Here is a 72,089-nt window from a genome sequence, read left to right on the forward strand (position 1 = left end):
ATTCTAATCAGGATAATTAAAAAGCTGTTAGAGGACAATAAAAAGAATTGGGATTCCAAGCTCAAGTATGCACTGTGGGCTGATAGAGTGACCATTAAAAAATCCACAGGAAATTCTCCTTTCAAGCTGGTATATGGTATTGAGGTTGTATTTCCAGTTCAGCTAAAGCTCCCTGTGGCAAAATTCCTTCAAGAAGAGCAGGGTGAGGAAGAACATATGGCAAAGAGGATCACTGATCTACCAGAAATAAATCAAATTAGAGAATAGATGGTTGAAAGAGCTGCAGCACATCAGAGAAAGGTCAAGGAAGCCTTTGACAAGAAGGCAAAAATAAATAATTTTCAGGTTGGTGACTTGGTTCTGAAATGGGATGCATTGAAAGAAAAGAAAGGAAACAATGGGAAATTTGATGCTTTCTGGACAAGGCATTTCATAATTTCATAGGTTCAAGTGAACATCACCTTCATACTAAAAAGTATGGGAGGGGAAGCAGTTTTTGATGGCCCACTTAATGGGCGGTTTTTGAAAGTTTATGTTGTTTAAGGTCTTTGGCCTTAAAAGTTGCAAATATTGTGTTTTATTCAGCTTTAGTATAGTTGCAGTAGACTCCATGCCCAATGGAACACTAGGAATTTTCATTAACTTGTTTTCAGCTGGAAAGGCAGTGGTCTGCAGGTTCCTGAGACCTCATAGGGAGGATCTCATCCCCAGAAGGAGCCAGTGTTAGCTCTGCTACACTTTGTGACATCTGATGGATGGAGAGCAGGGGTGGCAACCTTGTTTCATGTTTTATGAAGGCTCGCAGAGGTCGGTTCCTATTCTATTTCATGCCCCTTATAACTCCCGCTAACCTCCGTTTCCTCCTCTCCCATAAATTCACCTTATTTCCTTTTAAAACCCTTTTATCCTTCTTTTTGTCTAAAACCTATAAAAACCCTGTTTCCCCCTTTTCCATTTAGTCCCCGAGCATTTTTATGTTTAACGTTATTAAGCTCGATAACCCTTTATAAACCATATTAACCTATGTTTCTTGTTTTACCCCGATGCTAAATTTTTAACGTATAACACCGCACATATCATAAAATTCATATCCCTAAGCTTTAATAAAGCCCGAGCCTGCCCTTTACCTGTCACGTCACCCCCAAATGTATGCATTAACCTGTTGACCATCTGATCCTCCCTTTGACGAATCCAACGATCGACGCTTCCCCTGCTCCGCGAACATGCCCGACCGATAGCCCGTGGGGAAGTGGTTTCCCGCCTGCCATGCATCATCATACTACTGCATCGCACCGCCCTGTACGTAAAGCACTACAACCCATAATCGGTGCAGGGAAACCACTTTCCGTCGCCATACCCTTCCCCTAGCAATTAACCAGCGTGCATCTTCTACCCTCGATCACTGTCGGATCTGCCCGAAGGTGATCCAACGGCCCTCGTTAACCCTAGTTGCCCATCTCCCGGTAGACTCCATAAACTAATCTAGGTAGTTGATTTTTGTGATCTGAAGGTTTATAATTGCTCCTCCCTGTGTCCTCCCAACGTCTCCCTCCATGAAATCTCAGTCGTCCATCCATTTCATCCAATGGCCAACATTTTTTCTCAGCCCTTCATTCATTGTTCATGCAAGTTCCGTGTTCTTGCCCTATCCCACACTTCTAAGGGATGAAAGTAATTGTTCACCAGCACTCTGTACTTAATACTTCGCCCGCTGCATTCAAGAGACAATACACCCAAAGGACAAGCAGGATGATCCTCGAGAAGCTCAATGACAGCAGCAGTTATTGAAATTTATTCAGATAATACTTCATATGTTTGTGAAGGACAACAAAGTACTAGTAAATGTTGTTTTGTCCATTCAAACATTTAGATTGTAGCAGAAGGCCCCTATCTAACTGTAAATGCAGTTGGTGGTCAGTTATGACCCCTCTACGCATGAGTCTGCAGAGCAATTTTGTATTCAACCCTTATATATATCCAAAAAGAAGATGTAATCAGGTTGATGAGTTTCATTCTGTTGTAAGCTTCAACTTCTAGAGACTGTAAGTATTGTGTAACCTGTAGCTTCTGGTCTTCATTTCCAGCTAATACAAGCTTCTTTTGTTGTTAATTGCTCACTTTCAACTTCTTCTTCTTGTTCCAGGCTATGCCTATCTTGCATTATTTCATGTGCTGTTGATGTTTAGCATCAGAGGGGTTGTCATCCCACCTCTATGTTAGGATTTAGCATGTATCATTGAATATTGTTTGTAGGTTTTTGTTGTTTTAATGCCAAAGAGCTGTCATATTGTCTGTGTATTAGGAAGAAAATTTACAGAACTTTTAACTGGTTGCAGCCGACCATCACAAGGTCTTGTGCATCTGCTGGTGTGGTCAATCTTCTCCATCATCACATTTTATTCAAAACTGTGAGTAATTGGTGGTCTAAATCCTTGTAGTCTGGGGGTGTTCACCCATGTCTGGGGTCAATCATAGTAGAAGTGGTTATATGGCTTGAATATGTAGCATTTATTTCATTCATCCACCATTTATCCAACATTTTGTTGAGTTTGTAATGTTCCCGAGCATCTCTGAGATACAACCTAGGAGAGTTTCTTGGGGTGATAACAGTGCCAGCTCTTGCCAACGCCATATTTGCAGGACAGTTAAAAGCTGAAGTCAGCCAACTGATGCTTTTGAAACCGATGCTGGATATTTGCAATTTAAAGGAGTAGATGTAGGATTTATCATAGATAAAATTTTGTTTTATTTTTAGCTCATTTTTTGCTTAAAATGAGGCATGTCATTTCAACCTCCTCATCTATTTTTGTAATATTTATTTTTAGATTTCATAGAGTAGTATTTAACCCATCTCATTGCATTTCGAGAGGGGTCTAGAATTTTATCAAAAACAATTCTTCAGAACATGCAGTTTGCCCCTCCACTGAGGAGGTTTTGATAAAATGAATGGAACGAGATTTATTTTTATATGAGTTTGATGTCTGCTACTGAAATTCACTTTTGTACTCTTAGTGGATGTTGAGTGATTTGAAGATAAATCTATATTTCTGCAGCTCATGAGTAGAACTTATTACCAATGGTATTTTTATCTCCTAATACTTTTTACTTATGTGCCAAGTGATAAATTATTTTTAGTTATTGATATATGAAAGTCTGAATGTTTAGTTGTCATTATTGCACTTCTGTATGGTGATAACTTACTTTTTATGTTGAGTATATGAATAACTCTTATGCGATATGTTTCTCATAATTGTTTCAGCTAACTTTTTATACGAAACAATCATTTTTAATGGATTCTTTTCTCGTAGTGATTGAATGATTTTCATTATCAATTACTGTTAGAAATTATTTTAGATCACATAAGTGAAATGTTACTCCCGGGATAGTTTAAAGTTAGATGTTTTCTTTCATTAGAATAGATTGCATATGATAGTTAAAAGATAGACTAGATTTAGAACAAGCATTCACCCCATAAACCTAAAAAGAAAAACATCATCCCATTAGTACACCCATCATAAACAGATTGGGAAACTGGTCCCATCATCCCCAGTTGGAGCCACTATTCCAAATGGAAAAGGAGTTGCTTTAAGGTCCGGACCAGGTGGTTATCCCCCTTGTTGTAGACCCGATTTTCGAGCCTTCAACATATTTGGTGCTAGAAGGAGGGCCTGACTGTGAATGGCAAGTAAATCTACATCTTCACGCCATTTTAAGAGTAAAACTCCCTCACCATCACCTTCAACTTCTCACTTGCATTCCGAATCTTCCATCACTGAACTAGATGTTGAAAAGAAAAATACCGAGCACATTACTAAAATCCCAAACAAGCTAGATCATTCCTCTTCAGATCCCCCTGAGTTACAAACTTTAATTCACAAGTTACATGGAATTTCTTTATCTAAAGAGGAATCTAAGTTTTCCCAAGGTAGTGTCACTTCTCCTCTGACCCCTACTCAATGACTGACTAGAGCACAAAGCAAAAAGTTAGGAATCCCACAGTTGAGTTTCCTTTTCCAAGTCATAAGAAAGCTAGAAAAACACCAGTAGAATATCAGAGTGAGGTTTTATCATTATCTTCATATACCATCCCATCCATATCATCACAAGTTCATTCATCCACTCCACAACTCCAGATCGTGTTTCACACCGGTACAGGAGCGACATCCTCCTCTACCCAACCACCTTCAATTACTGCAACACCTCCTCCTACTCATACCCCAACGATGGCAGGAAATCCTCCACCAAGGCCATGGGCCAATCCAGGAGCTGTGAGAATGCCTACACCCTTATCGCAATTACTAGCTCATCCTGAAAAATGGCTCCCCAAGTTCAACCCTGACAATGGCCTATCAACTGAAGAGCATATAAATAATTTCATGATGTCCATTAATTTAAATGGAGTAACAAAAGAGGAAGCAGTTGTACGATTATTCCCTTATTCATTAAAAGGAGTGGCAGGATCATGGTATTTTTCATTACCCTCAGGCTCCATTAATAACTAGGATACATTTCAAGATCAATTTTTAACTAAATTTGGAGATGACTGATCTAAAACAACTTTAATCAATGACCTCTCCAATTTGAAAGCCGAACCAAGAGAACCAATTAAGGACTTCAATTCTCACTTCAATAAATTATTAAACAAAATACCAGCAACATCAAAGCCTAGCAACGAAGTCCAAAATGAATGGTATGTTTCTGTTTTGCCTTCAAATTCGGCCATCTTTGTAGATAGGGCTACAAAGCCAATGTTGGCTGAAAATATGAAAGAGGCGATAGCTGTAGAAAAACATATCCTAGCCGTAGAAAAGAAAAACGTTGTAGATGAAATAAAGTCTAAAATGGTCTCTATTAGAGATGATCCTAAGAAAAAACAATCCAAGGACCCATTTGACCTGGAAGAGTTACAGAAAGTTTTGGAAACCATGTCCAACGAAATGGCCGATATTAAGAAACAAGTAGTAGAAACCTCTTCCAAGAAACCTTATAAACCCTTTAAAAGAACTCCTTCAACTGAGCCTAAACCACCAAATGATATAACAAATGTGGGATCAGAAGGGGAAGAAGAAGAAGTTTCGAATGAAGAGCAAACTGATGATGATGAAGTCATAGAACTACAAGGAATGTGGGACTTCATTCTTCTGGATGAAGAAGATCAAGATGCATTACTAGTTAGTACCAGAAGTAGAAATCAACTTGATCCTCCACAATCCAGTTCTAAACAGAAAAACCCAATCCCGGCTCCTAAGGATAAAAACACAGGTAAGAAATACTCACCAAAAGATACTCAAAAAAACCCAGTCCAATCTAATTCAACAACTCCATCTAAAATTCTTAGCATCTCCGATGAAATGGAGTATAACATTGTTGAAGACATGAAGAAGACTAGGGATAATATTACTTTTCATGAGCTAAGAAAATTCAAGCATCAACAAAAACTGCTCTTGAAAGTGTTGCATGCAATACCGATTGCGCCTCTACTTGCCACTGTAATCTCACAAGCTACTCATGAAATGGGAAGACCTCCAACTGGTATGTCAAATAAAGTCGATCCAAATGACATTTCTTTAATTGGAGGAAGGTCAAAATCCCATACTCCTCCATTTCTCGTTACCTTTAAAGTTTTCAATAAAAATTTGCATAATTGTCTGGTAGATTCTGGTGCTTCATCTAATATTTTGCCTAAGACAGTTTGCACAAAGTTAAATGTCCAACATCAAAAATCTGCAGTACACATAGTACAGCTATATCGGTCTCAAGTCGAGGTTATTGGTGAGCTTAATCGAGTGACCATAAGGCTTTCATCAAATCCAAAGGTATGTCAAGTCATTGATATACTTGTTGCAGATATTCCTGAATTTGATGGACTAATTCTTAGCAGGGATTGGTCAAAGAAGCTTCACGGTTACTTTGCGACCGACTGGTCTCATATGTGGCTCCCTTAGAATGATAAACCAAATCAGATAAAGGTTGAGTGAGAAAGACACCAAAAGTATATAGTAACGGAGTTAGAAGGAGAAAACGAACCTACAGCATACAACAATAATATAATTGGAAACTATTCTGTTGATTCATTCATAGGGAATTTCAATGCTCATACTTCACCTTTTTTTAAAAATTTAGTTTTATCTCAGATAGAAATTTTTTCTCAAACATATACTTCTAGATGCATTAATTTGTAGATAGACCTGCAAATAAATCTTTGTTTTGGAAATTATTTTTGGATGGTTCTAAGTCTAATGGTGGAGTAGGAGAAGGTTGTATATTAATTAGTCCAAAAGGAGAGAAAACCATGTTAACTTGTAGACTCGAGTTCGATTGCACAAACAATACTGCTGAATCTGAAGCATTAGTTCAAGGGTTATACAAGGAAATCGGACTTGATATCAAATATCTACAAGTCTTTGGAGATTCTGAGATTGTTATCAAGCAGGTAAGAAATACCATACATTGTCTATCAGGAAACTTGAAGCATTATCAATCGTTAGTACAAGACCAGACTTCACACTTTATAGCATTTAATATTTCATCTATTGCTAGGCTCCAAAATGTTAGTGTTGATCTCCTTGCTAATGTAAATTCCAGGCTCATTCCATCAGAAGACTATAGTCTAGACAGATTCTCAATTGACTTAATCTTTAGACTCTCGATTCCTGATAATGTTACCAACTAGAGAGTTTTCAACGATGACCCTGATATGTAAGTTTTCTGACTTCATAAGGCTCCTACAATAATCAGATAATTGATGAAGACCAGCATGACAAGCAGCTGGAACAAGGGAGCAGCAATAACACTATACCCAAATCCGTAGTCACGTTGGAAGACCTATATGATTTAAAGGACAGATTCAAAAGGTCCACCAATTCAAAACTTCAAAGGCCAACTCTGAGATATGAATTAGTGAATCTAGGGACTGACATAAAACCACATAATATCAACTTAGGTCTTGGCCTAACACCTGAGGAAAAATTAGCTTTCATTCGACTATTGAAACAATATAAAAATGTCTTTGCCTGGAATTACAATGATCTCAAAACTTACGACACTTCAATCATACAACATACGATTCTGATGATTGGTGATGAAAAGCTAGTCTAGCAGAAATTGAGGAAAATCCATCCTAATTTGGAAAACCAGATTAAGTCTGAGTTGAACAAATTACTAAAAGCCAAAATTACTTTTCTTGTTAGGAATTCTAGATGGGTTTCCAACCTGGTACCAGTCAGAAAGAAAAACGGAGATATCTAGATTTGTATTGACTTTCGAAATCTCAATTAATCTTGCCAAAAGAATATTTTTCCACTACCCCCTATGGAACAGATATTACAATCGGTTGCAGGGTCTAAACTGATGTCCTTTTTAGATGGCTTCTTGGGGTATAACCAAATCTTAGTCCACCCAGATGATCAATTTAAGACTACATTTAGAATGAAATGGGGCACTTATGCATATCAAAAGATGCCATTTGGGCTGATTAATGTCGGTGCCACGTTTCAAAGGGCCATGGACATTGCATTTAAAGGATTAGTGAATAGGTTAGTGGTGATTTACTTAGATGACATAACAGTGTATTCTAAAAAACGTAGTAGTCACCTCAAATACTTAAAACATATCTTCCAATGATGTCAAAAATATGGGATCTCACTTAATCCAAAAAAGTCTTTTTTTGCATTAAGTGAAGGAAAACTTCTCAGATTCATAGTGTCTAAATCTAGAAATTATATTGATCCAGGTAGGATTAAGAATATTTCTGAGATATCCTTACCCCATAACAAAAAAGTGATGCAATCCTTCCTTGGTCAAATCAGTTTCGTTAAAAGATTTTTTCCTGACTACTCAAGAATCGTGTCACCTCTCCAAGCCACGATAAATAAAAACTCTCTCTTCAAATGGGGTCAGGGAGAACATGAAGCATTCAGCCTAATAAAACAAGCAATTATAAATTCCCCATCTCTAGCGACTCCAAAATTTTCTGATCCTTTCATTTTGTATACATTTTCCTTTGAGAAATTGTACGTTGCAATACTCACATAGGCCAATCAAGATAAAGTCGAAGCCCCAATTGCCTTCTTCAGTTCAAACTTGCAAGGAGCTGAATTAAATTACTCTGATGTTGAGAAACATGCTTATGCTGTTTTCAAAGCAATTAAACACTTTAGACCTTTCTTTCTCAAGACTCATGCAAAAATAATAGTACCATTCCCAGTGGTAAGAAATCTTTTGGTACAAAAAGACATGGGTGAAAAGAGGGCAAATTGGGTCACAGCCCTGCAAGAATATGACGCTGAAATCAAACCAGCAAATATTGTAAAAGGTCAAGGTTTTTGCAAGATGTTGGCTGGAACTTCACACATATCAGAAACATAGTCTCTAGAGAGTGGGGTACAAATGTATGAGGTAAGCCTAAATGACACTGAATCAAGATATGCAGATATCATGTTTTACTTAAAAAATGGATATACTCCTTCACATTTGAATCATACAAAGAGAAGAGCCCTAAGACTAAAATCTAAACAATATCAAATTGTAAATGATGTACTCTTTAGGATGAATTATGATTCGGTTCTTCTTAGATTCCTTGAGAAATCTGAAGCTGAAAAGTATTACAGGAACTTCATGACGGACTAGCGGGTGGACATTACGTAGGAGATGCGACAGTGCACAAAATCTTGTGTGCAGGCTACTACTGGCCAACATTATTTAAGGATGCACATAGCTATGTAAGAAGATGTTAGATTTGTCAAACTGCTGCTGGAAGACAGAGGAAACCATCATTGCCATTATAGCCGATCAACATCAATCAACCATTTGAACAATGGGAATTAGATATAATAGGCGAGATCGTTCCTCACTCTTCTAAGCAGCATAAGTACATCCTTACAGCTACCGATTACTTTACCAAATGGATAGAGGCAGTTCCACTCAAGTCAACCAACTCTGAGAGTATCATCGAATTTATAGATCAATTCATAATTACTAGGTTTGGCTTACCTTCCGCTTTAATGTTTGATAATGCATCATATTTCTCAGGTAATGCTATGACTGAATTTGCGCTCAAAAGAGGTTTTAAGCTTAAGTATTCTGCCAATTATTATCCGCAAGGAAATGGGTTGGTTGAATCAACAAACAAAAACCTTATTAGAATCATTAAACAGACTATTGATCAAAATCATAGAAACTGGCATAAGTCTTTAATGTACACTCTTTGGGTAGATCAAATAACTCAGAAAACTTCTATTAGCACTTCTCCTTTTAATTTAGTTTATGTTAAAGAAGTGGTCCTCCCAACTAATCTAGCTATTGCTTCTTTAGCCTTAGTTCAATTCATTAAAGAAACCCCTTCCTCATCCTTGCAATTAAGACAATTATAGATCCTTAAGCTTGAAGAGAGACGAGAAAAGGCCAGAATTACCCATGTGCATCATCAACAATTAGTAAAGGCTTCTTTTGATTCAAATTTTGTATCTAGAAAAGATTTTCAGCTTGGAGACTTAGTATTGAAATGGGATAAAGCCCATGAAGATAAAGGAAAGCATACTAAATTCCAACGGATGTGGCTTGGACCATTCCAAATTATCGAAATCATCGGTCCATGAACTTTCATGTTACAAGATTTAGCAGGGAAAAGAGAGTCTTTACCTGTTAATGGACAGATCCTTAAAAAATATTTTCCATGGAAGATAATCTCTTCCATTTTCTGTAGATTATTGTTTTTAGTTTAGTTCTCTTTTTGATAGTAAAACAAGTTGAAAATGTTTACTTTTGGTTTACACAAAAAGAATAGTGTCTCATGTCAATTTTGTTTTTTCGCTTGTATAAGTGGAAGTGGTTAGGAAAATTAATCTTTATTTTTGAAACATAGGGTCAAGTGCTATTATTCTGAAAATTTTTACTTATTCTTTTGTTTTAGTTATACAAGTTTTGGTTAAAATCAACCTTAGGAAGAAGTTTTCCTCATATCATTCATAAAAGGTATCAATAACAAGACAAAGATTCTCTACAGAAAAGCTATTTTTAAACTCTACAATTGTCGTCCAGAAGAATTCTTAAGGAACCAATGACTTCCTCCCCACTTTAGGAAATTGCGAGATTCAAAGAGTAATCCAACTATGCACTTTAAACTTAAAGAATAAGAGGTCTCATCAAGAGCCGACTTATCATGATCATAAATATTATAACTAACTGACATTGCCAAACTGCATACCAAAACAAGGTAATGGCTTGAGATTGTTTCAATCAAAAGACAAGGGGTCTCATCACGAGCCAGCTTGTTCAGTTAAGTTATAAATCAAGTGAATGGCACTGTCAATTTTGGGCACCAAACCAAGACATTTTTCTTTTAAGAATTAAAAGAAAAATAGGAAAAGAAAGAGCAATAAGTGTATATGAGGATTTATCTTTGAAAATTGCATGCTTCTTAAGTAGGATACTGGATCATTGTTGGGTAACAGGTAACCCTATTGAGGCTATGGATGCCTGTTGGCAGCAGAGGCTCTACCTACGACAAATGAGTACACCTAAACTGATCTAAGGAGATATCTTTGTTTTTATCTATATAAACCAAGTAATGAATGATGCAAGTACAATGACTACCTTTGGGAAGAAGATAATCAGAATAAGGATAGTTGGAACAAGATGTTGTTAGTAAATAGCACTGTTTACCTTATATTTCTACAATAAAGTTTGATTTTAAAAACCATTTCTATTTTAGAAGTTTTAGAAAATTCAAAAAATCATCAAAGATAACTGGTTCTTTCAAGTGAATCACTAATTGTTGTGACCATCAACAACCCCCCTTTGTATTAGTGTTAGCAATAACATTAATAAATGGGGACCCTTCCAAAAAAAATCAAATCTTAGCATTTAATGTTACCTTTTGTTTTTAGAATAAAACAAGATATCAAAGTGGAACTTGCTAAAATATGTAAATTCACCTTTTTCATACTCCAAGTGCATAAAACATCACAAGCTATGAGTTTCATTATAAAAAAGCGCTACATGATGACAAGACTTGAGGAAAAATTTATAATGGAAAAGTCTCGAACATTAAGAGAAGATTTAAAAAGCCCAGTTTTAAACGATATTATCGCATCGGAAAAGGTCACAACAGGCATCTCTTATAAAAGTAACTCCTCCAAAATGCGATCTGCAAGAACGCGAGATCACAAAGTATTATAGCCTCGTCGCATTGCAAATTCAAAATTCCGCAACGCCACTTAACGTAACACACCCAAATATCACGAAATGTGATAGCCACTCGCAAATCGCATATCACAGCCGCCTGACGAAACAATGGTTTTTAATGATAATAGGTTTTGCGATATTGCGAAGAAAATCACAAAATCGCTTTTATCACAGATCTAAGGGCTCATAGTTTTATGACAGTACTTTCTGTAGTTCGATGCAAAGTCATGAACATTAAATTTTAGCTTAACGGTCCATTAGTGGTTATTTATTAAAAAATGATTCGGATCAGGGTAAAGGACCATTTGACGCAAGGTGATATCTTTGATATGATTTAAGAATTAAAACTTTCCCGTCACCTTATTTTTGTCTTTCTATTGATATTTCCTATATTCACCAGCATCTTGATCATATCCTTGCTCTTTGCTTGCAATTTTTAGGAAGAGTACACAGAACGTAATACACGACAAAATGGGGAAGAAAGGAAAGGCACCCGCATCTGAGAAAACAGAAATGATTCCATTATTCATAGACACCACTTATACTAGGGACACAGGGATATCTACCTGGGAAGACACGTACCAATTTTTAGAAGAGGAAAACCCAAGGATTATGAAGGTTACAGTTACAGCAGATGGACGCACTTCTTCTGAAGCATCCCTAACTGAGCTTGCATGCTCATTTCTACATTGTATTGCCGCGAGGCCGAAGGTACTCCCCTACACAGTTATGGTGAAATGGGTTATAGATCACGCAGATATATTTGATAGAGAGTTCAAGATAGCCAGTCAGCAAGTCATGGGGTCGTTTGCCCCAAATAATTTGAGATGCATGTACCACCTACCAGAACCCCAGGCTAGCTACAACAAGCAGTTTGTAGAAAAGCTTGCCAAAGAGAGCGAAGGCTTGGTAGACTGCACAAAGCACTGGTCTAACAATGAGGAAATATTGAAGAAGGATAAGAATGGTATGTACACCACTGGCTCTCTTTCTTCTCCTTATTGTTTTGCTGCTGCAATGTTCTGTAGATTGTTTGAGAGACCAGACATCAATAAGTTTTCATCAGAGTGGCTACCTCTATTGGATGCGGCTACGAATGCCACCATAATGGATTGGGCCCAAATTTTATCAGATAATTTAGCCTCTACTATTTTAGGATATCGAATTAAAAGAAGTTTTACTTCAAGGGTTTACCCCCCATTCTTTTTGAGTGCCTACGTCATGGATGCCATTTTTTTTGTCTCCGATTTTTCTATTATGGGATGGAAGTGGGCAATACAAAATCCTCTTCCCATTCAGTTTTATCACAAAGTATTGTGGGAATCCCATTTCATCCCACATTTTTACAAGATTTGTCATGGAGTTATGCTCCCTATTCATAAAATTCTCTACAACAGAGACGCCCCAAGATTTTCCCCAGAAGTTGAAGTTGACATTCTCCCTATGGGAAGTGGTTTGGGGAGGAGTTGTTCACATACATCAGGGTGTTTGGAAGCATTACTTCACCCCATGTGATTCCTTTTTATGTCCCCGACAAACTAATGGCCAAGGAAATAGCCTACTAGACCTATTGTGTTGGGGGAATGAGCAAAGTGCTAAAAGATTCTAAGAAGGCCATTTGAACTCAAATTCCTATAGTATGCGGAGCTTTTGCATTATTTGACTTAGGTCATGCTTTTAAGGAGGTTGATAATATGCTATGTTTACAACTACCAAAGTTCCGGGGAGGCAGTATAATCCCTTTGGTGTTGTAAGTAATTTTACTACAACGGTTAAAATAAAAGTGTTTACCAATGAAGAAGATCCCTTTGACGATGTCTTTATGCAAAAGAACACTTTCAGAGAGGTTCTACATATGGCATGAATTCAGTTTGACCAAGAAAAACTCTAAAAGTTTGACAATTATAGAAAGCAGAGGTTAACAAAGGTCCCATTGGACCTATTGCTCATTGAACCAATAAGGGAGCCTACTCCCAGTGTTAGCATAAGTGGTAGTTCAAAAGAAGAGAAGTCTAAATCAAATTTCGAAAAAGAATCAGCTGAAAAGTCTGATGATCGATCCAAGAGTGAGCATAACAGAAGTTAGGGGTCAATTAGAGATACAACTCAATCTACAGAGAAGCCTGATCAACAGGTTTTGTACCCGAAACAAACTGAAACTCCCACTCCCCTCAAAAAGCCAACAAAGCCACTTATAGTGGATCTAGAAGGTGAATGGGAGAATTTTAATAAGTTAATCAACACTGAGGCATAGAGCGCAGAGCCACTAACAAACCTAAGAGAGACAGCCACAGAAATGGTGGTAGAAGGGACTATCAATACTCAGGAAACGGAGCTTATTCCTATTGCTCCGTCATCTGAAATTGTACTAAAGATAGAGGAGATTCCCCCTCTAGACGCATTTTATAGCCCTCAACATAAGGCTGTTTTTAGGAGACAAAGGAATAAATGAAAAATAGATGTCGTGCTCGCTCCAGAGGATGAACCTCTGGATGTTCTTTGGAAGGACCCAACTACAAATCCATCAGAAAATCTAACTAGGCTCTCTTAGGTCACAAGAGCGTACGCTTCGACAACAATTGATAAAGCAACAAAAGCTCAAATGCTACTAAAAGAGAAAGAGGATAGGATTTTGTCTTTAGAATAGCAACTACATCAAGTTAGCATCAGTCAAGAATCAGAGATACAGTTGGCAAAACTCCAGCAGGACTTCCAGCAAATACAATTGGATCATCAAAGCAGTTTGGCCAATAAAGAAGAACAGTTACAAGCTATGATAGAACTAAATAAGGATGATCCTAATATTGGGGAGTTTATCACAGAAGCACTCGCTCTTAATTCCCAGCTCTTGCAACAGGAAGAATTACTCTGTCAGAAGATCTCGCAATGGAATTCCCATTGTGAAATAAGTGATAATATTACAAATCAAGTCGTAGATTTACGAATTGATTATGATTCAATTTTTAAGAAGATTCCAGACTTTTTGGACCGGCAGAGATCAGAAGAAGGGAAAAAAGTTGAATTTCCCAGAATCAACGAATCGCATAAAGAAATGTTATTTACGAAATAGGATTCCCAGCTTAAAGAAGTAGAACAGGTGGTGGAAGAGGCAGCGACAACAACAAATAGTGTCATTGAGTGCATAAATGAAAATCTACACAAAGCCAATTTGATATCAGAGACTACCCCGGCTTCCTTCCAAAGGCACAACAGCTTCAAAAAAAGTGGAAACAAACAACAGAAGAAAACGTAGAGTTGATTAAACAGGTAAACAAGTTAAACTAGGACATATTCTGGTAGTACCTGGTGAAGCCACATAGCCAATCGATGACCCTGAAATGCCTCATAACCTCTGCTGAGAAGATAGTTCCAGCTCTTGCCAACGCTGTATTTGTAGGAAAGTTAAAAGCTGAAGTTGTCCAACCGACGCTTTTGAAACCGATGATGGATATTTTCAATTTAAAGGAGCAGATGCAAGATTTATGATAGATACAATTTAGTTTTATTTTTAGTTCATTTTTTTGCTTAAAATGAGGCAGGTCGTTTAAACCTCCTCATCTATTTTTGTAATATTTATTTTTAGATTTCATAGAGTAGTATTTAACCCCTCTCATTGCATTTGGAGAGGGGTCTAGAGTTTTATCAAAAACAATTCTTCAGAACGTGCAGTTTTCCCCCCACTGAGGAGGTTTTGATAAAATGAATGGAACGAGATTTATTTTTATATGAGTTTGATGTCTGCTACTGAAATTCACTTTTGTACTCTTCGTGGACATTGAGTGATTTGAAGATAAATCTATATTGCTGCAGCTCATGAGTTAAACTTATTACCAATGGTACTTTTATTTCCTAATACTTTTTACTTATGTGCCAAGTGATAAATTATTTTTAGTTAGTGATATATGAAAGTCTGAATGTTTAGTTGTCATTATTGCACTTTTCTATGGTGATAACTTACTTTTTATGCTGAGTATATGAATAACTCTTATGCGATATGCTTCTCATAATTGTTTCGGCTAACTTTTTATACGAAACAATCATTTTTAATGGATTCTTTTCTTGTAGTGATTGAATGATTTTCATTATCAATTGTTGTTTGAAATTATTTTAGATCGCATAAGTGAAACGTTACTCCCAGGATAGTTTAAAGTTATATGTTTTCTTTCATTAGAATAGATTAAATATGATAGTTAAAAGATAGACTAGATTTAGAACAAGCATTCACCCCATAAACCCAAAAATAAAAACATCATCTCGTTAGTACACCCTCATAAATAGATTGCGAAACTGGTCCCATTATCCCCAGTTGGAGCCGCTATTCCAAATGGAAACGGAGTTGCTTTAAGGTCTGGACTGGGTGGTTATCCCCCTTGTTATAGACCCAATTTTCGAGCCTTCAACAGGGATGCACGTGGCTTGGGCCTCTATGTCTGGACAAAATCACTCTTGATTTCCATGTTGTTTCATCGCCACAATCACAACATCTACCACCAAACCAAACCATTCTAAAATTTAGAGAAAAAATCGTTTTGGTGGAGCCATTGCACCACAACACTGTAAGAGAAGAAAATCAAGCTGGCAGCTGTCATCACACTTGCAAATAAATGCCAAATATAATTTTTACATTTCTTAAACATAGAACTTAACAACTCTTTTCAACCTTACATGTCAAAATTTACCATGCGAAGAATATTTCTCCGTAAATGAAAAAGAAAACCCTTTGACTCACCAACGAATGTAATGGAAGTATTCAAAAAGAAAGAACAAGTGACCATTTTACTGCCAGATACCTGCACGCACATGTGCACAAAAGACCTGTAGTTGCAATGGGTGCTCCATTACAAATACAAAAAATCCACAAGGGTGGAATTCCATTGGTAGTCCTAAAAAAATCATTAAATCTTCCATAGAAAGTTGTTGCCAAATTCTTGTCTTTTAGCTATGATTGATCAAGTTGAGTTGTGTACAGCTCAATGGCTTTATGAAAATATAAACAAAGCATTCGATGCAAAGTAATGTGGAATGATATATCTTGTTGTCTAACATCATAATTGATCATGGATCTTTCATCTAATCTAAGTACACTTGAACTTTGTACTTCTACATCTAACGAGGTCCATGGTTGTCCTAGATTTTAATTACCAATGATACAAATTTATATCTCACTAAGATAATGAGAATTATCTCTTTCCATTACTAGTGTTCTTCTTGTTCTATCCTTCAGACTCAGGCTTGGAATATGACACAATTCGACACATGTAACACAAAAGTTCTATAAAGATTGGGCCTCCTCTCCCCACATTTGTTTCTATATCATTCCTTGGAGAAATATCAACTAAATTAAGTGAGTGTATAATTTTGTTTAAACCTCCTCCATCTTTTCCCTTCCAATGCACTGGATTTATTATCAAAGAAATATCATAAAACTCTGAAGATGTAGCCTTTGGTTTTTGTTAGTTTTTTGTTATATGTACTCCAAGTGAGTTATCCAAAAAATTATGCATTCAAAAATAAGCCAACTTAAGGCATAGATAACTAGAAATCCACCACTTATCTAGAGAACATTCATAGATTCAAGGAAATATTCTTTTATTTTACTATCCAATGTGCTAATTCTTCCAGTCATTCTAATCACTAAACCTTGCTCAACTAACTGACCACTTATAACATGCCTATCTACATTTCTATCATCATAAAAATCATCTTGTTCTGATACCAACATCTTACTTTTTATCCATTCTACATTATCTAGTGAAGCCGCCCCAGTCGCATATATAAGCGAGCCATTTGAAATTCTAAGATAAATTAAGGAATCCAATGTTCAATTTTATCCTCTCGTTAATACTTGTTACTCTCCTCTGTAGATTCATACCTTGCATAAAAGCGAACAATCCAATCCATGTTTTTGAAATATTAGGCATTTCATAAACCACATATTTGGCCACTTATATGTGGCTCATTACAAACCATATGTATTCTATCAATCGAACACAGAAATGATTTAAAATTGATCCTTTAGTTACTTGTAAAAGCAAATATTAAGTTGTTTATACCAAGATCCAAATAAATCAGATAGTATCAACTTCTTGAAATTCTACAATTAACTAGCATAAGAATAACACCCCCAACTGACATCAATAATGAAATGTTTGGCACTAGAACAACACCTCAATATCACATCAATAGTGAAACATGATTATTAGCAATTAGTTTACATTGTGAACTCTTGCAAAAATAGGGAAAAAAATTCCTTAAGAACCCAACTCAAATTTTCCCCAATCTATAGTTGATCTTGGTAAAAAATCTTAAAAGCTTTCTGCAGGAAATTTGGTTAGATGATTGAATCATAGTCAGCAACACAATCAAGGCATGGAAAAAAATATACCTAAAAATTAAAGAACTTATGATAAGATGCAGAGGCTAGCACTCCATGGGTGAAAACAAGTTTTAGTTACATATTTTCAATTGATATTTTGGATAAATGGCATGGAAAGTGCATTCAAATCCATGGACATACAAACACAAAAGACGCAAAAGAAAAACAAAGTTTTAAATGATTTTTCCATACCCATAATAGTTTTATTTGAAAAGCCACTATGTGGTTGAGATAAAAAACTTAGTTTCCCTTAGAGTGGTGACTTGCAAGTATAATTTTTGTCCCATGACATGATGCCTAAAGATATGTAAGAATGATCTTGTGAGGAGCTACACAACCTCACCTTTACTGTCTTTCACTGCAGTCCAAACTCATATGTGCCACTTGGATCCATTGACGATTCACTTGCTAGGTATTACCCTAACATTTGAATGTTGAAGCACACTATTCCAACTAATTCCCTATTCTAATATACTTTTTCCCTTCTCTAACAAATAAAAATGAGTTGAAATCTCCCACAAATTGTGGTACATGATTTTTTAATGCACCAACATATAAAGGTGGGAAATAAATAGTCTTCTATGCCACTTTGTCTTCACATTATCCTTTCCAATTCAAATCCTAATATTTTACTACCCCTCTTTGCATTAAATATATTCTCCATTATGAAAAATATTTGATAAACAGCACTGCATACTCAACAAATTACTCCTAAAATTAGTTCCGCAGAGAGACTTAGCACATAATTGATGAATGCAACAACCTAGCAAAGCAGACAATAGATAGTCTTCTACACTACTTTTCTCCACATTTTCCCTTTGAATTCAACTCCAAAAAACAAATATATATATTAGAAAGATTGAATTTTTGAGCAATGTGCTACAGGACATATGGATATCTCTTCTACACTACTTTTCTCCACATTTTCCCTTTGAATTCAACTCCAAAAAACAAATATATATATTAGAAAGATTGAATTTTTGAGCAATGTGCTACAGGACATATGGATATCTCTATTAGATAACAGGTAAAATCATAAATGTTAGAGATTTTCTCTAACTATTGAGATATGGACATGAATCTAAGCACAACTGCAATTATTGTCAGCATATTTCAATGAAGCAGAAGCTCTTAAAGTCCATCAAGGACTTGATGTACTAAAAGACAAGTCTTTGAAAGGTGTCAGTGATCAACAAATCAATGGTGGTTATCTAATCCCTCATTCAAACTCCCCTACTTACAAATCTAAAGCTTGACAAAATATGGTAAAGCCTAAATGTTGAAGCAAGCTAAAAGGTTGGTGTATTAAAATACAAACATGCTTGAAATTTGATAGTGATCAACAACTCGACCACAATTATCTAAACCCTCCTTCAAACTCCCCCTAATTACAAACCTAAGTCTTTCCAAAATATGTTAAATTCTAAATGCTGAAGCAAGCTAGAAGGCTAATTAAAGGGTTCAAATACAAGGAGTTGTTTTGTGTGTAAATGAGGGATTAAGAGACTTAAGCTCCATGTCCCCACTCACATGAAGTAGCAAAGCATTAAGACATGAAACCCTTCCCATAATAATTATCATATCATGAGGGAAATGTGGAGGACAGGGCTTAAACAACCTCACCTTCTAATATTATGCATGTATATTTGATTCATTCTCTAAAGAGCTATATTTTGGTGGAAATGGATCCTACATGTGGGATTAATTGATTCATCCAAGGGTGAACGTTGGTCCTATGTGACATTAAAGCAAGCCTTGGTGAGAGGGATAAGGGTTCAACTGTATAATGATTACAATTTTTTGTGGTTAATGGATTTGAGGTTAGGGCTAATACCCTTTATGCCAGAATCATCGTGAGAATTTCGTCAGAATTACAGGTGGGCATTGGCTATAAGTTAGGGTTAAATATTGGTAACTCATTTTTATGTACTTCTGCAAGATTATGAGTGCATTTTTTGGTGGAATTTATGGAAATATTACGTAGTGTTTCCTATCATAGAGGGAATGGGAGGATGAATCTCAGCCTCCATGACCATTTTTAGAGGGAACTAGTTGGAAATGGCCTCAAATATGCAGTATATAAATGATGGTTGGGTGCACATTGGTTCACTTCAACCTCCCTCTAGAGTTTGAGTTATCTCCCACTCTCAACCTAAGAAACACCTCTATAGACTCTACCTCATTTTCCATACATAATTCTATGGATACACCCTAACTACTCATATCTCAAAGCTGCTGGAAGGCCCCACTAAAGACAAAGATGTGGTTATCTACTTTGATACTAGCTTTACAACAATGAAATATGAAGGCCTAGAGGCCAACAACTTATGTTCACTTAGTAAATAAAGCCCAAAATGGACATTACATTTTTAATTTTCTTTTAGTAACCTAGTGTGTTTGTTGATCATTGTTTACATTATGCTAGTATGTTAAGAAGTATACATGTGGACTTCTAAGAGGCAGATATGGATAGGCCTCCATATAATTTTTTTTTGCTACTTCAACCTTCATCGTTAACTAGGAATTCCAAGTCATGGTTGCCTAGGACTACATATTTTGTGTAAACTCAAGTTGTATGGTATGGCCATTGATTTTTTAATATAAAATCTACCTCCCGACCTTGAATAAAACACTCTATATTTGACACTGATTTGGCTGTTTCTTGTTTTGATATCTTGTAAATGACAGTTCATTTTTGGTCCTGAAATTTACTACATCACCCATTTTCTAATGACTATTTGTTACTTGGGAGAAACAACTTCTAATCGAATCTTGACAATGTAATGAGAACGCACCAGAAGCAAACATCTCAGGCTCTGATTTCTTCATTTTGTGGTCTATAGGCTTCAACGTCTCACATCTGGAAACTATAATTTTGGGGGTTGAACGGCAGAATAACCAATTTTATTTTAGGTCTATACCTTCTATACATGCTTGTCTAGTTGAATCATATTTTGGACTGGTTGATGAGAATTGGTCATGGTCATTTCAACACAGATTCTTTTCTGATTCTGAACGTATCTCTTTAGGGTGGCAATATATCATTTACTACAAGCTCATTAGATAGCCCTCCATCACCTAATCAAGGGGATATTTCTACAACCGGAAAATATTCATCAAAATCATCTGAGGTTTCCATTGAAGACACAATTTTATCTCCTATTTATTTCATTTTGAAACATGTAACTTTGTCTTCACAAACTCTTTGATATATTAGGATTGAATCAAAACTTAGGCAGTGTGCTCAAAGTTCCATAACAAGTTTTAGAAACTTATATTTGGGGCAAATATGATCCTGGAGAGACATTGTGCTAAGAAAATTTTCTCTCCATTGTGGCATATGTCCTTCAAATATTTCAAGTTGCAGGTCCATTAGTGTCCACAAGCTTTCAACCTCCACTCGGTCTGGATCAAGCATAAAGATTGTTCTACTCTGGGTGGATCATCATGTCATATATAGGGGGACCTTCAAAATACAGATTATACCTCATGTTTTTGTTTTGTTCCTAGTGATGTGACCAGTCTATTTTGGGCAGTTCTTTAGGAAGGGCTCTTCTATTCATGTTCAGGGCTTCGTTATATTTACCATGTTAGTGTTACCTTTTCTGCACATACGAGTCATTTTTTGGACAAATTCAGGTGTAAGAACATCTCTATTGTTCTTTCTTGAAATAGTTTGAATCATATATAGGAGGTTGTTGTACTATGAAACAAACCCCCCATTTATGAATAACAATAACTAAGGATAGATATATAAATGGGGACCCTTTTTAAATTTTTAGGCTTAGGATAATAATACCTAACTCTAAGAAAATACATAGGAAAAAACCTTGCAAAACGACCTAAGGATGAAATTCTCATCGCAAATTACAAATCACACTTTTCCATGTGACTGTCATAAAACACCTTTAAAGAATTGTGATGAGCGATCAAATCTCCCGATGCAATATCCCAATCAACAACACCTTGTCATTTCGCAAATCTCACTTCGCAAATTTCGCAAGTAATTCAACCATGCCTTTACGATGTCCATTAGTGATTTGTGAAATGTGATATTGCGATATTCACAATCACATTAGCTTTATAGATCTCGTAATGCTATATTGCATCCATTTAAATATTTCATTGTGCGACTAAGAGCAGTAAAGCGTGTGAAATAATTACGTTTTAATATTAAAACGAACGAATTGACAGGTTAATAAATATTTAGCAGCCCGAGGAAAGATAATCATTTTCCGAGTTATGGGTAGTTAACATTGAGTATATCATTAAACCTTTCTCATGATCCAAAGTTATTTTAGAGAAGATTTTAGTCTTAATTACCCGATACCGTCTGTGCTAATATATCTTGTTTATTTCAGGCAAGCTACAAAAGACATGTCACTAAGGAAGGTGATGCAGAAACAAAGCAAGCAAAGCATTGCTGAATCTGAGTTTACAGAGAGGGATCCTATTTTCTCTGATACAGTCTGCGATGCTTCCAGAGGCATAACAGCTTGGGAGGTCATATGCAATAGGCTTGAGGTCGAACATCCTAAAATCACCATCACGAGAGCAACAACTGACTCAACAAAGCCTTCTGGACTTCAATTCAGGGATGCTTCCTATTCTTTCCTTCATAGGATAGGAGCAAGAGCTAAAAAATTCCCATACACAGATATGATGAGGTGCGTGATCAGAAACCTCATCATTGAAGATATGCAATTCAAGAATTCAAGAATGGAGCTCATAGGGTCATTCAGAGCAGAGGACTTGAAGAAAATGTACCACATACCTGACCCTCAAGATATCTATGATAAGACATTTGTGGCCAACTTTGCAAAGAAGAACCCAGACCCCTTCAAGTTGATTCAGGGTTGGAGAGTATTGGACAACAAATTCAAATATGACAAATCGGGTATGTATGCTATAGCCTCTTTGGCAAACCCCTACAACTATGCAGCAACTATGTTATGTAGATTATATGGGTTACCCAATAATACTAATTTTTCCATAGAATGGATCCCTTTGATTGATGCCTACATAAATTCCCACATCATGAATTGGGCCTCCATCCTATCTGATAACCTAGCCACCATCATTACCAAATATCGACAGAAGAGAACCTCCTCTCTAGACAACCTTCGTCCATTCTATTTTAGTGCCTACATTATGGATGCCATCTCTTTTTGCACGACATTTTCAACCATGGGTTGGAAATGGACCTTACAGGACCCCTACCCAATCCATCTTAGTCATAAGAAAATATGGGAATCACGTTATATACCGCACTTCTATAAAATATGTCATGTTGTTGTTTTGCCCCTGCATCAAATAATTTTTAATAAGAAAACCCCCAGGTTTTCCCAAGAAGCCACCATAGACCTGCTAGCTGTTGGAAAATATTTTATTGAAGAATGGTTGACCTACATTAGGGCTTTTGGTAGCACAACCAATCCACTTGTCCCTCCCATATATGTTTCTGATAAATTATTGGTAAGAGAGATTTGCTACCAGATCATGGGAAAAGGCCTAACTAAAGTTCTCAAAGACAACCAGAAGATATTATGGCGCTCTTTTCCTGTCAAGTATGGTTCTTTTGCTTTAGCAAATTTTGTTCATGCTACTAAGGAGTCAGAACACATGGAAGCCCTCAGGCTTCATACATTGATGAAAAGTCAATTTGATCTAGACAAGGTGGCATATAACATCACTACTGCAGTGAAGCTCAAGCCATACAACCATGATGATAAAAATTTTGAAGACTTGTTATAGTGAGTGCAATCCTTCGAACAAGCATTCGAATGGGCTAAATCGAACCTATGTCCTAAAGGTTTTGATAAATTTCAGGAAATTGTAAATGAAAGGTTCAAAGTAATCCCAATGCACTTATTGAAAATTGAAGATAAGCCCACACCTAGTGTGATTGTTAATAGTGAAGGACCTAGTTCTCAGGTAGATTATCAGATAAATACTGATAAAACACCAAATACAGGGAAATCCCGAGACACAGATAATATAACTGAGTCCAATAGGAAGTCAGCTGAGAAACAAGTTATGAGCACCCCAACTACAGAAATCAGTTCAGAGGTCAAAGACAGTAATATGGAGCAGGAGTGGGATGAGTTTGATCAGAAACTGCTAGACACTCCCAAAATGACAAATACCTAAGAAACAATGGAGTGTAAAACTAATCTGAATGTTCAGGAGAATACAGAGCCCAAGTATTTGGACGAGCAATCCAAATCCATGGATGAGAAGTCCAAGCATATGGATGAGCAGGTAAAAACATTCCTGCAGAGTGAGATTATCCCTGCTCTGCCCACATTAGAGATTGTCTTGAAGGTGACCAAAATTCCACCACTTGATGTGTTCTATAGCCCATTCCAGAAGGTTGCCGTTAAAAGACAAAGGAAAAGTAAAAGGGTAGAAACACCCGAGCTCCCACCTGGAAATGAGCCAATGGACATAGTTTGGAGGGACATTCCTTTCAACCCAGCTGAGAACTTGACTAGATTATCATAGTTCATGGGAGCATATGCAACGACCACCATGGATAAAGCTACTGAAGTCTCTACTTTGTTAAGGGAAAAGGAGGAGAGGATTGCATAGCTCGAGTAACAACTCGAAGCAGAGAAGAAAAGTGTGAATAGGCAAGAAACTGGGCAACTTGCGTAACTGCAACAGAGGATGGAGGTCCTAAAAATAAGCCATGAAGCCGATATATCGGCTAAAAACATGCAACTCCAAGAATTACAACAAGTCATGGAAAGATATAAGGACATCCCTACTACTGAGGAGTTTGTTAAAGAGGTGTCGGAACTAAATTCCCTCTTAATGAAACAACAAGAACACTTCTGCCAAAAGATGTCATGTATTATTCATTATCTAGCTACTAGTGATAAGATAACAGACAAGGCGATCGACCAGAGAACCGAATTCACTGATCTAAACACCAAAATCTCAGAGTTCATCGAATGGCAGGAGACAGAGGATGGAAGGAAAGCCAATCTGCCTAAGATAGAGGAGACACAAAAAGACATTCTCTTCACGGATTGGGACATAAGAATCAAGAAAGATGAGCTAGCAGTGGCAAGGGAAGTCGATGTATCAAAGAATATAATCAAGGTAGTGAACCATAATTTGTTTGCCACTAACCTGGTAAAGGAAGGCAATCTAAAATAAATTCCTGATTTAGGTGCTTTGAATAAAAGCTGGCACGAAAAGGTAGAGGCTCAAAAATAGGAAATCACAAAATTGACCAAGAACGATTGGGATTCGTATTGGCAATACCTCATGAAGAGACATAGACAAATCATGAACCTTAACTGCTCAATTCATTCGACTCAGTGGATGTTCCCACTTCTCGCTGATGCGATTTTCGTAGGACAACTCATGACACATTTCAGGGAACCTCCTCAACTCAAACCAATGATTGATATATGAGATTTGAAGGACAAGCTGGCAGACATGAAATCACCTTCTTAGCTCTGCTCATCAAGCCACTGTTTATTTTAGAGTTAGTTAACTAGTTAGGAGGAAGGTTGTTTGAAACCTCCTCAAATTTTTTATAATCTATTTTTGCATATTAGATAGAATAGTATTTATACACTTCTCATGCATTTAGACAAGGGTCTAGAATTTTATCAAAAACATTTGCAAAGAATGCACTATTGTAAGTTTGTGAATTCTTTGGTGAAATTATGGAACATGATCATTTTTTTTAGATATCAGACTACTTTCCTTTGTTGATGCACTATTGTTTTCTTGGGATATAATTTGATTTGAAGAAAGGAGTTGATCCATGCCATTACTCAAATGAGCAGAACATCGCACATATGGTACTATTATCTTGTATGATTGATTATGTTTTTATTTAATTAGTGAAAACACTTTACTCTCATGAATTGTATGCGAGATTTATCCTTTCTGTTAAGCGTTAATTTTCCTATTGTATGGTGCCTAGCTGAAATTGTTGATTTTCATATACAATTCATCATGTATGCAATATATTAGAAAAATAAATTCTCTTATACGTTATCATCTCTATTTATGCATGATTGATCTTTACTATCAAATGTTAAGCAAATATCTTTGTAGATCGCATACCATATGGAAATACCCAGGTTTATATCAGAATAAGTTAGTTAGAGATTTGCATAATAGAATAGATCATTTAGATTATCATTAGTATATTGCAATCACTCATGAACCACCCACTCTCATCTTAAAACCCACACTGGAAAACTAGTCCCATTATCCCTAGTCGGAGCCACCACTTTAAATGGAAAAGGATTTTCCTTAAGGTTCAGACTGGGTGGTTATCCCCCATGTTGGGGCAGCAAAAATTTGAAGCTACAACAGAGGTCCATAAAAAATATATAATATATGACCTAGGTCTCCAATGTTTGTGATGTATGTAGATGTTTTTGTTATCAATGGAACAAAGACATTTCCTGGATCCCATGTTTCGATTCCAATTCTAACTTTTTCATTAGTTTTGGCTTCATGAGTTAGATTTGCCACAGGATCAGGTGCATATATATCCACCTTTTCAACTTGAAGACACCACTATTCTTCCTTCTCATCACAATTTCCATTTTCACCCAACATTTCAAAATTTTGACAAAATCTATGGTATTCAAAACTACAATTGAAAAAGAGGGAGCAACTAACCTTCACTTTACCATATGGATCAGCTAGAAGGATGGACCGATGATCCTAATCAAATTTCAACATAGGAATAACATTATTATTTTTCTCAAAATTATATCTAAATTCTATATTACTATAGGTACCAATAGCTCCATTTCCCCTGTTTCCAGAAAATTAGATTCCTCTAACTTCAAGGCTTCACAAACCTGCTCTTCCACCATACAACTTTGTTCATTACCTGCATTCAAGGATTTTTTACACCTTTCACTAAAAATATAACCATCTGATGGATCTTCTAATTTATCATGCTTGGAGAAGTGTGACATGATCCTTTCCTTCTGTAGTGGATTTCCGAGACAGGGTACAAAACTGGTGGATATCTACTTGAGTTGTTCATTTCTCATTCTAGAAAAGGCTCGATCCTTATTGTTGTCAAGTGTGGGAAAATTGTCAGGATGTGGTACCCCCAATCCATAACTATCGTGAAGGACTCTGGACTAGCATCATGCTAAATGCCATTTTGACAATCCCCATTGTGTTTGTAGGCTAACTGTTCTTCTACAAGATGACAGGGGCCTTGAAAATTGGGCTATACATAATCATGAGTGCCACATTTCTAGAAGCTTCTTTGCATCAACTTTCACATTAATATGACCAAAGTTGTGAGTGCTAGGAAGGTTTCCCTCAAAAATAGTTGAGAAGTTAAGAAGTGTTATGTTTTTAAACTTAGGAGGATAAAAAAGAAGATTGCCATGTTCAGTCACGTCAGTCTTTGAATTTCCATCCACCATTTCAAATTTCCCATCACCATCTTCCTTAACAACATTGAGTTTACCTATTATTGTTGGATGTTGATTAAATGAAATAGGTGTGAAGGATGATGCCTTATTATCTATACCTTTACTTATCAAACTCTTGCAAAGATCAATTCTAGGAGGCAATGGAACATGAGGGGCCAAAATGGAGAGAAGCACAAAGAAGGATCAAAATTTGAAAACCTAAGTGCTCAATTCTTAGAACAGTTACAATATTGAAATTTTGGATTGAGCATAAAAATGTCATCAAAACAAGCAAACCTACACAAAACTATACACATACATTAGATTTACAAACTATGATTATTATCAAAATTTTCTCTCCATAAAATATAAAATAAGTTTTTCAAACATTATGAGAAGTAATTTTTCTCAAAAGCATATCATTCAAGCCTACCTCTACCCATGGTAACAATTATATATGTGCAATATCAATGATTTTTGAAGTTTCCATGAACAACCAACAAGACCAAAAGGGCAGAAGCATTTAATATTCAACAAAATAGAGGAGAACAAGGCTTCTACTTATAGAGTGAAAAACTGAATAGCTGCTCCCGCTGATTTTTAAGAGGAACCATGGAATAGAATAATCATTGAATTTAATAAGGTGACCAATAATATTACCAACCATTGGGATTATAGGTCTCCAAGGAGAATCTGGCACCATCGCTATCTGGTTTGTCTGACATGTAGAGGGACCCAACTTCATCTCCTCCAGGCCTGAGGTATAGTTTTCCATGCATATTCTTTCTCTGCCACTGAGAGCCATCATAAGAGTAGTCTATCATTCCTTTGCAAAAGAATCCCTCAACCACTACATGATCAGAGGTTAGTGCTGCAATGGCAGAAGGTGCCAAGGGAGGTATCATGCCATCCATGTAAAACCAGAATTCTGCTTCAAAGGGAACTATGAGTGGTGAATTTTTTGAGAAGCACTTCCTTTTATTTAGTGCAGGGAAGCCACCCTTGGTGTTTAGATGCTGAATGTAGGACACCCAATATGCAGTCCCAAAGTTTTCATGGAAGTTGGCCTCTTCCATAACTTGCTTGGTGCCTGCAGAATCTGAACCAGACTTTGATGTTATCTGGTTTCACAAAGCCAAGAATAATGATGAGTCTTTATTAGCCATGAAAGGAATATATTGTATCAGGAATTTAAACATTTCATACACTCAACATCAAAACAGAAATCTGGAACTACAATATGGCTTATGTTCTTACATAACTCAATATGTAGCTCTAGTTAGCAATTTATATTTTAAAGAACAAATTCCAATTAAAAATAGAACAATGAATTGTTTTCTGATACAACAAAAACAAGCCACACATATTCTAATCTAGTTGGGTCACATGAAAGTGATTGATCATACAAAATGCAATTTCTTGCACCACTAAAAACCACATTGTATATCCAAATGTATAAGCAAGGGTTGCTTCATCCAAAATGAAATTTCTTGCACCACTAAAAACTACATTGTATATCCAAAAGTATAAGCAAGGGTTGTAGTATAAGTAGAAAAAGGACAATAGGATTCATTCCAACTCTTCTTCCAGACCTATAGGAAAATCACATGATGACTGGAGTGATGTCCATACTCTTGATGTTGCAATTTCAGTTGCCAGGTGTAAGCCTATGAGAAAATTAAAGCTATTGGTAAATATGAGGACTGGTGGTATTTGGTTTTGGTGATGCCAATAATGATAGCCTCCCACTCTCATAAATATAGAATGATACGTTTCAAGTGGACTATCTACATAGTACACTACATCATTTAACAAACACAATGAGGCATGTATTATGTTAATATTGAAGTTTGATTGATATTTATGAATGTGCTAGAGTGTGAAGAAAATTTTGCTAAAAAATTAAATGAATGTTTGAATAACAAGTGAAATAGAACAAATTATAGAGGATTAAATGTTTGTGGGAAATTTTTATAGGCATTGGTAAATAACTTTGAATGGATATATGTTTGGCCTTTACTACATGTATTTCATGGACAAGCAAAATCACTACCCAAAACTATTTGAACAATGGTATCATAAATATAATGTGTAAAGTATGCCTCATCTATCCTTGGAGATCAATTTAAGCATATACACTAGCATGCTTAAAACCTTCACAAAAAACGTGCAAAAGGAAATATTTGCACTCATAAACAACAAATATTACAAGGATTGTGTAGAAATATTATTAGAGAAACCAAAAAGTTACAAGATAAAGGCATGTTGCATAATACACAAAATCATACAAGGTGCATGAGTCTTTTCCCTTCTATAGAACTGATCCCTCATAGTTTGTGCATGAGCTAGCAATACAATATTTCCAAAATCATTTCTTCTAAGAAGATAAAGGCTTTCACTTAAAGTCTTGAAACACCATACTAGACAATTCCATTAAGGAAGGCATTGAAATATCATGTGTAGGTCCATCAATCATGGACAGGGGTGTAAATATGTTTGAGATGGTAATATTAGCTATTAAATTTATTTGGAACCAATATTTATGCTAGATCAATTAATTTTATATTCCAAAGTTTTCCAAAACTATGCAAATTCAGTTTTTAGTAACCAAGAAATCAGTGCATAGGGTTGCAAACAATGGATGTTAGTTCGAAAAAACTCCTGAGTATAATGGTCACTCTGCAAACCTAGTAACAAACCTACTCTTTCATACAACATGACAACCATAAAAAAACCTTGTTATACTGCATCTACTTTACATCCATGTACATACTATAGAGCCATACAACACGGAGGGAAATGCTACAGTATGTGTTTTAACTCAAATTGACCCAAATATATTTTATTTTTTTTCTTCTTCTATATTGGCTCAAACTCTACTCTCCTTCTCTCTTCTTCAAATCTATTTCGGTGTTCTAATTCATTTGACATGTCACAACTCTGTCCAAAATTTTCCATCAACAATATGTGGGATCAAGCCTATCTACTTGTATTTGGTGTAAACCATATACTACATATTTCATCATATTATCATCAAAGGGAACAAGCTTCAATGTTGTGCTTGGAAGTTTCATAATAGTTAGGACGACTCACTAGTATGATTGATACATATTTTATTCTTTTTCTTGCTGGAATTGAAAGCAGATTGATATTGGCACTAGAAACAGAAATTGCTTAAGGCATATGAGCAATGCATAATGCAACTACAGTGGGTACCACCATAGTTTCATTTAGGGTAGCATTGGTCTATAAGGGTTTCTACCAATGACATATATGTGCTTAATTTAACTCAATTAAAATTAAAATGGTATAAGGTGGTTGTGCAAGGACTTGGGAGAAAATTTTAAATCCTACAAAAGGTGAATGCATTAGAATAATAACCTTTATAAGATAATTGAAATAAACAATCTCATGGTAAAGAAAGTGATTAGGTGCTATAAATTTGATGGAATTCATGATAGCTACAGGCAAGGTAGTTTCCAAGTTGAAACTAGACCATGGTTTGGTTACGGCAACAAGTCAAACAAAGAGAAATAGGTTTACCTTTGGTTTTGAACAAGCTATAACTCACAAAATAAATGTTGCCAGGGCTTGGGACTTCAATGATGGCCACTACAAGGTATTGTAGACTTCACCTGGTGCAAATGTTTTTGTTGATGTAGGATATTCCTGTGAAGTGAAATATGTCTCCCTATATGGTAGTTATGTACTAGATCATGTATTCTTAACCATGTCACTGGAACCTAGAGATACTTATGAAGTTCAAGATCAATTTTCTCTTTAACATGGAATTCTTGCAATGTTGGATATCATATCTACACAGAGGTTGCCTTACCCTTCCAGTGCATTTTACATTGGCACATAGAAAAATGATGTCATTCTGAATAAAATTTATGTTTAGAAAATGATTAAGAGGGTCACCACAAAGACACAAGTTTCTATAATTTGGGATTCTATATAGTATTAGGTTGAGAACTTAGAGCAAGGGTCAGCATATGTAATTCATTTGTTTCTAGTTTAATACCAAAACATTATCAGAAGGATGTCATAACGGTTTCCCAGAATAATCATCTCTTGACACTTTATTGAGTGCCAAAAGGGTCAATCTCTTTGTACAGTTGATTCATATTTGGGTAGCATGTTTAATGTATGGGGTTGTCTTTGCACAATGTTCTACTTTCTTCATAAAATAAGGTAGCATAGTGGATAGTGATTATTGGATATATTGAGACACCTCATATATCCTTGCAATGTTTCATAGGCTTCAGTATGATTGTGCTTGTGCCTCTATCTAAGTGGATATTTGTTCCACTAGCCAAAAAATTTACAAGTCTCAAGCACAACATTATGATGCTGTTATCACTCAGGTTGTCCCCAGGTTGGAGTAAGGGATACGGCCGAGGTAACCACAAACCAACTTTGGACTGCAGGTTCTAGCCCACTTGCAGTCAGAGAGGGCTCTCTCTTTCAGATTTAGCTTTGTTTAAAAGGGATTTTAGCCTAGGTATCGAGTTCAGAGGTTTTTGTTTTGTTTTGGTGGGAAAATTGATTTCTCAGGTAGAGAGGCAGAGGATATTCTGAGGGTTTCAAACCATTGGGCGTGGAGTCGAGGAGAAAGACTGCTGGTTCGCTTCCTTGATAACAGTGAGGGAAAATGGAGCAAGATAGCTGCGCGTGAAACAATGTTTCAGGTTTAAGTGATGGCAAGAAAGGTTAAGTAATGAGAGGCAATTAAGGATCTCTCAATCAGCTTAACAGAGGAGGTAACAGAGCGCTACCTAGGGGCAGTAAAGAATCCCTAGATAATAGGCAAACACAGGTGAATCGGGGTAAACATGAGCCAAAAGGAATTCATATTCATAACCAATTCATATAGAGGAAAACATAAAGAAATAGCAGAAATTGAGCATAGAGAGTACTTAAACTAATTCTAGGCTATTCTTTCTTTCTGCTATTTAGATAGTGGAAACAATAAAATAGAGGTGAGATGCACTTATTGCTTCAGGTTGCAGCACAGAAATTCCATCTTCAATCTCAAAAACATTCATTTACAACAGACAGTTCGCTCTCCAAGCTTTGGGCAATCTTTGATTATAGAAAAAACTCAGGTATACAATGCGAGTCTCTAGTGAAAATTCTCAATTAACCAACCCTTAAAACAATGTAGAGGGCGGTATTTATAGGGCAAAACTTTCTACAGGGTTCTTTATTACATCTTGACCTAACCAGGTCATAAAAAATGATTTATTGACCTAACTCTATCAGAAATGAATGCATAAAAATAACTCGGGCTGCACTGAGGGCGACTGTATCAAAACTGAAGTGAATGATGGTGTCCTCGGTGGCTTGGTGCAGTGCTTCCTGAAATAAATATGTATGGGCTTCTGCTTCCTTGCTGTTCAGTGGCTTTGAATGCATTAATTGTGATTTGAGAGCAAGGATGGGCTTTTGCTTATTGATTTGACTTTGCTGAGGCTCATTAATATACAGGTGCCTCGAGCCCCTAAAAAAAAATCTCATCTGATACTCTCTAGCTCTTTTCTTCCTCTGATACTCTTTGACAAAATCTGGGCTAATACTGTGATGTGCTGTGTGTTAAATCAGCATTTAATGGCCACTGCTCGGCCTCTGTCTCCTTCAAAACTATCCTCAGGTCCTTTCTGAATGCTCTGTGAAGAAAACGGGTCATTTTGCGCCTTTCGGGCCTCCTGGGGGCTTCATGATGAAAAGATTCCCTAAAGATTCTCCATTTCGGCCTAAAAAATCCAGCTAGGCACAAAGCACTCATCAAAAACTGCCTCAGAAACTGATTCCGGGGCTCTGAAGTGCGATTTTTGCTCCTTCGCGCCAAAAAGTGATGATGACGTCAGCATGACATCAGTAGGTGGGACCTTGTACGGCGGGTGACGTCAATGATGACGTCAGCATGGTGACGTGGCGGGATGACGTCAACATGATGATGTGATCACGTACGGACGGTGACATGGCGGTACGGTGGCAGGACACAGTGGCAGGATACGGTGGCAGGACGTGTCGCGGTGACTGGGCAAGGGGGTGACGTAGGCAGGTGACGTCACCGGAAATGGTGGTAAGCGGTTTTGTGCGCACCGCCTTAGCGCCTGGGTGGTTTTGGAGGGAGGGGCTCCGCCACACCCGAGAGCTTGACGTGTGGCAGGAGTACGGCGGTAATACCACCCATCTCCCGGACGCTAAGCTTCGTGTGGTTCAGGGATGGGAGGGCCCATCAGCCGTAGATCTGCGGGGCGGATGATCCAACGGCTGGCGGCGATGGTGAGTTGGCGGGGGTATACGGGCAGGGAATATGCGCAAAATATTCCCTTTTTAATGCGGCGCGCGGGTGGGTTTAGACTTAGGGAAAGGCGGGGTTTGAAGTTATATGGGCGGGTTAATATATTTGCGCTCGGGACTTAGGGTAAGGGGTAAAACATGGGTTTAAAAATGAGCGCGATTAATATTTTATGTACAAACTTTGGGTTAGGGGCGGAATAGAGGGTTTTTTGAGGGTTTTAGGGCTAGGGGAGAGGTTATTAATCTGGCCAGGTGTCAGATTAATTCCTGCTATGACACGGATGGGCTAAAAACAGCCCCAGATAGACCATTTTTTCCCGGACTTATAAAAATATGGCTATATTGCCAGGGAGGGGATATTTACATAGGGGAGTTAATATACATAGTTTTAGTAGGGGAAGGGGAAAACTGATAGGGAGTTATATACTAGAGTTAGTGGTTAATATGGAGATGATAAGCAAGCGCTAAGGTCAGGGACCTTAGGCTAATTTTGGGGAAAGAATCTTAAAAGTAATGAAATCCTTGAGCGAAGCAGATCTTCACCAAGGCAAACTGATATGGAGAATGATGGAACTAAGAGGAATCAAGCAGATCTTGACCTCTTTGGGGAAATTAGTAAGTGACTTGGGGAATTAGAAGAAGGGGGAGTTAGTGATGTCCAGCTCTGAGCTCTTCTGAATAAAAAACTGCCTGATGACTATGATTCTGAAAATATACCACACTTTGAAACACAAAATTGACCATCAATCATCATTCTGCAACCACAGCTACCTACCCAGCCTACTTTCCTAACATTTTTTCTTCTTTTTGGTGGGTGCACTTAGACTTGCAGACCCAGATTTACAATTTTTTCTTTTTTCTTTTTTTCTGATTTCCTATCTAAATCTACACTTATTTCTGCCAAGGCCCAGTTTAGACAGTTGGGTCCTTTTGATTCTCTACCTATCTACAAATCTGCCAAGATTAAACTGTTTGGACAGATATATTCTCTATATTCTACAACAGGAAATTGAAATCTAGGGAGACCAAGATTAGACTATTTGGACCTCCCTTAAATGAAAACTCTTCAAAACTGGAACAACTCATCAAAATTGGATAACAGCGGTGCATTCGGACCAGCACACTTCATGGCTTCTTCTGGAAATATGGAACACTGCAGCTTGCAAAGTATGACATATTTGGCATGTAAAAATGTCAATCATGAAAAATGAAACCTTGTTGCAACAGGAGGCTAACAGTGGCTCCACTTGGGGATGGTTTTTCCTTGTGAAAAGTCAAGAACAGCAGGTCAGACTGCCTTGATCTTCTGTTTGTTGCTGTAGACTGGAAACATTTCTTTGTTCTGGCTGCTAAAAAATGTAAAACTTTGAGCTATGAACAACCTCCTCTCAACTGGTTATTGTGGTCTGTACAGCAGCGCCTTCTTTCTTCTGCGTGCTTAATAATTATATAAAACATTGCCCGGGCATTTGTGCCTTTGAAAAAGAACATGGAACAGAACTGATGGGTTTGCTTTATTTTTGCTTTGAGCAAATATGCTGATATGTACTGGAGATTCTGCTCTGTTTTGATACCTTTGGTTGCAAATAGTTCTTTTCTATCGTGAATTGCTTGTAACATTTCTCTTCTTGCTATTCTGCTGAAATTGGGGCAGAGACGGGCTTTTTAAAACTGAAAACTTGCCCTGGCTGTGTCTTCATAAAGCTTGCTACTGTTCCTTAAACAATCAGCCTGCTAATAAAAATAAAAGAATAGAGTGCTGATATATACAAATATTACTGTACAACAGATATATACAAAGCTGCATTGTCTCCTTTTTTACAGTGGATCGTGGTAGTGCTTCAACATACGGCCATTCACAGGGCCTTCTTCAACGGTGCTGTCTTCTATAGATCTGAGAAAATAAGTGTTATTTCCCTGAATAGCAGAAACAACAAATGGACCTTTCCATAAGAAATCAAACTTTGCATGTTTGCCCTTGTCTTCTCTTCTTGAATCCCACTTTAGAACTTTGTCACCCATATTGAAATCTTCAGCCTTAGCTCTCTTATCAAACATCTTTTTAAGCTTTTCTTGCAGAATTTGAACTCTGTCATAAACTTGTTCTCTGGTTTGCTGAAGATGAATGGTCTGATTGATTCTTCTCTGAATGTCATTTGGTTCAACCTGAATTTCCTGTAACAGCTTGATAGTAGGAATGCCCAGGGATGAAGGAAATCTGGCCTCCATGCCATACACTAGCTCATAAGGGCTCATCCCAATAGATATTTTTGTGGACAGTCTGTCTGCCCATAGGGCATTTACCAGCGTTTTGTGCCAGTTCTTCTTGTTTTCTTCTAGCACTTTCTTTATGATGTTGATGAGGCTTTTGTTAGATGATTCGGCCAAACCATTACCTTGAGGGTAATAAGCTGTAGAGTGGCCCAGGGTGATATGATATTTGTGACAGAAATTGATCATCTTTTTGGACTTAAAGGCAGCGGCATTGTCAGTGATGATTTTCTCGGGGCAGCCAAATCTAGAAAGAATATTGCATTCAAGGAATTGGATGATGATGGTATCATTGGCCTGCCTGCAGGGAATGGCTTCAACCCACTTGGTGAAATAGTCAGTGGCTGTTAGGATCCATTTGTGCTGGCCTGAGGAAGAGGGATGGATTTCTCCAATGAAGTCAAGACCCCATTGTTGAAAAGGTTTTTCGGTGGAGATTGGTTTAAGGGGCAGGGGCAACAATTTTCTCTTGCCTTCAAATATTTGGCACTTGTGACATGACATGGAAAACTTTTTAACATCTGCAAAAAGAGTGGGCCAATAGAAACCAGCCCTCAGAATCTTATCAGCAGTGGACTTCCAATAGAGATGTCCTCCACAATCACCTGCATGGAATTCTTTCATGACATTGTTAGTTTCATTCATGGTCAAACAATTAAGCAATATGCCTTCATGATTTCTCCAAAATGATGCACCATCTATAACACAAAACTTCAAAGCCTTCATTTTCAAAAATCTTTTCTTTGTCCTGGACAATCCTGGGGGAGCACACAGGTTTAATAATACATAGCAAATATCAGTGTACCAAGGGCATTGTAGGAATATGTCACTGATCTGTGGAGTCGCCAGCTCCGGTTCATTGTCCAGCTGGTTAATGTCTAAGGCCTGAAAGTTTGTTTCGGACATCAGTTTGGCTAAACCTTGTCCCTTTATCAGCTTGGTTGGTTTTATTTCTATGTCATACTCGAGGATGTTTGCAATCCATTTACCTCTTTTGCCTTCTAATCCTTCTTGGGTCAATATGTCTTTCACAACAGCGTGTGGGACATAGGCAATCACATGTGAATATAGTATGTACACTCTAAAATCTTTGATGGACTTGACAAGTGCGTAGGCCTGTTTTTCCATTATTGGGTACTTCAACGGGGCGTCTCTTAAGGCTCGGCTGAAGAAAGTGATTGGCTTTTCAGCTCCCTGCTCATCCTTTTGTAGAAGGACAGCGACTATTGTGTGATCTGATGCAAACGAAAATATGATAAAATCTTTGTCAAACTGTGGGCTAGTGAGGACGGGGGTCTGGGTTAATGCAGATTTGATACTCTCAAAGGCCTGTTTGGTTTCAAGGGACCATCTTACCTTGGCATCCTTCTTTAGCATGTTGCTCAACAGTCTTATTAATTCAGCCAGATTTGGGATAAACCTCCTCAAAAAGTTGATTTTCCCAAGGAATGCTTGTAGCTCTTTTATGTTTCTGGGATATGGAATTTGAAGGATAGCTTGAATATGGACCATAATTTCTTGCTTCCTAAGGATTTTTGGAATTATGTTAGGGTTTTCAAAAACAGCTGGAGGGTTTGGATCTGGATTTGATCTTGTGTATCGTGAATTTTTCTTGGGAGCCAGCTTTCGAATTTGTTTTTTGGGTATTTTTCTGGGAATATTTTTGTATTAACAAGGGACAAACCAGATTTTGGAATGGCTGTGTATATCTTAAAACTAGCATGAAGATTGACTGAAGAAGCTTTTATCTATTTATGTTAATGTAAAACAAAAGCAGTTTCAAAGGCTTCCTGGCTGACATTCAGGCTTCATCTGTAGTTTTAAGAAATATACAGCAATTAGAAAATCGATTTTTGCAGGGGATTTTTCCAACCTTCTTTGTGAAACTAACTGAGGAAAGTCCCCAGTGGAGTCGCCATTATGTTATCACTCAAGTTGTCCCCAGGTTGGAGTAAGGGATACGGCCGAGGTAACCACAAACCAACTTTGGACTGTAGGTTCTAGCCCACCTGCAGTCAGAAAGGGCTCTCTCTTTCAGATTTAGCTTTGTTTAAAAGGGATTTTAGGCTAGGTATCATGTTCAGAGGTTTTTGTTTTGTTTTGGTGGGAAAATTGATTTCTCAGGTAGAGAGGCAGAGGATATTCTGAGGGTTTCAAACCATTGGGCGTGGAGTCGAGGAGAAAGACTACTGGTTCGCTTCCTTGATAACAGTGAGGGAAAATGGAGCAAGATAGCTGCGCGTGAAACAATGTTTCAGGTTTAAGTGATGGCAAGAAAGGTTAAGTAATGAGAGGCAATTAAGGATCTCTCAATCAGATTAACAGAGAAGGTAACAGAGCGCTACCTAGGGGCAGTAAAGAATCCCTAGCTAATAGGCAAACACAGGTGAATTGGGGTAAACATGAGCCAAAAGGAATTCATATTCATAACCAATTCATTCAGAGGAAAACATAAAGAAATAGCAGAAATTGAGCATAGAGAGTACTTAAACTAATTCTAGGCTATTCTTTCTTTCTGCTATTTAGATAGTGGAAACAATAAAACAGAGGTGAGATGCACTTATTGCTTCAGGTTGCAGCACAGGAATTCCATCTTCAATCTCCAAAACATTCATTTACAACAGACAGTTCGCTCTCCAAGCTTTGGGCAATCTTTGATTATAGAAAAAACTCAGCTATACAATGCGAGTCTCTAGTGAAAATTCTCAATTAACCAACCCTTAAAACAATGTAGAGGGCGGTATTTATAGGGAAAAACTTTCTACAGGGTTCTTTATTACATCTTGACCTAACCAGGTCATAAAAAATGATTTATTGACCTAACTCTATCAGAAATGAATGCATAAAAATAACTCGGGCTGCGCTGAGGGCGGCCGTATCAAAACTGAAGTGAATGATGGTGTCCTCGGTGGCTTGGTGCAGTGCTTCCTGAAATAAATATGTATGGGCTTCTGCTTCCTTGCTGTCCAGTGGCTTTGAATGCATTAATTGTGATTTGAGAGCAAGGATGGGCTTTTGCTTATTGATTTGACTTTGCTGAGGCTCATTAATATACAGGTGCCTCGAGCCCCTAAAAAAAAATCTCGGCTGATACTCTCTGGCTCTTTTCTTCCTCTGATACTCTTTGACAAAATCTGGGCTGCTGCTGTGATGTGCTGTGTGTTAAATCAACATTTAATGGCCGTTGTTCGGCCTCTGTCTCCTTCAAAACTGTCCTCGGGTCCTTTCTGAATGCTCTGTGAAGAAAACGGGTCATTTTGCGCCTTTCGGGCCTCCTGGGGGCTTCATGATGAAACGATTCCCTAAAGATTCCCCATTTCGGCCTAAAAAATCCAGCTAGGTGCAAATCGCTCATCAAAAACTACCTCAGAAACTGATTCCAGGGCTCCGAAGTGCGATTTTTGCTCCTTCGCGCCAAAAAGTGATGATGACATCAGCATGACATCAGCAGGTGGGACCTTGTACGGCGGGTGACGTCGACGATGACATCATCATGGTGATGTGGCGGGATGACGTCAGCATGATGATGTCATCACGTACGGACGGTGACGTGGCATGTACGGTGGCAGGATACGGTGGCAGGACGTGTCGCGGTGACTGGGCAAGGGGGTGACGTAGGCAGGTGACGTCACCGGAAATGGCGGTAAGCGGTTTTGGGCGCACCGCCTTAGTGCCTGGGTGGTTTTGGAGGGAGGGGCTCCGCCACACCCAAGAGCTTGACGTGTGGCGGGAGTACGGCGGTAATACCGCCCATCTCCTGGACGCTAAGCTTCGGGCGGTTCGGGGATGGGAGGGCTCGTCAGCCGTAGATCTGTGGGGCGGACGATCCAACGACTGGCAGCGATGGTGAGTTGGCGGGGTTATACGGGCAGGGAATATGCGCAGAATATTCCTTTCTTAATGCGGTGTGCGGGTGGGTTTAGACTTAGGGAAAGGTCGGGTTTGAAGTTATATGGGCAGGTTAATATTTTTGTGCTCGGGACTTAGGGTAAGGGGTAAAACATGGGTTTAAAAATGAGCGCGATTAATATCTTATGTACAAACTTTGGGTTAGGGGCAGAATAGAGGGTTTTTTGAGGGTTTTAGGGCTAGGGGAGAGGTTATTAATCTGGCCAGGTGTCAGATTAATTCTTGCTATGATACGGATGGGCTAAAAACAGCCCCAGATAGACCATTTTTTCTCGGACTTATAAAAATATGGCTATATTGCCAGGGAGGGGATATTTACATAGGGGAGTTAATATACATAGTTTTAGTAGGGGAAGGGGAAAACTGATAGGGAGTTATATACTAGAGTTAGTGGTTAATATGGAGATGATAAGCAAGCGCTAAGGTCAGGGACCTTAGGCTAATTTTGGGGAAAGAATCTGAAAAGTAATGAAATCCTTGAGTGAAGCAGATCTTCACCAAGGCAAACTGATATGGAGAATGATGGAACTAAGAGGAATCAAGCAGATCTTGACCTCTTTGGGGAAATTAGTAAGTGACTTGGGGAATTAGAAGAAGGGGGAGTTAGTGATGTCCAGCTCTGAGCTCTTCTGAATAAAAAACTGCCTGATGACTGTGATTCTGAAAATATATCACACTTTAAAACACAAAATTGACCATCAATCATAATTCTGCAACCACAGCTACCTACCCAGCCTACTTTCCTAACATTTTTTCTTCTTTTTGGTGGGTGCACTTAGACTTGTAGACCCATATTTACAATTTTTTCTTTTTTTCTTTTTTTCTGATTTCCTATCTAAATCTACACTTATTTCTGCCAAGGCCCAGTTTAGACAGTTGGGTCCTTTTGATTCTCTACCTATCTACAAATCTGCCAAGATTAAACTGTTTGGATAGATATATTCTCTATATTCTACAACAGGAAATTGAAATCTAGGGAGACCAAGATTAGATTGTTTGGACCTCCCTTAAATGAAAACTCTTCAAAACTGGAACAACTCATCAAAATTGGATAACAGCAGTGCATTCGGACCAGCACACTTCATGGCTTCTTCTAGAAATATGGAACACTGCAGCTTGCAAAGTATGACATATTTGGCATGTAAAAATGTCAATCATGAAAAATGAAACCCTGTTGCAACAGGAGGCTAACAGATGCTATAAAGGATAGGATTTGGGAAATTTGTTTATGTTCTTGCCATGATAGTTGTAACACTCACAGAACTCAAAAGAATTATAGCATCAAAGGATAATGATTTAGTAGACCTGCCCAATGAAACAATTCCAAGGACTATCTTCTAGTTGCTTCAACCATAAATTCTTAATGGCATATCAGAAATCTTTGCAATTAGGTCAAATACAAGCAACAATGAAATTTATGAAATTTGGGGCATAACCAAACACCTTCTGCATTCAAGAAGCTGCCAGAGGAAATGGAAAAAGGAAACCTTATAGATAATATTGAGATTTATTGTAGGGAAAACCCAATACCCCCCCATTTTTTACTCAAATCATGGGGACCCTTTCCATTAACTTTGGACAAAACCATTTTTATGTTTTTCATTTAAATTAATTGTCTTACAATTTTTCCTTTTTCACTTTCATCGGATTTTTGTATTGACTGTTCATTGAATTTTAATTTTCACTAGCTTACAATTGATACTTGTTTCTCCTCATTTGGTTATTTGGTTTACAAATGTAACTCCTTTGAAATTTGATCATTTTGTAAGTTGGGTTGAATTTACGTACAAAATGGATAATAATTCAATTTTTGCAACTAATCAAGTTCAATGGTCATTGATTGTAAATATTAACTCTTAGTTATTTTTTACTCTCTTTTTCATTTTTCACAAACAGTCCTACAAAATAACACAGCCAAATTATAGAACAGTTGGAAAGCGTATTTGATGATCTCGAAAATTTACTCCAATTTATTATTTTAAAATAAATTGCCAAACCCGAAATCTCAAAATTGCAAAGTGGTTGTAGTTCAATGTGTAGAATTTTTAATTCCACATGGGCCCCACTTTACATCAAATCTTTCCTTCAGAAAATCCCAATTTAAAAATGTGATCAAAAATACGACACGATAAAAAAAAGTGTGATGTGATATTGCAGTATCACATATCACAAAAAAAATTGCGCGTTCATTTAAAAATTCATGATTTCTAATTCATGATTTTAAAAATTATACGATGACTATTTTTATTTATCCTAAGATTTTGATTTAACCTCCTTATAACTCTCGTTCCATCCCCGAGCCTACCTCACCTCCACCTCGCTCTCCACTTACCTCCTTATTCCTCCTGGACTTACCTTACACCCTCCACTCACCTACCTTATCCCTCTCCTCAATAACTCCTCTCCACCACTCCATTAATAATTACACCAAAGCACGATAATTATTTATTTGGTTGAATTTATTAATTTATTTTGAATTTTGATATCAAGTGGTTAGTTATACGGCCTGGAGTATGCCGTAAAACTGCTTCTGCTTGGCTAAGAGCTCGTCTTTCTCGGACGTAAGGAAACAGGTTAACGGCCCAAGACCCAGAGGCATCTGGCAGGAGTGAAAGCCTGCTCCCTTACGGACCACCAGCGGGTTATTACAGGTGGCGTGGTTTTCCTTGATAATAGTGATGAGTCAAACCGACATTCGCGCATAGCAGCCAGAGATGGCTGTCCTCACTGTTGGTTTGACACCTGAGTTTGATAGGTTTTGCCACCTTCGAAAAAAAAAAAAAAGTGGTTAGTTATAATATAACTTAATTATAATGTAAATATAATTATATTATATTGTAATTAATTTTTAAATCATTTTTTATATTAACTAAATTATTTTTTATAATGAATTAAGATTAATATCATTATTATAATTACATTAGCATTAATTAACAAATAATTGTAATTTAATTTAAAAATTCCATTTTTAGCCCAAGAAAAATTTCCAGAATTCTAGCAGTTTTGACTCATTAACTTTGGAGGCTCATAAATTGAGTTTTGCTTGGCCAAATGAGGCCCAAAACGGCGCATTAGATAGATAAAACCATGGAGGACATTTCTGAGGTGGATGCATTACTAGATTTGATCATTTGATGGGTCTAAAATTCAGCAGAAGATCAAGATCTAATTTTTTTAAAACAAATCTAAATTTATAAGTTTAAATTTTTTGCAATCTCATTTGCTCACAACTTCTCTTGAGTACAGACCCATTTATCTATGTTCTCCTTGACTAATTATGTCCTCACAAGCATCAATAGAAAGCTCTTATTTCCTTTTCATTTAATTATTTAATTAAATTTGGTTGAAGGTATTTTATTCAAGATTTGGTATTTTGATTTGATTTTGTATTTTAATTTAATCTTGATTTGTTTTTCACAGGGAAAAAATTAAAGAGATGAGAAGAAGAAAATCTCAATCAATGATAATGCTCTAGCAATAGAAGAATGGGATTTTGGGCCAATGAAAATTGATGGATAAGAACTACTCTCCAACAACTTTCTAATTGAGAATTATTTTTGTAAATATTATAAATAATAGATTGTAGAATGTATTAATAGCTTTTCTACTCCGCAAACCTGGAATTCCTAGAACCAATATTGTAATGATGATTTAGAGTTGTAGATGAGAGGAATCCTTGGGAAGAAGGCTCTATATTGTTGTATTTTCATCTGTTTGTGGAGAAACCTTTTTTTATTATGTACTATTGTTGTAAGGAGGAGGTCATTTCTATAAGCAGAGATTGATTGTAAGCCCATAGGATTATTCACTACTTCCATACTATGAGGATCTGTAATTTGATTTGATTTTATTAATAAAGATTTATTTCACTAGTTTTCATATATCATTATTGTTTGTTAAACCAATAGCAATAGGGAAAAGGTAACTTTACCTAGTTAAAACAGCTGGAACCATCATTCTAAATGGAAAAGGAATTGATTTAAGATTTAGATCGGGTGGTCTCCCTTATAGTGTTGTAGGTAGAGAATTTTGAGCCTTCAACAGTTTTGGCACTAGTGTTCTGGTCTAATAAGCAGGTAATGAATCTGACTTCTTTTGGGAATCTCATTTCATTTTTGGATAAAGAGCTTAAATTTTTTAGAAGCTCTTGAATAATCAAATAATACATATTTGTGAAGCCCTTAGTTGTCTTGTTTTAAAAAAATTCATCACATTGATCATATATATGAAGAAATTCCAAGATTTCGCTATAGCTTGTCATTTTTTCATTTTCAATTTTCTGAAAAAGAGCTTGTTTTCACCACTCTTGTCTTTCGATGTAAAATTGAGGTGGATGCAATCTGTAAATTCATTATTTATCACTTTTGGATTAAATAATAAGATGGTCTTGAACATATGAAAAATTTGAGAAATGCATCGGAGAACTTGAAGATTCATAAGGTAAACTTATAGTCAATATTCTCTAGGTATGCATTTTACAAGTTCATCTCTATCTGTTGTTCAATTTTCTCTTTCATAGTTCATTTCATATTTATGTTTTGTTTCTTTTGCAGATGTTCATTGACTTGATTGTGTAGACTTGAGATAAACAAGCAGCCAACCCATTTTCAAATCTACAACATGTTCAAGCGAGTATTATTTGTTTTTCATCAGAATTTGAGTATTTCTTAATTTTCCTTTCATTCACTAATACCCAAATAGGCCTTTAAAACAGTATCGAAAATTCCATATCGGAGAATTCTAATATCATAATTCTCATCATTTGAAAGCTCCGATAATATTATTCCTCGATCCAATATTTTTGATAATTATTAAAAGGGGCCTTTTTGTTTAAAAAAATGAAATTAAACCAGGCACTCCATTTTTATTAAAAACTTTAAGAGTTTCAGCCCCAAAATATTTCCACGTAGCATTATCAGATCTTTCGAATATCATAACAGTTCAATATGAACTTCATTTCACCAATACTGTGATATCTATACATCTGCGATATTCCCTTCCTGCTCATTCTTTGAAAATGACTTTGCCAATATTACTATATTCATGAGACCCCCGAACTCGATATTTCATTTAAATCTAGTTTGAAAAGATATTGCATCAATTCATAAATCACAATTTTGGTTGGGGCATATGTTTAAATGTTGTGATGTCTCAGATCCAATATGAAATTAAATTCACATAATAAAACTATCATGTTTGTTCCTCATCGCATATCGATGTATCAACAATGTTACATCGCGTATTCAAAACTTTTGATTGTTGATCTCTTATAAATCCAAAGCCGATCCCACCAATGAGCCACATCATCTATCAAATTCCCAATATCACAAGAATAATATCAGTGTTTTCTTTTATTAACAGCTCTGATCTCTGATATGAATATTCTATGATATTGCAACCACTCCATCGCAGTTTCCCATTGCATATCCTCATATAGCAACCTTTCTATCGCAACACTTATATCGCATCGCGAAACTCAAATGAAGCCTTGCCTTAAGATCCTCTGATGCGATAAACTCTGATATATGCCTCTCTGCCATTGTCTTTTAACTATTATATAACACTCAATCGCATATCGGAAAAGGTAAATCTCGTAACTTGAAAATTATGCATGGAAAAGAAACTTGTGATGTGAAACATCCGATGAGGCATTGTCTTGTATAAAAGAATTTAAGGCACTCTTGGGCAACCACTATGGTAATGAAGCAATTGATAAGAAATTTGGAACATGGTTAAATCATTTTTTATTTCTCTTATATTTGAGTTTTGATATATCACTCTATATTTAATATACGAAATTCAAGGCCTCTCCATCTACACATCTATATTACATTGTCTTAGATTTGGTCTTGATTCTGAACAATTTATGAAAATCATGGATTCGATATTAAACTTGTAATATTATGAGAACAGTGTTCACTACAATTCATAAAGAAACATATTTTCATTCTCATTTTTGTTAATTTGTTTTATTTTAAGATTCCTTCGACATAAAACATTGCATTATTCTAGTTTACTGCTGGCTTTAGATTAGATTTAATAAATAATGATTTTGGGTCAATAAATTTTTTTCTTGCTTTTAATTCTACTTAAAGGAAGATGTTATAGTTTCTTGGAGAAAATGATACCTCTCAGGTAATATTTAATGAAATTCTCCAATGATAAGTTTCATGTGCCCACTTTCATTTATTTTCATTTATTTGCTTTTGGTTTCAGTTTTATGTTTAGTTTTTGCTGATCCTGAACTTTATTTTTACAGATCTTCATGAACTTTTCACACCTCCACTTGATCAGTTTTGAAGTTCATTCTCTTTTGTTTAGTTTGTTTTGAGATTCTTGAAAGAAGCAGTAATGATCCTCATCAAATCAATTAAACTGGGGAGTTTATGAACCTTTAGTCTATTTCTTGAACGTTACTTTTGTCATAAAATGACTAAGATGATTTTATACAAATTTTACTTTGAAATAAGAAAGTTTGCAACAGACAGAGACTTATCATTTACCATATTATCTATCATCACTGTTATTCACCCTCTACATTTTGAGAGCCTCATTTTTTATAAATCTGCAAGATAAAAATAAATAAATAAATAAAAATAAAAATAAAAAATTAATCTCAACATATGAAAGAATGCACATATGCTTATTTTCTTTTATCCCTTTTGTTGAGACACTTGTATAAATAGTCTTGTTGGAATTTATCTTTTAAATTTGGATTTTTCTTTCAACTTTTGCCTTCTTCATTTTTTATTTTTGTTTGTTGATTTCTTTTCTTACTTTAGTCTAGAGTTCTTTTCCTTTTTCTTTTGGTTTTCTTTTGATTTTGGTGACTCTGCCACGATTTATGTGAAAGACATTTCCTATAGTTAACATACATGGGAAATCTCTTAACTCTATCTATTTCAATTAATTTCATTTATCATTAAAGGAATATCCTTATGCAACCATAAGACCATCTTGTTTTAAATCTTTTTCATGGAGGAACACACATCCTTTCTAAGTGGTTGATTTTACTTTTTCAATGAAAGAACTAATTTGGGTTTAATATAATGAATCCCTCCCATCCCTCCACTTTATAAAGTCTCTGATTGATAGTCGTAGGGAAAGAATTTGGAGTCAACATTATAAAAGTATTATGTCTATTAAACATAAATATCTATTACCATCCCACCTCTTTCACTCAAATACATCATAAAATAAAAGCTTGCAAATATGTTTATCAAAAGATTCATTAAAAGAAGAAGCATGAGAAATACAAGTAAACCCATCGGGGCTATGGACCGTCGCTAGCAGCGGAACTAGGCTTGTATCACATAAAAGACAACTTCATCGGGGTACTGTTCAGACTCGCTGATAGCGAAGGGATGTCAAATAGCATTCATAAAATGGATATATGCTTTATCAAAAAACTCTTTTTTGTACCTTATTCTACTTTTCATATGAGCTAATTTTAAACTAAATTTTCCCAAATTTGGATTCATGACTTTTACTCAAGTGATCTTCGAGTATTTATCTTTACAAACTCATATTACTTAATATATTTATGTGGGACATATGGAAATGTTTTATTATTAGATGATTTCATGATTTCCATTATTTTTAACCTTTGGGTAAATTAAAGTTCATTATCTGTAACTAGAGATAATTGGTTCTTTCTAGTGTGTCACCATTTTTGTAGGGAAAACCCAACACCCAACCCCCCCCCATGTTTGACTCAAATAATGGGGACCCTTTCCACTAATTTTGGCCAAAACCCTTTTTATGTTTTTTCATTTAAATTAATTGTCTTATAATTTTTCATTTTTCACGTTCGTCATATTTCTATTTTGGTTGTTTCATTGAATTCAACTTTTCACTAGCTCACCATTGATACTTACCTCACCTCATTTGGTTATCGTGTTTGAAAATGGCACTTCTTTGAAATTTGATTTTTTTTTCACCTCGGTTGAATTTACATACAAAATGTATAATATTTCAATTTTTGCAAATAATCAAGTTCAATAGTCATTCATTGTAAATATTAACTGTTAGTTAATTTTTACTAATTTTTTTCATTTTTCACTCACTGTCCTACAAAATGACCAAGCCAAATTCTAGAATAGTTGAAAAACGCGTTTTAGAATCTTAGTAATTTACTCCAATTTATTATTTTAAAACAAATTACCAAACCCAAAGTCTCAAAATTTCAAAGTGGCTGTAGTTCAATTTGTAGAATTTTTAATTCCACGTGGGCCCCAATTTACATCACCTCTTTCATTCTAAAATTCTCATTTTAAAAATGCGATAAAAAAGTGCGATGCGATTTCGCGATATTGCATATCACATATCACATATCACAAAAAACTTTATGCGTTCATTTAAAAATTCGTGATTTGCGATTCACGATTTTGAAAATAATATGATGACTATTTTTCTTTATCCTAAGATTTCAATTTAACCTCCTTATGACTCTCGCTTCATCCCCAGGCCTACGTCACCTCCACCTCACTCTCCACTCACCTCCTGATTCCTCCTCCTTACCTTACACTGTCCATTGGCCTACCTTATCCCTCTCCACACTAAATCCTCTCCACCATTCAATTAATACTTACAAAAAAATCACGTTAATTATTTATTTGGTTGAATTTATTAATTTGTTTTGGATTTTGAGATGAAGTGCTTAGTTATAATATAACTTAATTATAATGTAAACATAATTATATGATATTGTAATTAATTTTTAAATAATTTTTTAATTAATTAAATTTATGTTTATAATTAATTAATATTAATAACATAATTATAATTACATCAGAATTAATTATTAATTATTAAATAATTGTAATTTAATTTAGTATTAGAATTTAATTTTAAAATTCCATTTTTAGCTTAGGCAACAAAATTTCCAGAATTTTGGTAGTTTTGACTCATTAACTTTGGAGGCTCGTAAATTGAGTTTTACTTCGCCAAATGAACCCCACGATGGCTCATTGGATAGATAAAATCACGGAGAAAATTTTTGAAGTAGTGTTAATACCAGATTTGATCATTTAATGGTTCTAAAATTCAACAGATGATCAAGCTATGATTTTTTAATGCAAGTCTAAATTTTTGAGTTTAATTTTTTGCATTCTCATTTGCTCACAACTTCTCATGAGTGCAGATCCATTCATATATGTTCTCTTTGACCAACTACATCCTCAAAAATTTCAATAGAAAGCTAATATTTCATTTTCATTTAATATTTAATTAACTTTGATTGAAGATATCTTATTCCAGATTTGGTATTTTGATTTGATTTTGTATTTTAATTTAATTTTGATTTTTTTTTTGTATAGAAAAATAGTTGAAGAGATGAGAAGAAAAAAATATCAATCAATGAGAATGCTCCAACGAGAGAAGAATGAGATTTTGGGCCAATGAAATTGATGGAGCATAACTACTCTTCAACAACTTTCTGATTGAGAATTATTTTTGTAAATATTATAAATAATAGATTGTAAAATGTATAAGGGCTTCTCTGCTCTGCAATTATGGAATTCCTAAAAGAACTATTGTAATTAGGATTTAGAATTGTAGGTGAGAAGAACCCTGAGGGAAGAAGGCTCTATATTTTTGTATTTTCCTCTGTTTGTAGAGAAATTATTTTTTATTATGTACTATTGTTGTAAGGAGTAGGTCATTTCTGCAAGAAGAGATCAATTGCAAGCCCATAGGATTATGCACTACTATCATACTGTGAGGATCTATAATTTGATTTTCTTTTATTAATAAATATTTGTCTCATTGTTTTTTATATAGCATTACTATTTTTTGACTTCATGGATGCATATTATTTCTCAATTGTTGGTTTACATTTAGAGATGTATGAATTAATTGTTGGTTTCATGCACTATTGTTGAGTTTTAAATTCTTAATTCATTTAAAAATATGATTAGACTATTCTACATAATTTATCTTAAATGTAATTTGAAAATTTAAATATGCATAGGAACAAATAGTTATAATCTCAAATCGGCAAGCTATCTTACGATTTAAGATAATAATTGTTTTCTTGCATACATGATGTCTTCTTTGAACTAATTTAGTAATTCATCATGAATCTTTGTAGTTCTTATCCATGTAATAAATAAAGAATTGGATATGTTTTCAATAGGCACTTATGTAACTATTTACTAAGTGTTTGATTGTTAGTATTTATGTTAACAAGGAATCATATCTTGTGAGCTATCTCCTTGATCTAATTCCTTCATCTTAATTTCAATTCTTTAAAGCTTCTTTTCCCTATTAAGTTAATTGGTTCTTGATTGAGAGAAGGATTTCCCTTTCCCTCAATCGAGATAGGTTAAATTAATTTCATCTTAGACTAGATCTTGCATGTGTTATCATACCTTTTGCATTCTAAATAATGTAAACTTTAAAATGGAAACTGATATGATTACCCATTTTGTAGAAGTAACAAAAAAGTGACCCGATTTTGGAAAGTGGTGATGCAGAATACACATTTTTTTAGCATAGCTTTTGGCATTTTAAATTTTTTTATGTACATTAATTTTTAGAATGTTAGTGATTTGCATGCTGATTTTAAAAAGTTGTGATTCTGCATGAGACCATTTTTTTTTAAAACCTATTTTTTGACTTTAAATTTTCTAATGTATGAAATATAAATAATTATTTTCTAAATTTAACAATTTTTGAAGTGGTATTCTTCTTCATATTTTCTTGCTTTTTTTTTGTAGTGAGGTTTTTATTGTTTTACACATTTAAAAAAGAAGGTTGATATTTTAAAGTTTCTATATTCTACATATTTATATATCGTTAATTAATTTTTCAATGCACATCAAATAATTTTCTCTAAAAAATAATCATTTTTAACAATTGACATAAAAATAACCATTTTCAACATAAATATAACTAAAAAATTACACATTTTGATAATTTTTTTGCTAGAAATGACATGTCAGAATCACAATTTTTATAGGAAAAATTTAACAAAAAATGGTATATATATATATATATATATATATATATATATATATATATTTTATGAATTTCATGTCAAAATAATAATAATAATAATAACTGTTTTTTTCAAAAAATAATGATTAACATAAAAATTAATGTGAAAATCACATAATACAAATATTGAACACATAACAACATCAATTGAATGCTTATTCCTCTTATAACATGTCAAAGTCAAAACATTACAAATATAACTAATTAATAGCTACAAAAAATGAGCTTGATTTCCAATCATAACTTAAATTCAATCAAGAATATCACGTAATCCAAACTCTTCATCCTGTACAGTTTTATCATTGTCTTCTTCCACGATATTTTATACTTCATTTTTCTCATTTTCCTCTTCTATTGGATCTTTGATGTATGAAAATATCCCAATGCATGCCTTTCCAATTATTCCATGTAATGGTGGTTGAGGTTCCTTTTCCTTTTTTGCCACACGTGATTCACTGAAATCCCCTTTCTTCAACCCAATTTCTTGCATTGCATATCGAAGAAATTCAAGAGCATTAAGTCCTTGCTGAATAAAATTTCACTATACTAGGTCTTTTTCAATGGAAATGCAATTTCTTCCTTTTTGTAAGCAACATGCTAGTGTCGTACCTAATTATCAAGCACAAAAGAATTAATGAAGTAAATTAGTATAATGACATATAAATTAAGAAATAAGATATTGAAATTCAATTCCATATAATAAAACTTACCAGATCCAGAAAATAAATCTAGAACCCAATGTCCTTCATTTGAGCATATGTCTATAAGACAATTAATCAATAATTGTGGTTCTTGATAAATGTTAACTATCTCTCCTCTTGTTTCTTTGTCTTCATATGTTAGTTTTCTCACAACAAGATCATAAGCCAGTACTTGGTTATGACTCTTCCCATCTACTTGATTAAAAAGAATAGACATATAGTCATCATCTATTGCCCAACTATCAACATGGATTAAATCACAATCATTTATAAATGGTTGATCTTCACAGTTCAGAAGATTTGACATTTTCCTGTAACATGAAATAGTAAAAGTTCAATTAACATGTACATAAATGAATTTTTTAACATTAATCAGACATACATTTTCAACGTCTTACCATGTAAGCTGCACCCTTGAATTCGTTTTCCCCTTGAAGCTTGACTATAACATTGCTAATTGTGTGTTTGAATGAAATGTCACAAATTTCCATAATGTTGATGATGTGACTTCTACAAATCCCACAATCACTTTACTAAAATCTTGATAAGTATAAGAGTCACTATCATAGTCAATGTTTGGGACACTAAAACCATGGGGAATATCTGTAATAACTAGAGCATAATCCCTTTTAGGTATGAGTTTAGCAATGGCTTCACCATTTCCTTGTATTACTTGATATTGAATAGTGTGAAGCCCATTCCAAATGAAATGAGAAAGAGTAGGATCAAGTTCAACATTCTTAAGATGTTTCTTCTTCAGTCTTTCGATCTTAATTTTTTCAATAAAGGTTCCGAAACTATCTGGTGCTCCATTTGCATCCTTCCTCATCTTTAATAAAATAAAAATATATATGTATAAGTTATAAAATAAAATAGTATACAGATAAATAAAAATGAATGTATAAATCAACATACATTTTTAAATGCAAGATAAAAAAAAAAGTAGTTTTACGTAGAACTTGAATCTGGATAGTTGCATACAACATCATCCCAACTATCTTCATTCAACAATTTAACCATTTGTTCTTGTATTTTCATGTAAACTTTGTGACTAAATAGATAAAGTAACAAACACTACCAAGAACAATATGTTATATTTAAAAGAAAATTATAATCTAGAAATAAGTAAAAATAATTCAACAAACTTACTTTTGAAATTCCTCAGGCATTTCCTCCAATGATAATTCCCCTGACCTCACACGAGATAATATTTCTTTGAAAAAAATTTTCATCCTTCACTCCTTGTAATGCTATCCAAGGTGTGATAGTCATATCTTCTGGAATCTGCTTCATTTGCTACATATCAATGGTTTAGAACTTTTGGCTTTGTGGATTTTAATACCAATGATCTACCACATGCTAAAAATCTCATTAATCAATTCCCATATGTCTCCAATTCTAAATACCTACTAGAAAATGTTATCAATACCTCTGAACATATTAGTATTTACTCTCTCGCTTTCTGAATTGATTTTCTCCTCAATTTGATAGACTGTTTCATATAACATTCCTTTCGGGAATCTATAGTAACATTTATTTTATCCCCACCACATTTTTCTTCAAATTCACTATGAATAAATATAACCCTTTGGATGAAAGTCATAAACATCCTATACTCATTATCTGAATTATGATCCCATGACACTAACTTTGCTTCTGTATCTGATAAACCAGCATAAATGATATATTTCATTATTTCAAAATGTGGGTTACTGGGATATTCCTCCACCAATTGTCTTTGAGCTTCTACAAAATGGTTCCCCCCAAGCACATAATAATTATATTCAAAAGATTTTGACTTATCAAATGCTTTTTTGTTGGGAACTTGAACTGGATCAACAAGAAGCACATAATTAACCACATGAGCATATGGATTGTACCTCGCCAATGTATTCAAGTTGTGAACATATAGGTGGTGTGGCTTTCTAATTTGATATTTATATTGTCCTTCACTTGCCTTATAGATTTGTCTCACATTAAGATGAAATGTACGACCACCCTTAATTAAGTTTCTCTTTGTCAAGTTCTGTTGAATGGCATTTTGTTTTGTTTTAATAATTCCATCCTCTAAATCAGCTCCTCGTGTAATGATCTCCATGCTCTCTTCTGAAGTTTCACTACGATCTTCATTGTTGGTAATGACTACTTGAGACTGTTCAGTTTTGCTTTTCTTCCTCCTAAGATTCTCATCATTAACTAGAATAGAGACATTCCTAGGCATTGTTACCTTTTCTCTTTTATGGTTCTTCTGCTTTCTAATATTAGTACCAATGTCATCCTCAGTAACATCAACATATTCTTTAGTGTCAGTTTCAACTTCCTCATCTTCAAAAGTAGCCTGTCTACCTTTGCTAGATTTATCCATTAAAGGCATTTTTTTCTGATCCTTTTGATGTAGTTTTGTAGCATCATGAATTACTAATTTTTGCTTGTTTGTCATATCTTCTTCTAACCCTGGGTAGAAACTGCTGACAACATCCATAACATCTTTCTCTATGAAATGAATGCCTCCCAACATAATTGAAAGACTTTCAACAAAATTCTATCAAACAAATTATCATATGTCAATAAAAATAAGTTATAAAAATATAATGAGACAGTTACAATAAGACAAAACACAAAAATAAATAACAATACTTACGATATCTTGTGTAATCTCATTTACGATTTTTTTACGCAACTTTGTAGATACCTCTCTCATGTCATACAATGAATATAATAACTGATATTTAATCCTATCATGTGACTTCAGCGGTTTTGTAAGTATATAAACAACTTCAGTGTCTGGTACCAAACACACGTCTATGACCTTTGCTAGCACCTCATAAATTCCACTATCATTAGGGATACCAACATATAGATATATCTGCACATCTTCACCTTTTCTTTCTTTCACATACCATATATTTTATGGAAGTCTCACTTCTTTTAATTTCTTCTAGTATGAAATCATCTTCTTATTGATTGAGGCACTTGAAATATTTGTAGCTATCAACTCAAGTTTGGTTTGTTCAATAGTTCTTTTTGAAGTTCCACCTTTAATTTTAGCCGTCATTGGTCCAGAAAGATTCACAAAAATCTTTTTTGATGCCATTTTTCTACAAAAAAATACACATATATAAATCAGTAAATTACAAAAAAATAATAGCTTAAATTAACAAAAAAACAATAAATAATTATTAATTTTGTAAAACATAACAATTAAAAAAATAAAAATAAAAATAAGAAATTAAAAAAATATAGCCCCATGTTGTCGCACCTCGGAAAATCGGCTCGCCACCTGGACCAACTCCCGGCCCCCCGCCCCACCCCGACGGCCCAATAGCCTGCAACCCGGGCTGGTCGTTAGGCCACCGAGGTGGGCGGGGGAGCTGGCACCTAGCCCCTTGCTCCACCCTAGCGGCCCAACAACCCGCCAGTGTGGGGCGAGGGCGCTGGCACCCAAGCCCCGCCCCTACCCCACGGGCCCGTTGGGCCACCGAGGAGCATGACTGGGCCCACCATGCCCACTACGTATATAGTCGGTAAATCTAAATCATTTCAAATTTTTATTTCTAAAAAAAATTAAAATTTCATTAAACATATTGAATTTTAAAACTTGGACATGACAAAATAAAAACTAACCTTTCAAATGCAATAATCTTCCATTGATAGCAATGTCGCTGCTCCACAAATTCGCTCCAAGTCTTTCAACAAACCTCGAAAACCTTGATATGATGTGAGAAATAGTGATAATGAAATTTATGTTATAGGGGAAATTACATTATTTTTTTACTCCATGGTTAATGTTGAACTAATTTTCTTTTATAAAAACTTTAACATGTAAATTTTGTTATGGAGATATAGGAACTATGATAAAAATAGCATTACAGAAGACTTTAACATATAATTCTTGTTATGAAAATGTAGTAAACTATGATATAGCGAACATTATAGAATTATTTTACAGCACGGTGAATGTGGGATTAATTTGTTTTAGGAGATATAATAACAAAAAAAAACATTCAATTGTCTAGTAAATATTATAGAGTTTATGTAAAAAATTAATTTAAGTAAAATATTTAGTTTACAATTTTAATTTAAATATTTAATTTAAAAAGATTTATTTCATAAGAAAATTTAGTTAAATTTTTTTAATAAATTGTAGAAGAAAATTATGGAGGGAAATACATGAAACGAATTTTTTGTAGGAAAAAATTTTGGCGAAATCTTTTTGAGGGAAACTTTGGAGGGAAATTTTCATTCTTTAAGCTATATATTATCATTAGGAGAGAGTGCATTTGCATCATTCAACCTCTTCTATTTGAAAGGCATGGATTCTTCTGATAGTGAAGTTTCTCTTTGTGAAGCTTCAACATCTTCGTCGCGTAACAACTCTATTAATATTGATGAATATGACAGAAATTCTTCCACTATGAATAGAGAGTCAAATCTTCCAATTGGTCCTAATCCTAAGAACTATGAGAGCAGCAGTGATGAAGAGAATGATGAATAATTTCAAAAGAATGGATTTTCATGGTGTCCACTTAGTCCTAATCCTATGGACTATGAGAGCAACAATGATGAAGAGCATGATGAAGAATTTCAAGTGAATAGAGTGTCATGGTGTCCACTCAGTCCTAATCCTATGGACTATGAGAGCAACAATGATGAAGAGCATGATGACTAATTTCAAAATAATGGAGTGTCACAGTGTCCACTTAGTCCTAATCCTATGGACTACGAGAGTAGTAGTGATGAAGAGCATGATGAAGAATTTCAAAAGAATGAAGCGTTATTGTGTCCACTTAGTCCTAATCCTATGGACTATGAGAGTAGCAGCGATGAATAGCATGATGAAGAATTTCAAAAGAATGGAGTGTTACAGTGTCCACTTAGCCCCAATCCTATGGACTATGAGAGCAGTAGTGATGATAAGCATGATGAAGAATTTCAAAAGAATGGAGTGTCACAGTGTCCACTTAGTCCTAATCCTATGGACTATGAGAGTAGAAGTGATGAAGAGCATGATGAAGAATTTCAAAAGAATGGAGTGTTATGGTGTCCACTTATTCCTAATCCTATAGGACTATGAGAGCAATAGTGATGAAGATCATGATGAATAATTTTAAAAGAATGGAGTGTCACAGTGTTTGCTTAGTCCTAATCCTATGGACTATGAGAGCAGGAAGACAAGGATGGGGATTTGCAGTACATGTGCTTCTCTTAAAGCAAAAAGGGATAAATGTGAAGGGTTAGAAAGAGGTAAGCATTCATAACTTTAAATTTTAAAATTGTATAGTCATCAACTATGAAAACATATTTATTAGTGACTTTCTTTTATGTTGTGTAGATTCCATTATCAAAGAACTTCAGGAGCATCACGAACAACAAACAAGTGAAAGGAAAAAGTTGTAAAAGCATCAAAATAAGTGTTACTATAATCTGAATAAATATTTTAGTGTGATGATTGATGATATGGACCAGAAGAAAACATATTTACCACATTTTGTTCGCACACGCAAAAATTTACCATGAGGAAATTTTTATGGAGTATCACTTGGTCGGTTGTATGGTCTTCAACGGGGAAATCTTTCCAAGGGTGTACTTCACAGTGCCAAATATTCATAATGATGAAAATCTGATAATAACCATAATTCATGATGTGCTTTCTCATTAGTATGGTAATCTTCCTAAAGTTTTGTATCTACAATTGAACAACACTTGCTGTGAAAACAACAATCAAATTTCTTTTGGATATCTAAACATGCTTGTTCAATTGAGAATTTTTCAAAAGGTTAAGGTTGGTTTCTTTCTTGTTGGTCACACTCATGACCATATTGATTAGATTTTCAATCGTTTTTCAGTCATATTGAGGAAGGAAGTTGGGAGCTTGCCATCACTAATTGAATGTATTAAGAAATCATACGTGCCAGAGCCTACTTTTGATGTGCTCAAAGAAACTATTGACATGCGAAAGTTTATTCTGGGATCGCATGGTGAGGAGAAATTAATTGAACAACTTAATGACATTAGCTTCCAACATCAATTTCGTATCAAAACAATTGACGGGAAAACACTAATATGGGGCAAGAAGTATTCAACTACTGCAGAATGGGCACCGTCATCAGGTTTGGAATTTTTGAAGTTCATTCCATATCATCCAATATTTGCATAAAATATATTGTTATTACAATCAATTGCTGAAGTTCATAATGCACGCAGACAGAATAGATATATAAATTATTTTGATTGCCTAGAAGAAATTTAAAGATGTATTAGATATACAGAGGAATACTTTGATATTGTTGATTCATTTTGGTGGGTGTCTTCTTTCAATAATCAAAGTGATATAATTTCAAGAACAACAAATGAAGATATACCTTTGAAAAATCCATTTATTTGGCCACAAAATGTATCAAATGAACATGAGGAAAGAAACATTGTTGAATAGCAACAATCTCAAGGTATTATTAATTCTTCATAGGTAGAGGAAAGAGAGATGTATATTGGTTCCAGAAGGTCTCATGCACAACGTGAAGCCATGGAAGACATTTACAGGGGTTCAGTACAGGATATTAAGGATGGTTGCATGATCGAGTGCTAGCAGATGGAGATCCCAATGGCTATCTATTCTGGGTTTCTAAGGTTATAAAGGTCATTACAGAAAATGAAGATGTTACAGGTGTTGAAGTACATCGATATGTCACAAATACACACCCATTCAATGGTGTGTATAATCCAGAGATGGTTGTTGATAAAAAAAACTGCAGAAAGAGAAAAAGAAAGGGTACAAATATAAATCGTCACAGCAAAGACCTCTTAAAATTGGAGGATGTTGACATACATGTTTATGACTTCAATTTAACAATGAGAGGAAATATTCGCTTCAAGACGATAGAGATTCTGAAAAGAGGTTGTTTCTAGAAGGAACAGTGTTGAGATGGGAGTCTGTTGAAACCAGTCATAGATTCAGAAGAATTTTGAAACCTGAAATTGTGGGCATACATGTGGACTCAGATGGGGCACTAGTTGATGAAAGAGAAGAATATGGAACATCTTCATCTACATCAAGTCATTCATCTGAAGATGTGAATTCTGATGGTGTGCAAGAAAATAGGAGTGATTTTGAATAATTGTCTAAGTGAGTTTATATAACTGATATTTGCATCATATCTTGAAATAAAAATTTTGATTTCCATATGGTGTTAAATCAAAAGTTATGAGTCATTTTTATGTTTGTTGGATTATATGTTTTAATTATGATGATTTTTATTGTTTAGAATATCTACAATGCAACAATAACTTAGAGATATAATGTATGTTTCATTCAAGATACAAATAATGACATTTTGATTAATTTAGCCATGTAATTTGTGTAGGTGTTAACCCCGTACAGAAATTACCTGCATACGAAGTCTAAAACACAAAACGTAAATAATGTGAGAGCATAAGACATAAAACACATATACACAGAGATTTTCCCCTGGATCCCAAAACCAGGACTACCAACTTGATTTCTCATTATGTTCCTTTCAATGTTACAATACATATTTATACATTCCGAAGCACCCAATACCATAGACTGAAAACCATCGCGTCCAAAACCATGTGTGGAAAATAATGCACAAAACGATAGGTAGGTCCGCCCAACCTAATATAGGGTCCAAAAACAAAAAAATTTGAGGCACTTCCCCCGACCCCATAGAGTGGGGTTACCTGCACCCCTCAAACCCCCTGTGACCCCCCCCCACTACGCAATTGGTGCAACGAAGGGGGGGCTCCGCCACCCTTGTAACCCCCCGGTTAACTACATGGATTAGTTCTGGAAAGAATATAACACAACCCAACATTCTCCCACTTGTTGTTCTCTTTCCGTAGGGGGGCACAAGAGAGCCTAGTTATTTATCTAGCCCTGTAATGCCCATTGTTTCTCTACACCAAGAGAACTTCTCATAGCTCACAGATTTTGTCAATGCATCTGCGTTATTCTTCAAAGTGTCCACCTTTACCAGCAACACCTTTTTGTCTTCTATCATATCCCTCACAAAGTGATACTGAACATTAACGTGCTTTTTCTTTGAATGATATGCAGGGTTCTTTGCCAAGAAAATTGCACTTTGGCTATCACAGTCTATCCTTATAGCTCCCTGTACTAACCCCATACTTGAACACAGTCTCTGCAACCAAACTGCTTCCTTGCTTACATGAGTAGTTGCCATGTATTAAAATACACACAGTGATCTGCTTTGCTTCTAGTGAAGCCAAGTCCCCGTATAAATGTATCAAATTTCTGATACCACATCCTGGGTGACTGTTTTAACCCATACAGAGACTTCTTTAACTTGCATACCAGTTCATTCTTACCCTTCACCGCAAAACCTTTAGGTTACTTCATGTAGATCTCATCTTCTAGATCCCCGTGAAGAAATGTTGTTTTCACATCCATCTATTCTACCTCAAAATTAAAAGCAGCAGCAAAAGATACAAGTAATCTAATAGAAGTTACCTTGGCAACAAGGGAAAAAATATCACCAAAATCAATTCCCGACACCTGGGAATAACCTTTTGCTACCAACCGAGCTTTGTATTTCTCTACTTTTCCTTCTGCATTTGTCTTCTTGTTGAACACCCATTTGCTGCCAATGGGTTTCCTCCCAGCTGGCAACTCCACCAGATCCCAAGCCTCATTTTTGTGCAAAGATTCCATTTCATCAACCATGGCCTCTTTCCAGAGTTTTCCATCCTCTGAATCTACTACTCCCTTCATAGTTCTGGGATCATCATCAGTAATAGATAAAGAAAAATTTGAATAGAAAACAGATGGACTATACCTTTTTGGCTGCCTTCTTTCTCAAATTGATCTTCTCACACCCAGAGTTTGTGGCTCTTCATCTTCTGAATCCTCCTCTGCTGTAGAGTCCGATTCTTCCTCCTTTAGCTCAAACTCTATCTTCTCGGGTTCCTTTGGTTGGACTTGATGTTTAATAACATCTTTCACCTCTCTGAACACCACATCTCGGCTGTACACAATCTTCCTTGTTACTGGGTTCCAAAGCTTATAACCCTTTAAACACTCCTTATACCCAATAAAGATGCACTTTTCAGATTTACTATCCAACTTGGTTCTTTTCTCCTTTGGAACATGTACATATGCATCACATCCAAATACCCTCAGATGTGAAAGAGAAAGTTTCTTACCGGTCCATACCTCTTGTGGAGTCTTATCTTCCAATGCTAATGAAGGTGATCTATTGACCAGGTAACATGCAGTCTCCACCACCTCTGCCTAAAATTCTTGTCCAAACCTGGCACCACTGAGCATGCTTCTTGCCCTTTCCATCAACGTCTTGTTCATTCTTTCTGCAATTCCATTTTGTTGAGGTGTATGTGGAGTAGTCTTCTGTCATGCTATTCCACACTTCTTACAGAATTCTTCAAATTCCTTACTACAAAACTCTCCACCGTTACCTGTCCTTAGCACCTTTATCTTCTTCTCTGTCTAGTTTTCCACCACAGCCTTAAATTTTTTAAACCTATCAAAGACTTTAAATTTCTTCTTAAGGAAAATTATCCATGTATTCCTTGAGAAGTCATCTATAAATTATACATATTACATAGACTTACCCAGTGATGGAACCTTCACAGGTCCAAACACATCACTGTGCACAAGCTCTAATATTTGTTTCACCCTCTTACCACCAGAGGGGAAACTCACCCGATTCTGCTTCCCATATACACAATTTTCACAAAAATCAAAATCCAGAGAGCTATTACTCATACCTTATACTATACCTTTACCATGAAGTATTAGAAGGCCCTTCTCTCTAATATGTCCATGCCTTTGATGCCATAGCATGGTCTTCTCTCCAGAGACCACTAGATTTTCTACTCCACTTTCAAGAACCACGGAACTGTTGCACCCATCAACAACAGTGCTACCTTGTAGCTTGTACAGAGTTCCAATTTGAACTCCCCGCATCAATACCAGTTCCCGCTGAACCATCTTGTAGGTATCCTTCTCGAACACTGTTTTTACACCTGCATCATCTAGGTTGCTTACAGAAATCATATTTCTAGCTAATGCAGGAATATGCAGAACACCCGGAAGTGTTCTAACCTTTCCACCTTGCAACTTCAACTTTACTTTTCCATGACCAATGATTCTAGCCTTCCTGTCATCCCCCAAGAAGACATCACCACCGTCATATTTCTCATTCTCATAGAACCACTCTCTATGGGGAGTGAAATGAAAGGATGCACCTGAGTCAATCAACCATGCCTGATGATCTACCCGTGTACTTGAAGAAGTCAAGTATACACCCCCACCTTCATCTGAGGTGGTTTTCACTTTGCAGAAGGAGCATCATCAAATCTCTTTCCTTTATCAGGAGCATTAAATTTATAATCCCTTTTGTAGTGCCCTTCCTTTCCAAATTTCTAGCACACCACCTTTATAGGTTTTCCTGGAGATTTAGATCTCCCTCTAGATTTAGACCTCCCACTCGATGACTTATTTTTGTTTCTGTTCTAGGACCGTCCTCATACAGACAAGGCATCACCATTCTAGCTCTCCATAATTTTTCGACTCATTTCCTCCATCAGCAAGGATGAAATTATTTTATCAAACTGCAAGGCAGTTGCATTGCTACCTATTGCAATAACCAGACTATCCCACGAATCTGGTAGAGAACACAACAAACTGATGCACTTATCTTCATCTGAAATTTTAATGTCAACAGATAATAACTGACTTACCACCGTATTAAATGCGTTTAGATGCTCTGTCACTGAGTCTCCATATTTTATCCTCAGTTTATACATCTTTTTCCGTAGGAATAGTTTATTCACCAAAGACTTAGATTGGTACAAAGTCCCTAACTTGTCCCACAAACCCTTCGCCGTAGCTTCCCCTGATACATTCAGGAACACTGGATCTGAGACACACAATCATATTGTGCTTCTGATCCAACTTCTTCCATTCTTCATCAAACACTCCCGTTGGTTTAGTACTTGGATCTACCGCTATCCACTAATCTTTATCCACCAATAGATCCTCCATCTTGAGTTTCCATAACTCAAAACTATGACCATTAAATTTCTCGATCTCTATATTTCTGCTGCTTGCCATATTCTTTCACCACCAGAATCGATCCTGCAGATCTCCCACTGAATAGGGTCTACCATAGGCCCGAGCGAAACCCCTCAACAACAAAGGCATCCCCTTGAAGCCAAAACAACTCTGATACCAGATGTAGGTTTTAACCCCGTACAGAAATTACCTACATACGAATTCTAAAACACAGAAAATAAACAATGCGAGAGCATAACACATAAAACACATATACATAGAGATTTTCCCCTAGATCCCAAAACCAAGACTACCAGCTTGATTTTTCATTATGTTCCTTCAACTGTTACAATACATATTTATACATTCTGAAGCATCCAATACCATGGACAGAAAACCATCGCGTCCAAAACCATCTGCGAAAAATCATGCACAAAACCATAGGTAGGTCCACCCAACCTAATACAGTGTCCAAAAACAAAATTTTCTGGGGTGCTGCTCCAGTCCCCATAGAGTGGGGTTAACTGCACCCCTCAAACCCCCTGTGACCCCCCCTGCTACTCAATCGACGCAACGAAGGGGGGGCTTTGCACCCCTTCTAACCCCCCGATTCACTACGTGGGCTAGTAGTGGAAAGGATATAACACTGAAATTGTGGGCATGCATGTGGACTCAGATAGGGCACTAGTTGATGAAAGAGAAGAATATGGAACATCTTCATTTGCATCCTGTCATTCATCTGAAGATGTGAATTCTGATGGTGTGCAAGAAAATATGAGTGATTCTGAATAATTGTCTAAGAGAGTTTATATAACCGATGTTTGCATCGTATCTTTAAATAAAAATTTTGATTTCCATATGGTGTTAAATCAGAAATTATGAGTCATTTTTATGTTTGCTGGATTATATGTTTTAATTATGATGATTTTTATTGTTTAGAATATCTACAATGCAACAATAACTTAGAGATATAATGTATGTTTCATTCAATATACAAATAATGACATTTTGATTAATTTAGTCATGTAATTTGTTCATAATGTCATGGTTTTTTAATTTTATGGTTGAAAATTTTCCAAATTGTTTTTTATCATTAATGTTATGGTTGAAAACAATTAGAATTTTAGCAATCTTTAGTGTCATGTTATTATATGTTTAACAACATGGATGAAAACTAATAGAATTTTAATGTGTTTCAGATCTCATTATGTTATCTTTATCGTCATTACTAAAACATGTTGAAATTATACTTAGGAAAGAAAAACGTTATTCTACCAAAAACATTATTGTGTTTTTCTCCTCAAAAACGTTGTTTTTTTGCACATAAAATTTTGGTTTTACTGCAATTTTTTAAAAATGTTGAAAATTAACACTAAAGAAAACCATCATTCTAGTATCAACACTTTTCATTTTCAGGGTGTCTTTTGGACAAATTTTGCACAAAAAAATCATTTTCACTACCATTTTTAAAACATGTTCAAAATTGACCCTAAAAAAAACCAGCGTTCCAGTATACACGCTTTTCGTTTTTAGCATTGTTTTTCATGTTTTTTGAGATTTTTTGGCCAGAGTACCCGTTTTGAGTTTATAGTTCACATTTCAAAGTTTACATTGTTTTGTATAAATCTTCTTTTTAAGAGGCAAATCTTTAGAGTGGTTTAGTTGTGTCGTTAAAGCAACTTAAGGGTCATTCTCTTACCTGGTCAGCAAGATGAATCAATCCAATGTCCCTACCTATTGGTAACTAAAGAAACATCTTAAACCAATATAAATAGGGAAGATGTAACTGGAACTAGTTAAACCAGTTGGAACCATCATTCCAAAAGGAAAATGATATTCTTTAAGGCTCAGATTGGGTGGTCTTCCTTATAGTGTTGTAGGCAGAAAATTTCTAGCCTTCAAGAAGATCTTATTCAACTCATGCATCCTTCATGATTGGAAGGATTGAATAATAATGTTGCAGACAAGCAAGGCTTTCTTGCCTTGATCTGAAGATCTCGAAATTGTCAATCAGTGCATTAATGCAATTGGATGTAAAACAATGGTGGATTCGTCAAAAGTAAAATGGTCTTAAAACCACAGTAGAGGCCAAAAGCATTATAAGACATTGCAAAGTGTTTCAATCCCTGCATTGAGTGAGTTTTGATAGCCGAAGATACTAAATCAACCCAAGGATTTGAATTATTTTGTGTGATTGTGGTATTTTCATTTGAAAAAATCTATGAGAGCAGTATAAACATGCTAGAATCCTTTGGAAGTGTTATGTCTTGTTGAGTATCATCTTTTGGAGATTTAGAAGATTTACTGAATTATTGATCCAATACAATGGGGTAAGGTTCTCTAATGGATTTCCCAACAAACATTTGTGACGATAGACCAAATAATGTTTTCATGTTAGAATTTTTTAGAATTTCAACAATTATTGCAAGATTTTCCATGAAAATTTGTTCAATATTAAGAAAACAATGAGCATGTTACCAATTTGGACCTAGATTTGTAGTTGTTGGTCCTAAATTGTTAAATTTGGCAACTAGGGTCAAACTCCACCTTATACAACTCATATCATGTAACTAATATTTTCATTGGATTCCTATTTCCACGAGGTGTAGGATTGATCTAGCGATCATCTCATTATGACATTTACAAATGGAATTATGAATTTATTTCTATTATGGACAAATTGTCAAGGTCGTCCAGCAAACTTATGTAGGATCAAAAGCCCAAACGACATGTCTTTTCATCCTCAACATTGCATATAAATAGAAGGTGAATCTACCTCATTTGGACATCATTTATTCTCACACATATCTCTCTCCTCATCTGATTGGGTCATACAAATTCAAGGCAACCTTCTTCTCCTCCACACATGCAAAGTTTGACTACGATTTTCTAATTTGGGCATTGACTGAATTGTGGGAAAGTTTCACCAGCATTGCCCAGGTAGTAGTTGACCAAGTTTGAATTTTTTTCCTTGGGGAATATTCTGTTTAGGCAGGTCACATTTCTTGGCATGGAAATTGAGGCATTTAGAGTTATTTGACCAGTGTTGACCGCAACAAGTTTGATTGCAGGTTTGACTTTATGTTGACTGAGTTTGAATGATATTTTTGGGACTATTTTGGGTTGATTCCCACTATCCTTGGAGGCCGAGTTGACTGGGGTTGACCAACTTGATTTGGAGGAGATATTATGCCACGTTGACCAGCATTGACTTTCCGGTTAGGTTATCCTGTTGAATGCTATTTGACTAGACAAATTTTGACTGTGATCGGAAAAATAAATTTGTATATTTTACTCTCTGTCTCTGATTAACTTTTGAAGAATAATAAGAAGATGTGATCAAAGGGTTTTCCCCACATTGGGTTTTTTCCTTGGCATCTGCCAAATCTTGTGTCCTCTTGTCTTGGCCTATCTTCTGGTTATTGTTTATGTTCTATATGCATTTTACTATTATGTTAATGTGATTGCTAATTTGGAAATTGATATTAGGTTAATAAGAAAATTGAAGTAAAATTTCTCTTAAGCATAGAACATACCATTGTTAGCTAAAATTAACATGGTATCAAAGCCGAGGTGAAGTCAAAGCCCAAGAAAGAGTGAGAAGAGTGTAGTGTTGTTTTAATCAATCCTAATTGACTGAGACTACAACATTTAATTGTCAACCTAGGGTATTTCCCACTGTTTCAATGAAGTTCACACTGTCTGTGCCGATACACTACAACCAAGAATGAGAAAATGAAGAAAACAGTAAAAGTTGTCCCTGAACCAAATTACTGAATCAAGCCATTCATGTAGACATAAAAAACACTCTACGAAATTAATCACACTTCGCAACTATCAAAGTAAAGGCATGCCACATACAAGCTAATATCTACTCCATCTGGTTACTACCATTCTGTTGATTAACTCAGTGTAACAACATAATGTAAATTGTAACAGTAGCGAATGTAACCCACAATTTGTACAGCAACATCGAGAAACCATAAATCAATTAGCTAAACTAGAATATACACTACCTCTATCACTGCAGTCTGTGCCAAAGAGGAGGGCCCTTCCTCGTCAGCGGGCATAGGAATAACACAAAAGTAATTAATGAATCAGCTGAAGAGTAGTAACACCATCATTATGCTGACTAATATTAAAAATAAATTCATATTTATAGAAGGAGAGTAACAATACTTTTCTATATGGCATGTCCTTGTAAATGAAAGATCGAGTTCCTTTATAGTTATTACATACCTGAAATTAGAAACAGATCAGTCATGAGAATCTCATGATTCTCATGCTGATCAAAAATAAAAGTAGTTACAACCTATTTATAACTACAAATATACAATAGTTAGGATTGCAATCGCTTGGGTCTATTTCTTTCAAAATAAACAATTCCTACTACCAATAGCTGTTATGTGGAATACTACCCACATTTTCGAGCTTCGGTGCAACAACATCCTGCGGGTGAATAGCGGTTTGGGATGTTACAGAATCACTGACGACAGCACCCTTGGTGTAACATTGGACTCTTGTATAAGTGCGTAGTGTAACAACATCCTGTAACAGCATCCAATGTGTAATAATAGACTGTAACAACATCCAATGTCTAACATCAACTTGTGACAGTATCCAAGGTGTAACAATGAATTGTTCTTCTTTTCTCTATAGTTAATCTGTGCCGCCTGTCTGCTCCATAGATTTGTTCTCGCATGAAACACCTAAAAAGAAGAAGAGCTTCCCAAAATACTTCTTCAATACTCTCCCAGTTAGCCACAGAAAGGAATAAAGCATTGTATTATTCGATAAAATGCAGCAAAGTAACATGACAGTATAATAGGTTATAAAGGTGAGAAAAACAGGGGAATCGATCATGTAAAGTCATAGGCCTGGAGGATAGAAGGACCAAAAATGGGGAAAGAATGTGCATAAAATAGGTAAAAATCCACACCGAGCATTTCCCTCCGACTGAAGCAACTGCATGTCCCCATGCAGAATCTCAACTCCTCCTACTGTACCCCCGATGCAAGTCTATGAAATTATAGGCACCAGTGGTGTCTTCACCCGGATCTCTATACCCTTGAATGGCCATCAACTGACGTGGCCAAGATTCCTCTTCATAGTCACATAGGTGGTAGTCCGGCTAATACTCCTCTACTGGCAACCAAATCAAAGGAAATTTGAATCTGAGCCCAATCTAGAATTCCCCAATGTCTACACAATCCGAGCATACTAAGGCATCCGTGTAACAATATCCAAAAATTTCCTGTACTCAAAAGGATCCCCTTTTTGTAACTTAACGCTACAGGCCTCGGTGAGCTTAAGACATCTTGCTAGCGCTCGACTTTTCATATTTGCATACAGGTTGAGGCAGATCCTCACAATCCCTTTCCTATATATGGTCGATTGTTCCCTGATCTCTGGAGTGCTCAGGAATAGCTTAAACTCATGACTAAGTTCATAAACCATCGCTGGTTCAGATCTGACCCACAATGTTGTTCTCTCCTCATTAGCTTCTGCTAATTTCATGGCCAAATGCCACTCAGTATGATTCCTCCTAAATGAAAGGAAGGCTCGCAACTGAAAATATCCCATATAGGAGAAGAAACTTGCTACCATTTTCATGCTGACATATTCACACATGATATTATGCAAAAATAGCTCGCATAGCAAGCTCTGGTCATCAAAGATGCAGGAGAAAAAAATCTCAAGAAAAGTACGGGTTGAAGAACGCAAATAGGACCCATTCTCAAAAACTACTTTTAATTGAAATAAATAATAATGTTCCCAAAGAAACATTGGGATATGACGGGGATGATCGTTTGCATGCTAACAGGTTTACGGCAAGTTGACAGAGCTTGGTCTTGTCATCCATTAGGTCCAAGGCCTGTCGATTTAGCTGATATAGCTATTCATCCTTCTTCTTCATAGCTTCCTTGTGCCTCTGTGCTTCCCATTCTCTTTCCCATTCTTCCTTTAGCCATTTCTCTCTAAGGGAATCCATCATCCTTTTATGTACCTTGAGCGAGATCACCCCCTCTTGTAGAGAGAGCACCTGCTGCTTCCATTTTTGTAGCTCTGGTAACAACAACATCTTTTCAGAATACCATCCTTCATCAGGACTTGATGTTCTCCCACATGAACTATCAATTGAGGGTGTAACAGCCTCCTGAGGGTGAAACTTTTCCACTTTCGCTACTAGTTCTTGTGTAACAGCAACTTCATTAGTGGATTTGGTCACATGTTTCCTTATCTTCCTGGTCAGCTTCCATTTCCACTATTGGTTCTTCTATAACAACGGTGTCATCCACAGACTTATGTATATCGTTTTTCCCCGGGTAGGCTTTTGTCTCCACTAGTGGTTCTTGTGTAACAACAGTGTCGACCACAGTCTCATAGATGTTATCTTATCCTTCCTTTCCTTGGCTGACTTCCACCTCCAATGTTGGTTCTGGTGAAATAACAGTGTCAACCAAGGGCTCTTGTGTATCCATTACTCGATAATTCTCTGTGGATTTTTCCATCTCAGTTGCTGGTTCTTGTGTAACGGCGACATCCTCAATGGCTTCTTGTGTGTTAGCTTCCCATATTTCAGTTTTTTTTTCCTTCGAGGTGGTGTCTGCTACACAGACTTTAAATCCTATTGTCACTAGCTTATCAGCATAGGCTGCGCACACAGTGCCCGGAAGATCTCCCCTTCTGGCCCTGTCCACAGCCTCAACCAAAGTATCTAGCCCTGGGGCTCTTGGCTATTCCTTTCCCTCTGCTAATTATTCCCTTAGCTTTCTATTTTCTTTTTCGAAATTTTCAATTCTTAACAACAAGGATTGAGTTTCGCTCTTACCAGCTAAAGAAAGTTCCTCTAGCTGAGCCTGCTCCTCATCCTTCTGATCTGCTACTTCTTTGTTCTTCCTTGACATGGATGGGGACTCTAGGCACCTCCTAACCCTTATCCTCTGCTTTGACCACCTGTCACCAATTGGTTTGTCAACTAGCCTCTTACCAACCCTTACTGTTGAGGGTTGGGGCTGCTCCTTTGTCATCACTGGAGCCTCCTCAGTTGTCCCGATTTTCCCCCTGTGGGTTTCCTCATGAATTATTCCCAATTTTCCCTAGTGACTCAAGGCATCCAACACAATGAGCTTGATAAGGCCATGGTTGGTGACACACATTTCTAGATTTGCAAATGTTTTCACAATCGCGACCATATGCCTAATGTTTCCTAGCAAGAGGTAGGGAAGATTAATTAGCTGCTAATGCCATAGGTGGTTCAGCAATGGAAAGTGGTAACTGAACATAATTTTTTCCCTTCCCTCGCAAGTAATGTACTTGATGAGTTAGAGTGAAACATAAGCCCATGGCTGGGGGAGTGACAATCTATCAATTCCCCTTCCTTTTCTTACCAACAACTCTTCTTCTTGGAGGAAATCCCCCTTTAGGGAGGGGTCATTAACCTTCCTATTAAACCACCTCTTTCCTTCCACTGGTAATCTCATCACTCTAGCAATCACCTCTTTCGTGACCTCCACCTTCAACCCTCTGACCTCCATTTGGTTTCTCTCCAAATTTTTTGCAAATTCCATGGCAACACTGCTATCTGATCCCTCCAACCTGTGGAAGAATTCAAACCAGCCTGTGTCTTTAAAAATATGGTATGCTTCGGGGCAATTCTCCAAGGCTTTTATGGACCCTAGCTCATGCCAAATTGTTGCTCCACCCATTGCTTATGCAAGTTCAGTGTTGTTTCTCCTCCTTCTCCTTTCCTTTAGACGCTCTAGGGTAGTCGACACACAACTTAGTTGTTTCAGCCTGCACTGTTATTTTCCTACTTCTCTAAGCACTCTGGATGGGGATGCAATGCTACAGCAGGGGTAAATGGTAGGGTGGTAAGGTGGTGCTAGTGAGGATTTCGAATTAGGATTTTGCACTCATGGTTCGTATTGCATAGTAATTTTTCCTTATTAATGTTGATTTATGGGAGGTCTTGTCGAAGGTACACTTCCCTTTTTTGGTATGACCGGGAATTAAGTAACAATAACTACCAGGTCATCATGCCTTAATTGAAGGATTTTTTGAATAATCACAAATCATGCAATGGTCATGTCGCAATATGATTCGCTCCCCCCCAGGCTTAAATGTGACAGCTGTCCTCAGCCATCAAAAGTCATGTTAAGTTGCCATAATTACCAAATAAAGCGAATACAATATTACCTTTTGATGACGTACCTGGGTGACATGGGGAGAAGTTATGGGTGGCTTAATGCCTGAACCAAGTTGCGACAGCGAGACGAGCGAACTTAATTCTAATGACGAGGATCACGGTGATGCCTACTATTTATTACAATAAAATATCTCATTCATTTCTTAAAAGTCATCGATTGTTACAGGTGTAACAACCAAGACAACTAATATATATTATTTTGATTTCTACAAAAAATAAAGAATAAATGATCATGTAACAACACTTATCGTAAGGTATGCTTTGAAATAACAGACGTTGTTACAGAGTGTGTAACAGCCGCCATAAGGTGGTTTTCAACTACTACAAAAAGTGTCCATCTATGCCTAGGAAAGGTTTTCACAGCCAAATTGTTATTATTATCATTATTATTATTATTATTATTTAAGAGTTTGAAAGTGTAACAGTGCCAACCATAGTTGATTTTCAGCTGTTACGCTCATTGGAAAAATTATAATTTTTGCAGCACAGGGGGGCTTTCCCTTGTTCCTGTAATCTAAAGATTCGAATTTGTGACAATGTTGACGAATGAATCCCTTGAAGCAGGTTTGTGATATAACCGAAGACGGTGCCCATTTGCAAGCAATGGTTTCCTTGCACTGTCAATGGTCACCAAATTTACAGTCCCATTGTCAAAGACTGCATCTACCTCATAGGGACCTAGCCATCTAGTGCAGAGCTTACCCTTGAAGTCTTTAAATCTTGAGTCGTATAAGAGAGCCCAATCTCCTTTCTGGAACTTCTTCTTCTTGATGAATCTGTCATGCCACTTAGCTCTCTACTGCTAGATAATCTATGTTTGTTGGATTGCAACTAACTATTTCTCCTCCAAGTCATTGAGTTTGTTCAATCTCTTCTTTTGTGTTGTAGCCAGATCCAAATTGATTTGTAATGTTGTTCTTAGTGTCTTGATTTCAAATTCAATGGGGAATAAAGGGTTTTTACCATACACAAGTTCATATGGTGAGAATCCAGTAGTATTCCTCCATGTAGTCCTGTATGCCCACAACACTTCTGGAAGTTTATCAACCAAATTTCTTCGGTGACTGGCCATAGTCTTAGTAAGGATCCCCTAAATGACCTTGCTAGGCTTTCCACTTGGCTATTTTCTTGTGGATGATAAGATTTTGTGATTCTATGATGGATTTTATATTTTTTGGCCAACTCCTGGATCTTATGAGATGTGAACTACGGCCCTCCATCTGTGACTATCTCCCTGTGTATGCCAAACCAAACAAAGATGTCTTCAAACAGAAAGTCTAAGACAGCCTACTCCATGGCACTGGTTAGTGCCTTTACCTCAACCCATTTTGTGACATAGTCAGTGCAGACCAAGATGTAAGATTTGTGTCTAGGTGAGGGATTAATTGGTCCCACAAAATATAGTGCCCATTTCTCAAAAGGTTCTAAGATGATTTGGGGTTGTAACAACATCTCATTTGATTAGAGTGGTTGGCCCATCCTTTTACAACTATCACATCCCTTCACAAACTTCTTGGCATCCTAAAATATTGTTGGCCAATAATACCCTGTTGAAAGGACTTTGCATCTTGTTCGTTTGCCTACGAAGTTCCCTCCACAAGGTTCTTCATGACAGGCTTTAAGGATGTCAAAGACCTCATCTTCTCTAACACAACATCTGATCTGGAAA

The 72,089-nt window shown here is 36.1% G+C and overlaps 1 pseudogene; it reads right to left on the reverse strand.

Moving 5' to 3' along the window:
* Positions 1-27,496: 27,496 nt before the first annotated feature.
* LOC149194926 (uncharacterized) lies at positions 27,497-38,809 on the reverse strand (annotated as a pseudogene).
* Positions 38,810-72,089: the final 33,280 nt, after the last annotated feature.

The sequence above is a fragment of the Pinus tabuliformis genome, chromosome 2_2, assembly GCF_031772625.1.
Source record: "Pinus tabuliformis cultivar Carrire ecotype Pingquan chromosome 2_2, CPIR1, whole genome shotgun sequence".
Taxonomy (NCBI): Eukaryota; Viridiplantae; Streptophyta; class Pinopsida; order Pinales; family Pinaceae; genus Pinus; species Pinus tabuliformis.